We start from the raw sequence: 72,089 nt of genomic DNA, 5'->3' as shown, positions 1-72,089 counted from the left end.
CAAATAAACGGATCATAGTTGAAACAAAATGGATCTTAATTTTAATCTAATACCAAATAGAAAAAAGCAAAAACTTGCGAAAAAGATGGTATACCGCAAACATGAGGTGCAAAAATATGTACACCATATCCGGATTGCGACAATTAATGTCTCTTCAGTGATGTTAGGAATCGAAACGGTATTTGGAAGGCCATGTAATTTACCTCAATTTGGGATTGACTCTTGAATTTTGAAGAGTCGAAATAGGATGAACGGATCATATAAACCCGAAGGCAAATATAATACAAGCCCAAACGAAAAAATATAAACAAGTCTAAATTGAAAACAACGTTCAAACCTATGATTGCGTTGGATAAAAACCGCAATTTTTATACGTGTGCATGCAAAACAAATTTCTTGGTAGAGGGGTCTAAATACAGCACAAACAACATTTTCCAAAAGACCAAAAAGTGAAAAAGTATATTTTAACAAAACGCATTTGACTAGCAGGTCGAACAACGGATGTTCTTAAACCCTGCTGACTGCCATGGCGATTGCCAAATAAACGGATCACAGTTGTAACAAAATGGATCTTAATTTTAATCTAATACCAAATAGAAAAAAGCAAAAACTTGCGAAAAAGATGGTATACCGCAAACATGAGGTGCAAAAATTTGTACACCATATCCGGATTTCGACAATTAATGTCTCTTCAGTGATGTTAGGAATCGAAACGGTATTTGGAAGGCCATGTAATTTACCTCAATTTGGTATTGACTCTTGAATTTTGAAGAGTCGAAATAGGATGAACGGATCATATAAACCCGAAGGCAAATATAATACAAGCCCAAACGAAAAAATATAAACAAGTCTAAATTGAAAACAACGTTCAAACCTATGATTGCGTTGGATAAAATCCGCAATTTTTATACGTGTGCATGCAAAACAAATTTCTTGGTAGAGGGGTCTAAATACAGCACAAACAACATTTTCCAAAAGACCAAAAAGTGAAAAAGTATATTTTAACAAAACGCATTTGACTAGCAGGTCGAACAACGGATGTTCTTAAACCCTGCTGACTGCCATGGCGATTGCCAAATAAACGGATCACAGTTGTAACAAAATGGATCTTAATTTTAATCTAATACCAAATAGAAAAAAGCAAAAACTTGCGAAAAGATGGTATACCGCAAACATGAGGTTCAAAAATTTGTACACCATATCCGGATTTCGACAATTAATGTCTCTTCAGTGATGTTAGGAATCGAAACGGTATTTGGAAGGCCATGTAATTTACCTCAATTTGGGATTGACTCTTGAATTTTGAAGAGTCGAAATAGGATGAACGGATCATATAAACCCGAAGGCAAATATAATACAAGCCCAAACGAAAAAATATAAACAAGTCTAAATTGAAAACAACGTTCAAACATATGATTGCGTTGGATAAAAACCGCAATTTTTATACGTGTGCATGCAAAACAAATTTCTTGGTAGAGGTGTCTAAATACAGCACAAACAACATTTTCCAAAAGACCAAAAAGTGAAAAAGTATATTTTAACAAAACGCATTTGACTAGCAGGTCGAACAACGGATGTTCTTAAACCCTGCTGACTGCCATGGCGATTGCCAAATAAACGGATCACAGTTGTAACAAAATGGATCTTAATTTTAATCTAATACCAAATAGAAAAAAGCAAAAACTTGCGAAAAAGATGGTATACCGCAAACATGAGGTGCAAAAATTTGTACACCATATCCGGATTTCGACAATTAATGTCTCTTCAGTGATGTTAGGAATCGAAACGGTATTTGGAAGGCCATGTAATTTTCCTCAATTTGGGATTGACTCTTGAATTTTGAAGAGTCGAAATAGGATGAACGGATCATATAAACCCGAAGGCAAATATAATACAAGCCCAAACGAAAAAATATAAACAAGTCTAAATTGAAAACAACGTTCAAACCTATGATTGCGTTGGATAAAAACCGCAATTTTTATACGTGTGCATGCAAAACAAATTTCTTGGTAGAGGGGTCTAAATACAGCACAAACAACATTTTCCAAAAGACCAAAAAGTGAAAAAGTATATTTTAACAAAACGCATTTGACTAGCAGGTCGAACAACGGATGTTCTTAAACCCTGCTGACTGCCATGGCGATTGCCAAATAAACGGATCACAGTTGTAACAAAATGGATCTTAATTTTAATCTAATACCAAATAGAAAAAAGCAAAAACTTGCGAAAAAGATGGTATCCCGCAAACATGAGGTGCAAAAATTTGTACACCATATCCGGATTTCGACAATTAATGTCTCTTCAGTGATGTTAGGAATGGAAACGGTATTTGGAAGGCCATGTAATTTACCTCAATTTGGGATTGACTCTTGAATTTTGAAGAGTCGAAATAGGATGAACGGATCATATAAACCCGAAGGCAAATATAATACAAGCCCAAACGAAAAAATATAAACAAGTCTAAATTGAAAACAACGTTCAAACCTATGATTGCGTTGGATAAAATCCGCAATTTTTATACGTGTGCATGCAAAACAAATTTCTTGGTAGAGGGGTCTAAATACAGCACAAACAACATTTTCCAAAAGACCAAAAAGTGAAAAAGTATATTTTAACAAAACGCATTTGACTAGCAGGTCGAACAACGGATGTTCTTAAACCCTGCTGACTGCCATGGCGATTGCCAAATAAACGGATCACAGTTGTAACAAAATGGATCTTAATTTTAATCTAATACCAAATAGAAAAAAGCAAAAACATGCGAAAAAGATGGTATACCGCAAACATGAGGTGCAAAAATTTGTACACCATATCCGGATTTCGACAATTAATGTCTCTTCAGTGATGTTAGGAATCGAAACGGTATTTGGAAGGCCATGTAATTTACCTCAATTTGGGATTGACCCTTAAATTTTGAAGAGTCGAAATAGGATGAACGGATCATATAAACCCGAAGGCAAATATAATACAAGCCCAAACGAAAAAATATAAACAAGTCTAAATTGAAAACAACGTTCAAACCTATGATTGCGTTGGATTAAAACCGCAATTTTTATACGTGTGCATGCAAAACAAATTTCTTGGTAGAGGGGTCTAAATACAGCACAAACAACATTTTCCAAAAGACCAAAAAGTGAAAAAGTATATTTTAACAAAACGCATTTGACTAGCAGGTCGAACAACGGATGTTCTTAAACCCTGCTGACTGCCATGGCGATTGCCAAATAAACGGATCACATTTGTTACAAAATGGTTCTTAATTTTAATCTAATACCAAATAGAAAAAAGCAAAAACTTGCGAAAAAGATGGTATACCGCAAACATGAGGTGCAAAAATTTGTACACCATATCCGGATTTCGACAATTAATGTCTCTTCAGTGATGTTAGGAATCGAAACGGTATTTGGAAGGCCATGTAATTTACCTCAATTTGGGATTGACTCTTGAATTTTGAAGAGTCGAAATAGGATGAACGGATCATATAAACCCGAAGGCAAATATAATACAAGCCCAAACGAAAAAATATAAACAAGTCTAAATTGAAAACAACGTTCAAACCTATGATTGCGTTGGATAAAAACCGCAATTTTTATACGTGTGCATGCAAAACAAATTTCTTGGTAGAGGGGTATAAATACAGCACAAACAACATTTTCCAAAAGACCAAAAAGTGAAAAAGTATATTTTAACAAAACGCATTTGACTAGCAGGTCGAACAACGGATGTTCTTAAACCCTGCTGACTGCCATGGCGATTGCCAAATAAACGGATCACAGTTGTAACAAAATGGATCTTAATTTTAATCTAATACCAAATAGAAAAAAGCAAAAACTTGCGGAAAAGCTGGTATACCGCAAACATGAGGTGCAAAAATTTGTACACCATATCCGGATTTCGACAATTAATGTCTCTTCAGTGATGTTAGGAATCGAAACGGTATTTGGAAGGCCATGTAATTTACCTCAATTTGGGATTGACTCTTGAATTTTGAAGAGTCGAAATAGGATGAACGGATCATATAAACCCGAAGGCAAATATAATACAAGCCCAAACGAAAAAATATAAACAAGTCTAAATTGAAAACAACGTTCAAACCTATGATTGCGTTGGATAAAAACCGCAATTTTTATACGTGTGCATGCAAAACAAATTTCTTGGTAGAGGGGTCTAAATACAGCACAAACAACATTTTCCAAAAGACCAAAAAGTGAAAGAAAAAGTATATTTTAACAAAACGCATTTGACTAGCAGGTCGAACAACGGATGTTCTTAAACCCTGCTGACTGCCATGGCGATTGCCAAATAAACGGATCACAGTTGTAACAAAATGGATCTTAATTTTAATCTAATACCAAATAGAAAAAAGCAAAAACTTGCGAAAAAGATGGTATACCGCAAACATGAGGTGCAAAAATTTGTACACCATATCCGGATTTCGACAATTAATGTCTCTTCAGTGATGTTAGGAATCGAAACGGTATTTGGAAGGCCATGTAATTTACCTCAATTTGGGATTGACCCTTAAATTTTGAAGAGTCGAAATAGGATGAACGGATCATATAAACCCGAAGGCAAATATAATACAAGCCCAAACGAAAAAATATAAACAAGTCTAAATTGAAAACAACGTTCAAACCTATGATTGCGTTGGATTAAAACCGCAATTTTTATACGTGTGCATGCAAAACAAATTTCTTGGTAGAGGGGTCTAAATACAGCACAAACAACATTTTCCAAAAGACCAAAAAGTGAAAAAGTATATTTTAACAAAACGCATTTGACTAGCAGGTCGAACAACGGATGTTCTTAAACCCTGCTGACTGCCATGGCGATTGCCAAATAAACGGATCACATTTGTTACAAAATGGATCTTAATTTTAATCTAATACCAAATAGAAAAAAGCAAAAACTTGCGAAAAAGATGGTATACCGCAAACATGAGGTGCAAAAATTTGTACACCATATCCGGATTTCGACAATTAATGTCTCTTCAGTGATGTTAGGAATCGAAACGGTATTTGGAAGGCCATGTAATTTACCTCAATTTGGGATTGACTCTTGAATTTTGAAGAGTCGAAATAGGATGAACGGATCATATAAACCCGAAGGCAAATATAATACAAGCCCAAACGAAAAAATATAAACAAGTCTAAATTGAAAACAACGTTCAAACCTATGATTGCGTTGGATAAAAACCGCAATTTTTATACGTGTGCATGCAAAACAAATTTCTTGGTAGAGGGGTCTAAATACAGCACAAACAACATTTTCCAAAAGACCAAAAAGTGAAAAAGTATATTTTAACAAAACGCATTTGACTAGCAGGTCGAACAACGGATGTTCTTAAACCCTGCTGACTGCCATGGCGATTGCCAAATAAACGGATCACAGTTGTAACAAAATGGATCTTAATTTTAATCTAATACCAAATAGAAAAAAGCAAAAACTTGCGGAAAAGATGGTATACCGCAAACATGAGGTGCAAAAATTTGTACACCATATCCGGATTTCGACAATTAATGTCTCTTCAGTGATGTTAGGAATCGAAACGGTATATTGGAAGGCCATGTAATTTACCTCAATTTGGGATTGACTCTTGAATTTTGAAGAGTCGAAATAGGATGAACGGATCATATAAACCCGAAGGCAAATATAATACAAGCCCAAACGAAAAAATATAAACAAGTCTAAATTGAAAACAACGTTCAAACCTATGATTGCGTTGGATAAAAACCGCAATTTTTATACGTGTGCATGCAAAACAAATTTCTTGGTAGAGGGGTCTAAATACAGCACAAACAACATTTTCCAAAAGACCAAAAAGTGAAAAAGTATATTTTAACAAAACGCATTTGACTAGCAGGTCGAACAACGGATGTTCTTAAACCCTGCTGACTGCCATGGCGATTGCCAAATAAACGGATCACAGTTGTAACAAAATGGATCTTAATTTTAATCTAATACCAAATAGAAAAAAGCAAAAACTTGCGAAAAAGATGGTATACCGCAAACATGAGGTGCAAAAATTTGTACACCATATCCGGATTTCGACAATTAATGTCTCTTCAGTGATGTTAGGAATCGAAACGGTATATTGGAAGGCCATGTAATTTACCTCAATTTGGGATTGACTCTTGAATTTTGAAGAGTCGAAATAGGATGAACGGATCATATAAACCCGAAGGCAAATATAATACAAGCCCAAACGAAAAAATATAAACAAGTCTAAATTGAAAACAACGTTCAAACCTATGATTGCGTTGGATAAAAACCGCAATTTTTATACGTGTGCATGCAAAACAAATTTCTTGGTAGAGGGGTCTAAATACAGCACAAACAACATTTTCCAAAAGACCAAAAAGTGAAAAAGTATATTTTAACAAAACGCATTTGACTAGCAGGTCGAACAACGGATGTTCTTAAACCCTGCTGACTGCCATGGCGATTGCCAAATAAACGGATCACATTTGTTACAAAATGGATCTTAATTTTAATCTAATACCAAATAGAAAAAAGCAAAAACTTGCGAAAAAGATGGTATACCGCAAACATGAGGTGCAAAAATTTGTACACCATATCCGGATTTCGACAATTAATGTCTCTTCAGTGATGTTAGGAATCGAAACGGTATTTGGAAGGCCATGTAATTTACCTCAATTTGGGATTGACTCTTGAATTTTGAAGAGTCGAAATAGGATGAACGGATCATATAAACCCGAAGGCAAATATAATACAAGCCCAAACGAAAAAATATAAACAAGTCTAAATTGAAAACAACGTTCAAACCTATGATTGCGTTGGATTAAAACCGCAATTTTTATACGTGTGCATGCAAAACAAATTTCTTGGTAGAGGGGTCTAAATACAGCACAAACAACATTTTCCAAAAGACCAAATATATATATATATATATATATATATACAAAAAAAAGTTTCTTTTCAAGCGGTGTACAGAATTATATATCAAAAATTAAATACACAAAAAGAGTTTCAAAAGCAGCATTGTCTAGCGCTTTCATCCATCTTTGGACTTTTCAAGACTATGAACGTCGTTATGAACGTCGTTCCCAATAAGGACGTTCATAACGACGTTCATAGTCTTGAAAAGTTAAATATACTTTTTCACTCATTTGGTCTTTTGGAAAATGTTGTTTGTGCTGTATTTAGACCCCTCTACCAAGAAATTTGTTTTACATGCACACGTATAAAAATTGCGGTTTTTATCCAACGCAACCATAGGTTTGAACGTTGTTTTCAATTTAGACTTGTTTATATTTTTTCGTTTGGGCTTGTATTATATTTGCCTTCGGGTTTATATGATCCGTTCATCCTATCTTGACTCTTTCAAAATTCAAGAGTCTATCCTTAATTGAGGTAAGTTATATGGCCTTCCAAATACCGTTTCGATTCCTAACATCACTGAAGAGACATTAATTGTCGAAATCCGGATATGGTGTACAAATTTTTGCACCTCATGTTTGCGGTATACCATCATTTCCGCAAGTTTATTGTTTTCTGTTTGGTAATAATTTAATAATAAGATCTGTTTTGTTACATCTTGTGATCCGTTTATTTGGCAATCGCCAATGGCAGTCAGCAGGGTTTAAGAACATCAGTTGTTCGACCTGCTAGTCAAATGCGTTTTGTTAAAATATACTTTTTCACTCATTTGGTCTTTTGGAAAATGTTGTTTGTGCTGTATTTAGACCCCTCTACCAAGAAATTTGTTTTACATGCACACGTATAAAAATTGCGGTTTTTATCCAACGCAACCATAGGTTTGAACGTTGTTTTCAATTTAGACTTGTTTATATTTTTTCGTTTGGGCTTGTATTATATTTGCCTTCGGGTTTATATGATCCGTTCATCCTATCTTGACTCTTTCAAAATTCAAGAGTCTATCCTAAATTGAGGTAAATTATATGGCCTTCCAAATACCGTTTCGATTCCTAACATCACTGAAGAGACATTAATTGTCGAAATCCGGATATGGTGTACAAATTTTTGCACCTCATGTTTGCGGTATACCATCATTTCCGCAAGTTTATTGTTTTCTGTTTGGTAATAATTTAATAATAAGATCTGTTTTGTTACATCTTGTGATCCGTTTATATGGCAATCGCCAATGGCAGTCAGCAGGGTTTAAGAACATCAGTTGTTCGACCTGCTAGTCAAATGCGTTTTGTTAAAATATACTTTTTCACTCATTTGGTCTTTTGGAAAATGTTGTTTGTGCTGTATTTAGACCCCTCTACCAAGAAATTTGATTTACATGCACACGTATAAAAATTGCGGTTTTTATCCAACGCAACCATAGGTTTGAACGTTGTTTTCAATTTAGACTTGTTTATATATATATATATATATATATATATATACCTTATATATCATGTACAGTTGGGTGCAGACCAAGCATTACATGTAAACGGGCGGAAAAAGTTAACGCGGCGTTTACTCGCGTGCACTTTAAGTAAACGCCGCGTTAACTGTGCGTTAACTCGGAAATTACAGTAGACATAAAAAGTAAACGGGCGTTTACTTTCGCGTTTACCTTCGCGTTAACGCAAAATCGGCGCGTCTTCTAATTTTGTAAAGAGTAAACGGGCGTTTACTTTCGCGTTTACTTCCGCGTTAACGTGAAAAAGGCGCGTCTTCTAATTTCGTCAAAAGTAAACGCACGTTTACTGTTTGTAGTAATCTCGCGTTAACGCAAATTGTCATCGTATCCTGGATACACTGAAATTAAATATCAAATGATAAAGTACATCAAAATTAAATGACCAACTGTTCATTTTCGATTGACATTAACAGTTAATTAATAATGTAATAACACCTCTTAAATTAATTGAAAATTGATCATAGTAAATTTCTTTTTTCTGCACAAACACACAGTTCAAGCATGTCCTTCTTTTATTCAAATAATTAAATCATCACCAAAATCCAGCATTTTTCACATCTCAGACTGTCCGACTCAGGATGACTCGTTTAACAAAATTAATTGACCTCATTAACCAAAAAATGACCATATCTGCACTTCATCAAGTAAATATATATAGCCACACAGTAATTCAGTTATATTTTTATATCAGTATGGATTGTATAATATAAATGACAGCAATATTGGAAAACAATAACTAAAAAATTTGGTTCGCATCAATTTATAGTGCCAGCATGTCCTCTTTTTATTCAAAATATCTAATCGTAAACAAATATCAGTAGTTTTTATACCTCAGGCTGACTTGTATAACAAAATTATTTGTCTGCATCTACAAAACTTACCATATTTGCACTTTATCAAGTCAATCTATATAGCTGCACAGTAATTCAGTTATATTTTTAGGTCAGGAGGGACTGTATAATACAAATTACAAAAATATTGGACCACAATGACTAAAAAATTTGGTTCGCATCAATTTATAGTGCCAGCATGTCCTGTTTTTATTCAAAATATCTAATCGTGAACAAATATCAGTAGTTTATATACCTCAGACTGACTCGTATAACAAAATTACTTGTCCGAATCAACCAAAAATGACCTAATTTGCTCTTTTTTATGTAAATCTTATAGTTGCATAGTAAATCAGTTATATTTTTATATAAGGATGGATTGTACACAACAAATGATAGCAATATTGGACCACAATGACTACAAAATTTTGTTCGCATGAATTGAGAAAGCCAAAGTGTCCTGTTTTTATTCAAAATATTGAATCGTAAACAAATATCAGTAGTTTTCATACCTCAGTCTGACTCGTATAACAAAATTATTTGTCTGCATCAACCAAAACTGACCATATTTGCACTTTATCAAGTCAATCTATATAGCTGCACAGTAATTCAGTTATATTTTTAGGTTAGGAGGGGCTGTATAATACAAATTACAGAAATATTGGACCAAAATGACTAAAAAATTTGGTTCGCCTCAATTTATAGTGCCAGCATGTCCTCTTTTTATTCAAAATATCTAATCGTGAACAAATATCAGTAGTTTTTATACCTCACACTGACTCGTATAACAAAATTATTTGTCTGCATCAACCAAAACTGACCTAATTTGCTCTTTTTTTATGTAAATCTTATAATCGCATAGTAAATCAGTTATATTTTTATGTAAGGATGGATTGTATAAAACAAATGATGGCAATATTGGACCACAATGACTACAAAATTTTGTTCGCATCAATTGAGAGTGCCAAAATGTCCTGTTTTTATTCAAAATATTGAATCGTAAACAAATATCAGTAGTTTTCATACCTCAGACTGACTTGTATAACAAAATTACTTCTCTGCATCAACCAAAACTGAGCTAATTTTCTCTTTTTTATGTAAATCTTATAGTTGCATAGTAAATTAGTTATATTTTTATGTAAGGATGGATTGTATAAAACAAATGATAGCAATATTGGACCACAATGACTACAAAATTTTGTTCGCATCAATTGAGAGTGCCAAAATGTCCTGTTTTTATTCAAAATATTGAATCCTAAACAAATATCAGTAGTTCTCATACCTCAGACTGACTCGTATAACAAAATTACTTGTCCGCATCAACCAAAACTGACCTAATTTGCTCTTTTTTATGTAAATCTTATAGTCGCATAGTAAATCAGTTATATTTTTATGTAAGGATTGATTGTATAAAACAAATGATAGCAATATTGGACCACAATGTCTACAAAATTTTGTTCGCATGAATTGAGAAAGCCAAAATGTCCTGTTTTTATTCAAAATTTTGAATTGTAAACAAATATCAGTAGTTTTCATACCTCAGACTGACTCATATAACAAAATTGTTTGTCTGCATCAACCAAAACTGACCATATTTGCACTTTATAAAGTCAATGTGTATAGTTGCACAGTAATTCAGTTATATATTTAGGTCAGGAGGGTCTGTATAATACAAATTACAGAAATATTGGACCACAATGACTAAAAAATTTTGTTTGCCTCAATTTATAGTGCCAGCATGTCCTGTTTTTATTCAAAATATCTAATCGTGAACAAATATCAGTAGTTTTTATACCTCAGACTGACTCGTATAACAAAATTACTTGTCCGCATCAACCAAAACTGACCTAAGTTGCTCTTTTTTATGTAAATCTTATAATCGCATAGTAAATCAGTTATATTTTTATGTAAGGATGGATTGTATAAAACAAATGATGGCAATATTGGACCACAATGACTACAAAATTTTGTTTGCATCAATTGAGAGTGCCAAAATGTCCTGTTTTTATTCAAAATATTGAATCGTAAATAAATATCAGTAATTTTCATATCTCAGACTGACTTGTATAACAAAATTACTTCTCTGCATCAACCAAAACTGACCTAATTTTCTCTTTTTTATGTAAATCTTATAGTTGCATAGTAAATTAGTTATATTTTTATGTAAGGATGGATTGTATAAAACAAATGATAGCAATATTGGACCACAATGACTACAAAATTTTGTTCGCATCAATTGAGAGTGCCAAAATGTCCTGTTTTTATTCAAAATATTGAACCCTAAACAAATATCAGTAGTTCTCATACCTCAGACTGACTCGTATAACAAAATTACTTGTCCGCATCAACCAAAACTGACCTAATTTGCTCTTTTTTATGTAAATCTTATAGTCACATAGTAAATCAGTTATATTTTTATGTAAGGATTGATTGTATAAAACAAATGATAGCAATATTGGACCACAATGTCTACAAAATTTTGTTCGCATGAATTGAGAAAGCCAAAATGTCCTGTTTTTATTCAAAATTTTGAATTGTAAACAAATATCAGTAGTTTTCATACCTCAGACTGACTCATATAACAAAATTGTTTGTCTGCATCAACCAAAACTGACCATATTTGCACTTTATAAAGTCAATGTGTATAGTTGCACAGTAATTCAGTTATATATTTAGGTCAGGAGGGTCTGTATAATACAAATTACAGAAATATTGGACCACAATGACTAAAAAATTTTGTTCGCCTCAATTTATAGTGCCAGCATGTCCTGTTTTTATTCAAAATATCTAATCGTGAACAAATATCAGTAGTTTTTATACCTCAGACTGACTCGTATAACAAAATTACTTGTCCGCATCAACCAAAACTGACCTAAGTTGCTCTTTTTTATGTAAATCTTATAATCGCATAGTAAATCAGTTATATTTTTATGTAAGGATGGATTGTATAAAACAAATGATAGCAATATTGGACCACAATGACTACAAAATTTTGTTCGCATCAATTGAGAGTGCCAAAATGTCCTGTTTTTATTCAAAATATTGAATCATAAACAAATATCAGTAGTTTTCATACCTCAGACTGACTCTTATAACAAAATTACTTGTCCATATCAACCAAAACTGACCTAATTTGCTCTTTTTTATGTAAATCTTATAATCGCATAGTAAATCAGTTATATTTTTATGTAAGGATGGATTGTATAAAACAAATGATAGCAATATTGGACCACAATGACTACAAAATTTTGTTCGCATCAATTGAGAGTGCCAAAATGTCCTGTTTTTATTCAAAACATTGAATCGTAAACAAATATCAGTAGTTTTCATACCTCTGACTGACTCGTATAACACAGTTTTTTTAAGAGGGACTGTATAATACAAATGACAGCAATATTGGAAAACAATGACAAAAAAATTTGGTTTGCATCAATTTATAGTGCCAGCATGTCCTATTTTTATTCAAAATATTGAATTGTAAACAGATATCGGTAGTTTTCATACCTCAGACTGACACGTATAACAAACTTATTTGTCCTCATCAACCAAAACTGACCATATTTGCACCTTATTATGTAAATCTTATAGTCGCATACTAAATCAGTAATATTTTTATATCAGGATGGTTGTATAATACAAATGACAGCAATATTGGAAAACAATGACTAAAAAATTTGGTTCGCATCAATTTATAGTGCCAGCATGTCCTGTTTTTATTCAAAATATTGAATCGTAAGGAAATATCAGTAGTTTTCATACTTCAGACTGACTCGTATAAGAAAATAATTGGTCTGCATCAACCAAAACTGACTATATTTGCACTATATCATGCTAATCTATATAGCATTGTAAACTAGTTATATTTTTAGGTCAGGAGGAACTGTATAAAACAAATGACAGTAATAGTAGAAAACAATTACTACACAATTTTGTTCGCATCAAGTTATAGTGCCAGCAAGTCCTCTTTTTATTCAAAATATTGAATCGTAAACAAATTTTAGTGTTTTCATACCTTAGACTGACTCATATAACAAATTTATTTGTCCGCATCAACCAAAACTGACCATATTTGCACTTTATTATGGAAATCTTTATAGTTGCATAATGAACTGTCACTTAAGTCAGTAGTTCGGGATGGTTTGTATTTAAAACAAAACTATAATATTTAACGGCATCATCCAACACTGACATGACTGATTAAAGTAATTTATAATGAAAAGTACGAGTTGACATGTATCCAAAGTATGAGAAGTTCTCTTCTTGGAAAAGTGTACTGTTAATATATTATGGCGGTTGATTGATTTCGTTTGTAGCCTAACGTCCAGGGGCAAATATTTTTTTTTCATGTTCAGAACAAGTATATTTTTCGGACGTCCCAGATATCATTTATAATCGTTATGGATAAGTCTGTCTAAATTGACGAGATGGTACAAATGTATATACTTATACAACACCTGATCAATATCCCTATATATACACTGTAAAATTTTCGATCGAACATTTGGCAAAACAGAATCTTAAATCATGTAAATCCAAGGCAAACAAGGTGAATTACGATTAAAAATCCATGTATTAAATGCATAGAGTTATATTTAGGAAGAGACTGTTAAAAATGGGGAACGAAGCAACGTAAACCATGATGTTTGTATCCCATCATATACAAATATTTTTCCGATGTGTTGGATAACCTTTCTATTTGCCTCGATATTTGTACATGTAACTTTTGAAAAGAAAATATAGAAAATCTGCTACTCGGGAAAATTATTGGAACTGATTTTTTGTAATTAATAAAAGTTAATATTTCGAATTAAAAGTGTTTTTGAATTGTTCTGGTTTGAAAGACTTGTACATAAAATATTAAGATACAAGTCGTTTTAATTAAAAATAAATGTACAAATGAACACGAAGTTTATTTCTTAATTTACACAATCAGTTAACGCGAAAAGTAAACGCGCGTTTACTTTCAAGTGCACGTAGAAATACACTTGTGAAATCTGTAGTAAACGCCCGTTTACTTTTAAGTGCACGTAAAAATAAACTTGTGAAATCTGAAGTAAACGCCCGTTTACTACTGACTAAACGGACACATAGTAAACGCCCGTTTACTTGGGTAGACATTAGAAATTTCCATTTTGACCGCGTTAACGTAATTATAGTAAACGCGCGTTTACTAGTAAACGCGAAAATTGAAGTTAACTAACGAAATATGTGCACGCGGCGTTAACTTGCGTTTACTTTATGTAATGCTTGGTCTGCACCCAACTGTACTCTATTACGACGCTAGATTAAAACTGACGAGGAAAGGTAACACTGACGTTTAGACGAGTTGTATATATATATATATATTCATTTGTTTACAAACAACTGCAGTTTGCATATAAAGTTATAAATTTTGCTGCACATAAGAATATTATCTAAAATTCTTTTAAATACACTTGATATGGATACTAACAACAAGCCTTATTGGAAGGTTGGAATGTCGTAATTTGAATTTTATTTTCCCACACATAATTTTCTTGATCTTATTACAAGACATAGCAGATCCTGAAAATGTGAGTGTTATCGTCTGTTGTGGCAAAATACTCCTGATTTATCTACATATACACTTCAAATAACAATAAACCTGCAATATTTTATCAAAAACTGATCAGAGATGAAAGGCTTACAGTTTGGTACGCCTGTCGCGTTTCGTCTACACAAGACTCAGAAGTGCCGCTCTTATCAAAACAGTTGGAAAGCCAAATCAAATTGAAAGTTGAAAAGCACTTATAAAAGAAAATACCAAACAGTTTACGTGATCCATTTTAATGCTTTTTTTGTTAAAGTACTTTGCAGTGAAATCTATACTCAAGGAATTGGAATGTGCTGAGTCAATAGATTAAGTTAAGCTGGCGGGTTATGATATACAACACGAATCCAATACAAGATACATTGTACACATGCTCTGCTCTATCTTAGAATCATTGAATCAAGTGCAAGCACTAGATTTATGTCATAGCAAATTTTTATTACTGAAATATTTGGATTTTCTCCCACATGCCTGAGAAGTGTATTACTTTGTATGCAATATGTTGTGCATTGGATGAGGTTTTTTTGCGAGCTCAATGGATTTTCAGTGATAAAGAAATTATATGTAAGAAGTTAAGGTTAATTGAGATAATATAATTTTGTTCAAGTTGTAAACAAATTAGTTCCTCATTTTAACGTATTTTTGTTGGATATATTTATATGTTTGTTTGTATTTTTTTAAGTCAGTTGTGTTATATATCTATGATGTATGTTAACACAAGTTTTGGCATTTGGATCCAAATTATTGTGACGTTAGCCAATTATGTCTCACTAGTAAATATATTTTTGTATCAAACGGTCATTTTGATCTTAGAATCATCGTGTAAAACTAAAAACGTAAAGTCTTGTTAATACTTTAGGTTATTTTTCAGTACTGTGCTTACAATTTTCTTGCAATCAATCCAGTACTGATCAGTACCGTTTCGGAGAATGCAGTATGTTGTTGTTTTGTACAGGTAAATTACAGCAACTGAACAGTCTGAACAATGACGAGACAGATCTTATTTGACTGCAGGCATATGGTCTGACCGCATTGGATAGTCCCAGAATGAACTTAATGATTGAACATGACTTTAGTTAAAGAATTAAGTTGTAGGCAAAGCATACAAAAAAAATAAAGAATGTGGGAAATGGCGTCCACAGTTCACTAGGAATGACGAGATCTGACATGATGGATAGCAGAATGCAGTAATTGATTTAATTGACAAGTCTGTGCTCAATTGGTGACAATGGATGCTCAAGTTCCTCAAAGTTAACCATAAAGACAACTATGGACATGATCTCCATAGACGTCGACTCATATTTGCATCACCTGATGATTAAGTTGTTCAGAGGAGTGAAGATTAACAATTTCAAGATCATTGAGTTTGGATCGAACTGGTAAAATTGAGAATGGAAATGGGGAATGTGTCAAAGAGACAACAACCCGACCAAAGAGCAGAAAACAGCCCAAGATTACCAATGGGTCTTCAACACAGCGAGAAAATCCCGCTCCCGGAGGCGGGCTTCAGTACCAATTTAGAACCGATCACTCTTGGTAGACATTAGATGCCTGTGGTTTCAACCGAACTTCTTGTGACAACGCAGGAAAGAAGAAAAAACCTAATATGATCAGACGTAGAATACATGAAAGAATCGTAACTCCATTAATCTACCTAGATCACGCCATGTGAATGGTCTATAACCCTCCCACCCCAAGTAAATAACCATTTGAAAAACAATATCAAAGACTTAAATTTCGCTGAATGGGCGAATTTTTGCAGATGATAGGAATGTTTCTATCCCCCTTGATACCTGTTTAAAAAGATATCGTATCCAATTTCAGACAGGTGAGTTCCATCAAATCTATCAAAATAAAAAGGAGATGTGGTATGATTGCCAGTGAGACAACTATCCAACAAAGTTCAAATGAAGTGGATGTAAGCAATTATAGGCAACCGTTCGCCCTTTATCAATTAGAAAACCCCATACCGAATAGTCGGATATAAAATATGAAACAATTCAATTGAGAAAACTAACGGCCTAATTTATAACAAAACAATTTACGAAAAACAAATATGACAGACATGAACCAACGACAAGTTATTTTTCTAGCTCGGATATATTGATGACGAATATTACAGTGTCCGTCCTTAGTTGTTTATAGCGCAGTTTATTCGTTTTAAAATTCGTTCAAAAGCTTTTCAATCTTTGCAGTATGCCAATATCGTCTCAATGGAATTCCACTCCACACAATCCGAGTGTTACGTCATAATAACTGAAGACGCAGGAACTTAAGAAAGTAAAAAAATATAACAACTCAAGGAATGAACAAAACTAAATAATTAAGCATTCAAAGTAATAAAGAACAGCTAAAATCAGAGACTTCAGAAGTTTTGAGGTCACCTTCACGAAATGGTTGATCGATACGATATATCTGTGTCCCAACTCACTAGCAATTATTTCGCAGTCTCCGATCTTTGGAGACAAGAAAAGTCGTCTGATTTGTAATTTTACCGATAATGTTTTATCTCCGATTGTGACACTAGTAAATGAACTTTAGTCTTAAATGGTCATTTCGATCTAAACGTCATCTGAAAATTCTGAACAATAAAAATTAAGTCATTTTCAGTCTTTTGGTCCCTTTTCAGACAACTGCGGTACATTTAGTTATGTCAGACAATTCGCTTGCAGTCCATTCAGTACTATTCAGTAGCTTTTCAGCACAATTTATTATGTTCTTGATGTGTACTGGTCAATTACAACTACTGAACAGTCTGAACATAGACCGAAGAGCTCTTTATTAACTGCAAGCGAATTGCCTGAACGAGTTTTCTCCAGTGAATAAGTTTGAAAATTGATGTCGATCCTAAAATATCAATTTAGACCCGGTGTTTTAAAAACTGACCAAAGAATTGTCAAGTTAAAAAATATGTTTTGCACGGCAAGCTTCATGGTTGGGTTCGTGTTGCTCAATATTCAGTTTTCTATGTTGTGTTTTTGTACTGTTGTTTGTGTTTTTGTCTTTTTTGTTTTTAGCCATGGCATTGTCAGTTTATTTTCGACTTATTAGTTAGAATGTCCCTTTGATATCTTTCGCCTTTCTTTCGCTTATTAATTACTGCATCTAACACTAAACAGTTCATAACTTTTTCAGTATTGATGATACAGAAGTTGTACACATGATACCTTCATATGACAGTGATACCTAACATGTTAGTCTTATCCAAGGACAGTATGATTATTTATTATACGATATATTACAATAAGAAATAAGAATGATAATTAGACCAGTGACTTAATGACGTAAATATATGAAACAATTCTTCCCCGTACAGCCTTCAGCAATTAGCAAAACCCACTCCATATAGTAAGCTTCAAAAGGCCCCGACATGACAAAATGTGAAACAATTTAAACGAGAAAACAACGGTCTGATGTATGCAATAATAGTAAAAGAACAACAAGTTTAACAGAGAGCAACAATCGACAATCTCTAAATTCCTGGCTCCTGACTTGGTACAGACACATAAAAAGTGACGGGGTTAAAAATGCTCAGCCCCCCCTAACAAGTGACAGTAGTGTAACAGCATAAAGTTAAAACACATCATATGTTACTTCTGCTATATGTCTAATAATGTTATTGCAATTATTATAATATCTTTTTAAGTTTTTTTAATTAGTCATTTTTGTCTTTTTAGGGGAAAGGTTACAGCAATTCGTCTTTTGCACAGGGAAAATATTAAAATTGAGAATGGAAATGGGAATGTGTCAAAGAGACAACAACCCGACCATAGAACAGACAACAGCAGAAGGTCACCAAAGGTCTTCAATGCAGCGAGAAATTCCCGCACCCGGAGGCGTCCTTCAGCTGGCCCCTAAACAAATATATATACTAGTTCAGTGATAATGAACGCCATACTAAACTCCAAATTGTACACAAGAAACTAAAATTAAAAATAATACAAGACTGACAAAGGCTAGAGGCTCCTGACTTGGGACAGGCGCAAAAATGCGGCGGGGTTAAACATGTTTATGAGATCTCAACCCTCCCCCTATACCTCTAGCCAATGTAGAAAAGTAAACGCATAACAATACGCACATTGAAATTCAGTTCAAGAGAAGTCCGAGTCTGATGTCAGAAGATGTAACCAAAGAAAATAAACAAAATGACAATAATACATAAATAACAACAGACTACTACATCTAAAAATGGATAATTAACGATAGGAAATGAAAAATCATCTCTTTTATCATATATTTTAGTATTAAGCTTTCCGTTAATGATATAGATATCAAGATCGAGGAAAGGGCAGTGGTCATTGTTAGTATTAGCTTTATTTAAAGTAACATGTACCAGTTCATTATTTTTGTAATATCATGGTCTTTTTCTTTTGTTAGCCATGGCGTTTTAGGTTAATTTTCGACTTATGAGTTTTAATGTCCCTTTTTGTATCTTTTGCCTCTCTTTTGGCACAATATCAAGTTGCCAATATTGATTGCAAATGAATGTTTAAGATAAACACCTTTCATTCATGATCATGAATCAAGAAAAGCTCTTCGGACGCACCAAATTTAAAAATTGTTATTGTTTTGCATTGTGTGAATACTGACGCTTCTTAGTATTATAGGTATTTATCAGGTTAGAAACTGCCATGATTCATATCATACATTTCTTCAATTTTCGGTTAATACATTTATAAATGATTAAACACTATAGTTCGAACTCCCTCAGACAAAGTTCATGTTAGATTGTTTTGGCTATCCTTCTTAGGTTTCTTTTGGTCACTAAGCATCCCCCAAAAAAGTAAGATAACGAAAATACCGAACTCCAAGGAAAATACAAAACGGAAAGTCCATTATCAAATGGCAAAATCAAAAACTCAAACTCATCAAGCGAATGGAAAACTACTATCATATTCCTGACTTGGTACAGGCATTTCCTTATGTAGAAAATGGTGGATTAAACCTGGTTTTATAGCTAACTAAAACCTCTCACTTGTATGACATTCGCATAGAACTCCATTATATTGACTACAAATTTTCAGCAAAACAAACAAACATAATAAGTAAAAATGTCAAAAGTTAGAGTACAGCAGTCAACATTGTGTTATAATCTTAATCACTATAAAAACAAACATCGAAGTCAACAAAATGGCATATAGACTCTCTATAGACAAAGCATATGAGCCAAAATGGAAGACAACACTACAAAAAATTACCATAGCACAAAAGCACAATGACGGGATGTATAGATAACAAGCCAAAAAGATATTACCATAAATAGTTTGTATTGAGCGGTCCTTATAAGAGTTAGTCCAGAAAGGCACACGCGAAAATGCTTATTGTTGTACAATTTTTGGTATCAAAAACCACCAGTAAGAAAGGATCTACTTTCAACGATGATACTATCATCTATGAGGGTCGAATTGGTCCAGCAACAGTTAATATTATTGACTTTCATGACTGCATGCAAAAGATAATATATTTTGCATTACTATGCCGCGTATGCCAACATTTTCGTGATAAACAGTTTTCCATTCTTGTTATTACATGAATATAAATTATAAAAATTTCGTAGGTAAAATGTTAAATTTATTATTTCCTAACTTTGCGTTAGTAAAAACACGCAAAACATTATACACACGCTGATATATCATAACTCGGCAATTAATGCGTCATCCATACAAAATATATAAATAAAAATGCAAATTCAAAATATACCCAAATGAAAAAAGAATGTGTCTATGGGACACATATGCTCCTGTTTTTAGATATGCAAGAGTCAATGTACTACTTGTATTTCAAATCTATTGTTGTTCAGTGACAACGTAATGACATTTGTTTCTGTATGTTGTCATAAGAGATTGCTCGGGGGTTCGGGTGCTCTCGTTGTTCAATAACAAACATTAATGGGGTATATCAAGAACGGTAAAAATGACCCCACCATTCGAACGTGATATGTGTTTAGAGGTGATAAGCATTAAGTATAAGTTCCATGGCATTTGGTTGAGGCAATGTAAAGTTAGGGTACAGAAAGGGCAAATTTGCAAATTTTCCATTTATAAAGACATAATTTAAAACAGTGACAGTGACGCCACCCAAATCCGAACTTGAGTTGTTTTTTTATAGTAATAAGCATTGTGTATACGTTTCAGAACATTTGGTTGTCGCAAAGTAAAGTTTGAGTGCGGAAACGTCAAATTCAGCAATTTTTCCATTGATAAGAGCTCGAAACATAGCTCGAAAACGGTGAAAATGACTCCAGCCACATTCGATTTTGATCTGTGTTTGGTGGTAATAAACATTGTGTATTAATTTCATAATATTTGGTTAGTGCAAACTAAAGTCAAAGCACGGAGATCAATTTCGGTACGTACGTACGTACGAACAGACGGACGGACATACAGACAGACAATGATAAACCCTTATGGCCCCTTCGCCTAGCAGCGGGGGCATAAAAACCGATACAAGAAAATATTTGTAAGTGATCATTTATTACAAAACACATTCCAATTCCGAAAACCACCACTCATATACATTCCCAAAATTTGTCAATAATCTTTAATAAAACGTACATACACAACAAATAGAGTGGAAAGAAGGAGTATGTTTGAGGAGTAACAAGGGATCTGACCCCTTCTCATGTTATTGTTTGGCTCCGGACAATCAGGGGCCTTTGACCAATTTTCACTGTGAGTTCCATTCATAGCGCTCCGGACTCCAACGGTACAGCTCTGGGCTCTGCAGGTCGGATACCGACCTGAACAGTAAGAGAACTGGGCTCCAGAGGTATTATTAAATAAAAAGAAATCATGAATACTTATTTATATGAATGTTCAATTTAATTTCTACGATGTGTTCCAGTTCAAAAACTATACACACATTGTCTATTAAAGCAATGTAACTTGGATAATGCGAGGACTACATAAAGTTTATAAAGTGTTATTTATCTATATCTATATAAAAATAAGAAGATGTGGTATAATTCCAAATGATACAAGTATCCAACAAATGACGTGGATTTAAGCAATTTCGTCGGTCTAAACAACCTTCAAAAGAGAGCAAAAAAAAACCGGTACCGTATTGAAAGCTGTAAAAGGCCCCATATGACAAAATGTGAAACAATTCGAACGAAAAAGCCATATAAATATCAAAACAATAAACGAAAACAAATATGACAGACAGCAATCAACAATACTACTATAGAATAGGCTCATGACTTTGAAAAAAATACATAAAGACCTTTCGGGGTTAAACATGTTTGTGAATTCTCAACTCTCCCACTAAGCAGGAACAGTAGTGTAACAGAACAGCAGAAGAATAAACTTTAAAAAAAAAACCAGTCGTATATTGCCTTTTGACTCAAGATTGGAACGAAGCAAAACATAACTAACATAAAAAAGTCCCAAAGTACCGATGTAAGAGTACTCACAGTTACTAAAATCAAGTTCAAAGTCACATACAACTAATATATAAATCGTGTTCTCTATCATTTAAGTATCAATTAGTACACTGCCAACGGATTTAGTGTAAAGACGTCTAAAACAGTCTGAAAAAAACGGTTAGAGAAGAGCATGATATTCTTCAATGCCAAAACATAAGTACATACTAGTAGTATTAACAGGATGTAAAACCATATTCGCTTCAATACAAATTATATAAGAGTTCACTTTTATAAAACCATGATGTTCAACATTTTGTTCTAGGAAAATTGAAAAAAAAACAACTATTTTTCTGAAATAAAGTTTGTAGGTTATTAAGAAATGCTGCAATTATACAGCTTGTCGGTACATATTAAATAGAAATAGATCACAGTCATGGAAACATGAATATTTACAATAGAGAAAAGTATGAATATATTGAATACATTAATTCCAAATAACACAACCTTATATCTACGAGAGTAATAATCAAATAGTTACTATTTTTTTGTTTAGTAATAATGATAAATCATCGCAGTGTCAAACACACACATAATCCAATTCCCTTCTTTCCAGTGAGGACATATGTTCCTTCAAAGTCTGTTTTCTTGGCTAAGCTTTAGGGTACACTTTGTTTCCTTTCTTTTTACCATCGACATACATTAGGTAGGAAAATATTATCAGCAACGACTTAAAATATAAAGAGAAATGTTGATGTCTTCGTTACTAAGCATAAATATTAATAAAGTGTTGAGTCTTCTATTTCCTTTATATGCTGTCAGTACGATAAAAAGAGAGGCGAAAGATGCCAAATAGATATTCAAACTGACAATTTCATCGCAAAAAACGAAAAACAAAACGAAAAACGACGAAGAGACAAACAGTAGTACACAAAACACAACATAGAAAATTAAAGACTGAGTAAAACGAACCGCGCAAAAAAACGGGTTTACTTATTTAAAATACGTTATTAAGCTATAGCAAGTGATTAGAAACCACAAAGATAGCGGATTGGAAATCGTCTCTTATCTAACCCTAAGACAGTACCAAATTTGTAAACAATCGGTCATGTTAATTTTCTAACACTTAAACATGACCGAGTGTGAAATTTTAAAATTGAAACGTTTTTCATTACAAAAAATAGACTAGACTGTGTTACCGGTATAAACAACACAGACATAGACAAATTAAAAAACACAAAGAGCAAAACTTAAAACTAAAGCAAGGGCAAACCGAACCCCTTCAAAACAAAACTAGGGGTGTTCTCAGGTGCTCAGGGAGGGTAAGAATATCTTGCACTACATGTGTCACCCGTTGTGTTGTAACAAAAGATATGTTTTATTATTTCATTTAAACTGGGTTTTGTGGATCTTTTTTTAATTTTTTTTTGTCTCCTTGCAGTTGACTCCACATCTTTTTATTTGTGCGTTAAACTGATTTGATTCAATACTTCATGCAGTAACCACTGTACCATTTTTTCAAACACATTTACATTTTCCACAAAATTAGTAAAGAATAAGAGATTTCTTTTTAAGTAAAGAATTAGGACAACCAGATTATAAAATTACATTTTCCTTTATCAACCCCTATTTCAGCCTGCGACTAACATGAGGGGAAAGTAGCATCTGATATAATCAGATCGAGGGCTGACATTTAGTTTGTTATGCAACACAATGTTTCGTAATCTCTTAAGAATACATGAGCATTTTTAATGAAAAACTAAGTTATCACAATCTGATTAAATAAAACCTTTCGCTTTGATCCGATCGATATGTGTGTCGCTCGTGTAAGATCTGAAAACATTCTAGACGGAATATGTTCATTTCCCTTTAAGTATGCAATTAAATCTTCCCCTACAAAAGTTTCAGTTTTTGTACTATTTTGTCGGGTAAATTAATTTATATTTTATAAATTATTCTGGTAAATCTAACTATAATTTTCTGACATGATTCCTATTTTTTACACCGACCTAATCACTAATTGTAAATATTCCTAAACAGTAAAGTTTCATTGCTTTATTAATTTTCTATATCAGAGATTGTAGGTTGATAAAACATTTAATAGTCATAACTGCAAAATTTTGATCCAATTGCGTAAATCTATATTTGCGGGAGGAAATTGTAATTAACGTGTTAACAAGTCGCTCAAGATGATTGGCTGATACAAAAAATTGCAAACAGTTATATTACTAACATGATCCCTTGTTTGGTGTTTTCATATATTACACGAGCGACAAACAAATTCAACGGAGCAAGGGGAAAAATCTGATGTTTAGTAGATTGTATAATAGTAACAATAATGCAGTTTGAAAATTCTAAACATTCTAAATGTTGGAAAAGCAAATCATGTACATGTTCATTTTTATAAACTTGTAAGAGTCTACCTTACACATAGTCTACACTACATAAGTTTTACGGTCATCATCACGAATTGGTTGACCAATACAATGTGTCAATGTTTTACCTCACTAGTGACATGTTTTCGTGGTCTGAGATCTTATGCATATTTTACCAATTATGTCCTATTCCCGATTGTGATATTTTGATGAGTGTGGATTCGCATGGCGGGTAATGAATGTATACATTTTGTAGTAGGAAACGCTTACCTGTTCGACAAACCCGATCTCGCTCCGTTTTGAGTTTTTGCGATTCAGTTTTATTTGTCAACTTATTTTGTATCTTCTAAATCGATTTTTGAGATTTAAACATCGGTAAACTACCGTTGCATCAATTTAGTTCTGTTCTTCATCACATTTACAACTACTTTGATGAGGTCATATATCAGGCTGGACATGAATATCAGTCCCGATCATCTACCTGTGAAATCATTAGCTGAGCATGGTATAGAAAGTATTCCTTGTTTTGCAGAAGATAAGCAGCCATATCTAGGAAATTGCTCTATATAACATTTCATCATCGGGGCATTTCAAACGGGTAAAGATTAACATTAAACCTTTAAAGGTGTAATGAAATAAAAAAAAATTCTAGAATCGAGACTTCTGGAAAAGAATTTGGTTTACTTAAGTCAATTTTAACTAAAGCTCACCAGCTATATAAGAGGCGGACGATACCAAGGGTACATTGTAAACTCATTTGCAAAAAAAAAAAAAGAAAAAAAAAGGAAAAGATGAACAAGTCCACAAAACACTACCTCGAAACCTAAAGATTGAGCAACACTAACCTCATCAAAAAATTCAAATAATGTATGTGCTTAAACCCATCTATCACTAATACAACAGCTATAATAACAAAGATTTAGCGATGAAAGCCCAAAATATTGTAACGAATCTAGTATGTTAGTACTATTATCATGTGTAAAGACGCAGCTTGTCATACAGTACTTGCAGGCAGAGAAAAAACAATATTGTCTTATGTTTAATGTAAAATAGGCTTTTAAGGTAGCTTAGGTGTCTAAATGTTCGACGATAGATTTTTCTTAAAATTCTGTGAAAGACTTGTGGGTCAATGTTCTTTCAAATTTCAATATACAAAATGGGGGTCACGGAACTAGTTTTTCCGATAAAATACACTGAAATTAACAAAATCACAGTTATTCTACATGGGTTATAAAAGAAAACTTAAATTTTCTTTATTGAGAAGCCATAAAACGATATAATTTGTTAAAATTCAATGAGAGAATTTCTTTTCATAAATACATTCGAAATATCAAATAAAAATAGGAAGTTACGGGCCCAATTTTCTTGAAAAATTCAAAAATCACAAATTGTTCTATCAAATTCAATATAATTATATGCCCTTGTTTTTAAAAGGATTTGTTTTTTAAAAGTTGAAAACACTTAATGGTACTTAATTTTTTGATAGTGTAATCTTAATATTTCAAGTTTTAGATGTTTCTATTGTATATTGAATGATACTTGGTATAATATTTTTGAACCAAAAAAGTATGTTTGCAACATGACCATAAGGGATGCTCAGAAAAAGACACCCGATCTACCTTAATCTAACACTTAAAGAACAGTTCTATGCCAGAAGCTTTGCATAATTTTTAACACATTAAGAAACGACATATAAAAACACTTAATTCGCTTTTAAAAAATTTAAATGTAAACAATTTATGAATTGTAAACTTTAAAAGAGAGGCGAAAGATGCCAAATGAACACCGAAACTCAGAGTCGAAAACAAACCGACAACGCCAAAACAAAATATATACAAAATACAACAGAGAAAACTAAAGACCGAGCAGGACGAACGTCACAAAACAAAAGTAAGAAAACCGAGAGGGAATCAAGCCCCGTATGTCTAAGAAAGGCAAACAACATAGAAAAAATACCCCAGACCACCATACAGAAAACCAAATTGAGTATCAAGACTTTCATTAAAAAGAAGAAAAATCTGATACACCAGAAAGGTAATAATTTCCTGTTTCGTTTGAAAAGTCCAGTTAAGCAGTAATATTCATTTATACATAAATTTAGGAGGAACAAAACTTTTCAATAATGGTAACATACCTGAAAAAGAAATGCCACAACATAAACTATTACTGCCAACTTTGTGTTGCCCAATATTTGGTTCCATACTGCATCAAAACATCCCTGTAATAATCGTAAAAATTATTTGTTACAACTATATTTACAAAATGCAAAACGGTTTCTCTCAAAATTGTTTGTCTGATAACACCCATACACAAGAAGCGCCAAACATTATCGGTATACATAGATCAAACACAGCTAAATGAACGTGACTATGCGTGATAAACTAATACGAAGCTACGTAATACAAGTTGACAGTTTGTCGTTGTAAGCCTAGTTCTACCGTTTCATAGGACAGTGCCTGTTTTCTGTCCATTGCAAATTGTTTTCATGCCTATCTTTTGAGTTTTACTCTAGTGAGTTGGAATTGAGATAGATATTTTTTTTCCATGTACCTTGAAAAATTACAATAAAGAAGTTTCATTCCGGGTATCAAGTTCGAACTTCCTGTTATGAATATATACCGTTCTTGCTTTCGAAATCAACTAATACGATCACAGTTATCTGTGGTTTGGTTATAAAATGACAAATTAAGATATGTTTGCATCCAAAACTAAAACACAATTGATTCTTCATTTTTACATAATTAGTTTTTTGCTAATAATTGCCTTAATCTTGATCATAAAAATGTCTAACAGTTTTGATTGAATATACTCTATGTACCGTGTAGATACAATCATTTCCTACAGTTTCTATTTAAGAATTAAATAGACAAAATATGAAATTATACTTATATATGTAATCCCCATGATTTATTGCCAAAACGATAAAAAGACAGCCATTTTACCAGAAATGGGTTCAACTAAAAAATTCATAAGAAGTAGTGGATTCGAAAACGATAATCGAATATTCGGCTTTGTGCTTTCCTGGTGAAGGTAAATATAGAATAGCGCTTCGGACGCATGAAATTAATAACGTGTTGTTTTCAATTTTTTACAGTATTCGATCGATACTTCTGCTGGTGGACTATCAGTCACCGAGGGTATCATCCGTTCATTAGTCAGTATTTCGGTACTGACATGATTTATAACAAACCTTTTTAAAATTGTCCGTTTATAAATTTTGAAATCATAAAGAAACTAAGGTTTCAAACTTCCTCATGCAAAGTTGACCTTAGATGAATTTGTCTTTTTTAGGTACTTTTTGATCATTTAGCTCTTCAATTGTTTCTTATACATCCTTGACTTTCAAATATTCGGCTTTGAACGTTCCTGATGAAGGTAAATCCAGGAAAGCGCTTCGCTTTTTTTCAACTTGCGACTAACGTTATTTCTTAAATAACCTCAAGAAAGGATGTGTTTAATCCTTATAATTTTCAATCCAAACATTTGCATTTTTTTTAAATTAACAACTTGTTTCATTGGGTATTTACATTCCGTCAAATCCACAATTAATGTCGTAACTAATGGAGTGAGCCGCCATATTGACTTGCTGAAAACCACAAATTTGCGATTAATGCAATTGAATCAATAAAAAAACAACATTTACCTCAAAAACTCCATTTAAATCAGATAGTTTCCAGATGTGATGCGTACAAGTAACGGGATAATCTTCTATTCAGCTAAAGAGTTTTCATAAAAATATGACGTCAATGTGCTTAAGTCATTCATGAAACTTCGCGGAATTTTATTTTTATTTCTAATTTTATACATTTTTCCAAACTCTAATCACTATTTGTTTAGTTTTGCATTATAATAGGAATAACACTTATGTATTTTTTTTTATTTTCAATTTTCACACATATCTTTTTCATTTTCAATTTCACACATATCTTTTTCATTTTCAATTTTCACACAGTCACATCGACATACAATGTAGTATGTGTGTATATGTTACGATACATGTGGATTTACGTGGGGTGAACTCTAACAGTACATCTGTGAGTCTGCGCTTTATATAGATTTTTTATCACGCTGTTGTTTACAAAGCAAAAGCAACACGTCATATTAGAATCATAAATAAGCAACTTACTGCCATGATAAATAATCTGATATTATTCCCTTCAATGATCATATTTAAATGGGAATACTAAATACGTATTATTGAAAAAAGTCCAAAACACATGTCATGGAAATTACAATTTAAAATGAGTTTCTTTGCTGACACCCAAACAATTGTTTAGAGCCTGATTTATTTTCTTGTGTTATTTGATATGCACAATACTGTTGGATCAAACAAACGTTTATATGCATTCCCATACACCACTGCTGCTTATACATAACTATTTTTACCTGTGTATTTATGGCCAAGGTGCCTGAGCGCGCGCAGGCGGTGGCTGTCATTGTAAATCCTGCTGGCTCTGCAATACAACAAACAAGAGGTGCAGTTAGAGGATCAGTTACACCTCCAGGAGTTTTCCAGTCATCTGTGTGAGTGTAACCGAAATCTTCATAGCCATTTACACCACAACATTTCATCTACAAATTACAAATCAGCTTAAACATATATCATTAGTTTCAAAAGTACCAGAGACAATAGATAACTCAAATGTACCGATACATAAATGTGCATCTGTTAAATTATCTTAACACCTGAAATATCATACATCCTTGACATGAAAATCTAGTACGATCCTTCGTGATCCGAAATTAGAAATTCGAGTTTCATTGTCTAAAATTCATAACTCAGTATCTAAGATAGAAAAGAGTAGCAAAAATCAAGTCTTTATATTGCTCCCAATATAAATTGATGAGGTCAATACATATTTTTAACGACACTCAGAAAGTATATTGACCGAGGACGTCCCGAGACAAAATATGGTTCCCACGATTGAACTCTTTATTTTCTCAGACTTGCCAGTACACGGGTTCACTGAAAGAGAGGCGGATGATACCGAAGATATATTCCGCAAAATCATACTTCGAAGACAACGACAACGCCATGGCAAAAAAAACGAAAAGAACAACAAAACAACAGAATAGAGAATGGAAACGGGGAATTGTCAAAGAGACAACAACCAGACCAAAGAGAAGAAGAAAGTAAAATAACAAAAAAAGACGAACTCCAAGGAAAATTCAAAACGAAAAGTCTTTTATCAAATGGCAAAATCAAACTCTCAAACAGATTAAACGAATGGAAAACAACTGTCATATTCCTGACTTGGTACAGGCATTTCCTTCTGAAGAACATGGTGATTAAAACCCGGTTTTATAGCTAGCTAAACCTCTCACTTGTATGACAGTCATATATAATTCCATTATATTGACAACAATGTGTGAGCAAAACAAACAGTCAAAAATTTGGGTACAGCAGTCAACATTGTGTTATAATCTTAATCTCTATAAAAACAAATAACTATTTCAACAAAGAAAAACAAAATGGCATACAGACACTCTATAGACAAAGTACATCAGCAAAAATGAAAGACAAGAATACAAAAATGACCATAGCACAATAACACAATGGCGGGATGTATGAATACCTAGCGACGTTAAAAGTATATAACCAAAAATGGACTAAACAGTAAAGGTTAAAAATATACAAAGACAGTACTCTTGGATTTTTCTTTCAATCGCTAAAGCATTTTTATACACATATCTTTGACAAAACTTTGAGTATTCAACATTTGTAAGCAGTCTCATTCGTCCATTATGTTTAACTTTGCAGTATTAGGACATTACGGTCTATATCTGCAGCATGCATACATTATTATTCGTATACCATAACCTTATTAGATAATGAATTAATAAGTAATATACGGTTTATATACGTGTAATCTATTGCTAATAGTAAAGTCGCTTATCTTAAATGAGATCTCGCGAGAATAGACAAGGTGAGTTATCCTGTCATTCTTTGCTGAACTGTCGGCCTGAACAGTTGGCCTGTCATTCTGTCCATTTTGGACATTGTGTTGAGTGCACTGACTGAGTAAGTTATTTATTTTAATTATTGACAATAGATAGGTGCGGCATGAGAATTGCAATATTTGTGTACCTAGTCGAGTAGTTCTAGAGTTTTTATTACATGCTGTTGTACATGTTGAATGTAGCTACAGTTGTATAATTTTTTTTTTAATTTAATTATAGGCAATAGATAGGTGCGGCCTAAGAATTGCAATATTTGTGTACTTAGTCGAGTAGTTCTAGAGTTTTTATTACATGCTGTTGTACATGTTGAATGTAGCTACAGGTGTATAAAAGTTTGGTTTTTTTAAATTTAATTATTGGCAATAGATAGGTGCGGCCTTAGAATTGCAATATTTGTGTACTTAGTCGGGTAGTAGTACTAGTGTTTTTATTACACGCTGTTGTACATGCTGAATGTAGTTACAGGTGTATTCGATAAAGTTGAACGAGGCAATTTAAGGCTTTTATTTTAAAGTAATTGAACATTGGAAGAGAACTTATGTATTGGAATTTATTTTAAAGTAGTTGAACATTGGAAGAGAAATAATGTATTGGAATGAACTTTAGACATAGAAGAGATAGCAAGGGCTATGCTCGGTATTTCTGTTTTAATTTTCGGATAATGTTGAGACATGCCATTTTTTCTCGTGCAGATTGTAATCATTGTTGGCATGTGGTAAGAAGTTGTTGATTCGATTGTAACGTTAAATTGTAAGTATATTGTTATGTTATGGTATTAGGCTATTATAACATAGGGAAAAAAACGTAACTTTATTTTAATATCTTGTTCTTTACTTATTTTATTGTCGTTTTGTATTTGTAAGAAAGCAGAATGCATTTTATGTTGTCCATTTTGAATGCATGACGGACATTAAATTGTTTTCTAGATTCGCATGTCGGGATATTGTTATATTTTACTGTGGTGGAAAAGTGTTTTTACGGCCGATTATGTATCATTCTGTTGTTCCCATTATATAGAAAATCCACAGCCTTTTTTCTTCACTTTTATATTTACATTATGCATAATATTAAATAATTTATAAAAGTAGCATTTATTTCCCTAGTTTACTTTCTTTAAGTGAAATTTGGACATTTTCAAGTTCCACTTCTGAGGTGCGTTCAACTTTAGGGACAACGTTCAAGGTTGTATTGGTTGTGAAGTTTGTTTAATATTTGTTGCAATTATTTTACACTTGGGTATCATAGACATAGAAGGGAGTAATATATGTTTACAATGTTTTTATGAATATTACGAAAGGTTGGATTTTTGGTTAAAAAAAAATAAAATAAAAATATGATATTTTTGTTTGACAACGTTTTCCCCCTTTGTTATATGTATGGAATCTCACTTTTATGAAGTATATTAAGTATATTTTTCTGATTTTATTACATGCTTTAGAAGGGGACATACACCTTGTATACTTAGAACTAGAATTTTCTTTTGATGTGTGTATATTCGAGTAGACCTTTTTTGGTTGTTGTATACTTGATATGTGTCATAATTTATTATGCAATATATCTTAACGAATACAGACTTTGAATAATTTTTAACTTTGCAGGATGGCTTCGTGACATTTAGCTTTTTGTTTCTTTTAGTTGATTATGGCTGGTGTGTTGAAACTTAGACATTCGCTGATAGGGAAGCTGTTAATCCCGGTTATCCTGTATTGAGGTCTTAAGTGGAGCCGATATCAGATTCAAGTTTAGCAAAGCTGAAAAGGGACCATATTTTAATAGATTACTCTGTAGAGAAACGTGTTTAGGAGTTTGAGGGTTTAACAGGAGAAACGTTGAATAGTGTGATGGTGCTGACAGGGAAAGATATACATTTCGAAAACGACTGAATGCTATTGCATTTTTGCAATTTTGCATTCCAACCTATAGTTGATGCCTCAAAAGGGAAGTCTTTAAGAAAAACATCTTATGTACAACCGTGATCACCGAGTACGGCTGCTTAAGGTTCATCATAACAAACGGACAAATATGGCTGTATTTACACGTCAAAAACTTCTCTTGAGTACAGACTTACCTGTCCAGTTGGAAAAGTTTTAAGGCCTGGCATCCACTAGATATATAAAAGTTAAATGCATTTTATGTTTAAGAAAGATATAATCTTTTTTGGTTTTTGGTGGGCATTTTTTTTCCTTACTGCAGAAGGTGTAAAAATAAACAAACACCTGAATAACTTTGATACTGTCCACTCAGTTAAACCCTTTAACTCACCTATAGTTGTGTAGATACCTGTTGTCCATGTCAATCAAGGACAATCAATACAATACAATACTGTTTTTACCTGAGAGGGAGCATCTCAAAGTTGAATCACAACTTAGTTAATTTTTACACCTTCTGCATGAAGGAAAAAAAATGCCCATCAAAATCCAAAAGAGATTTTATATTTCTGAAACACAAAATGCATTTAACTTTTATATATCTAGTGGATGCCAGGCATTAAAACTTTTCCAACTGGACAGGTAAGTCTGTACTAAGAGTAATTTTTGGCATGTAAATACAGCCATATTTGTCCGTTTGTTATGATGAACCTTAAATTGGTGGTGGGACTGAGGCAGTTTCATTGTTAGCGACAACTTTCATGTCATGTTTACCTACACATGCTAGAGAAGGAGGTGCATCGCTAGCTAGCACTGGGTTGGCTAGCATTGGTGTTTCGTTGATGACAAATGCAGGAAGTTCATCGTCATTCAGTTGAACATTAACAGATACGAGTAATGTTGCTGGTACATGTACATGTATGTTTGTTATAAGGGGCTTGGCCAGTATCTTTTAGATGGCTTGAGGGTTCATTTAAATATTTTTAGTATCTTGAATTTGAGGCCGGTGAATTAAACATTGATCAAACTTGGCAGTTGGACAAGTACAACGGATTTTATTTATGTTAAAATAAAATAGTTAAGGGGAAAACGGTGCATGGCATAGCCTGGGGGAATGTATAATGGTTTTTTTGTCTGCACTTATTCGGTTTTTTAAAATACAAAGTGAAAAATTACAAATATGTCTAACCTAGTTATACAAGAAAAGGAAGGTGTCACTATTGTAAAAGAGAGGGCCATTATATAGCATGTCTCATTGGCACTCATACCACATCTTCCAATATTTATTTGTATTTATGCGTTACTTTTTCAGGGTGATAATATTAAGATTAATAATAATATTTAATATTTTGGATATGCAACCTTTGACTCAAGGGACACTGAAGCCCTAGTGATTTTATTTTCACGCGGGTCGAGGGTTGAGTATGGGATAATTACAAAGGTGAAAAGGCTCAACCCTTGCCCCACATTTTGGCTGAATCAGTGGGTCATACAGAGGCTTGTGTCAACCTGGGTGACTTGCGGTTTAAAGACCCTAATAATTTCATAGCTGGGAATATCAATTTGAATTTAAATGAATGGGAAAATATAGACGCACCAAAAAATGTTTAACTGGATTAAAAATGGTGTTGATATTAAAGTTTTGTCAAACACTTTGATGAAATTTTAGAGGTGAGTCGTACAATTCAGACACTCTTCCAAAAAGACAATATCCTAATGCTAAGATATGCTAGGAGTAAAAGGAATTCATTGTGAAAACTCTTTCAAAAAGGATATATAATGGGTCTTTCACATTACTTGAAAGGTTGGTGAGTGTGAACCTCCGCATATAGTGTTACCAAGAACAGCTGAACTTATAAAACCCAGACTTAGCCACGATAAAAGATTCCCCATTTAACATTGATACGCTTAGGGAAGTACCCCGGTTGTTGGTAAGGAATGACTTGATGACGTCAGTCGATGATAAATCTTGGTACGACCATATTTTCTATGTGGAAAATCTTGAAAATATTTTGGGGTGCAGTTTGATGGATATTTCATGATATTCAAGACAATTATTTTCGAATTCAAGGCTAGTGCTTTTGTCTATCAAGCAAATGACATGGTAGAAACAAGCTTCTGTAGGTCTTTAGGCGTACCTTGTTTACAGTTCATTGATGATAGGTGTGTAGCGGAATCGGGTTTTTATATTCAAAATTATGAGTAGGATGGCTTATATTTTGCTTACATGTTCGTTTCTAGGGTAAACTAAAACGTGTAGTTGGTTTTTATTGGTTAATCAGTAAGGACTCGGTGTTTTTACATAGTATAGTAAGATAAATGATTAAAAGCTTTTCTTTTCTTCTCGGTAATAATCAATAGTTGTTTAGATTAAAGTATTTTCGAGTGCACCTTTATATACAAGTTTGTATTGTATGCGGTTGGTTAAAGTTGTTATTTCTTTACCTGTAATTAGTATATAAAGTAGATATTTTTATTAATGCAATCGCTTGATCGTATAAAGCCTAGGTCTGTATAAGACATTATCAACATTTGGGTTTGAATAAAACCGCCGTTGTTTATTTATATTTCTAAGGGCTTACGGGTGTTTTATACCCCAATGTCTGAATAAGACCCTGCAACCTGGTTTGAGTAAAACCGATATGCTGAATTTCTTTTCTTTTTTTCTTTAAGTTTTCCAGTCTTCCATCTGAATAAAGATGATTAATAACTGGTGCATGCGTGGCCTATTTATTTAAAACAAGTTAGTATAAAGTTATGTACAAAAGGACCGTGCAGAGAACAAACGTAGTGATTAAAACTAGGTACAGGAGATGAAGCTATTTAAATGATGGTGGAGAGAACAGCATATGTGAGTGTTCTCTGAAAGAGTTGACTGTCTGTGAATTAACAACTGTAGTTGGTAGGAGATTCCATTGAGTTATTGTGTATGGGGAAAATGAAAATCTGTACGAGTCTTTAGATGTATAAATATGTTTGAAGGTGTGTGAATGATGTTTTCTGGTTCTTGAGTCTGATGGAATGAGAATTGTGCTAGATTGTATAGCAACAAGATGATGTGTGATCTTGTACATCATGACCAGACGTGCACGTAATCTGCGTTGTGTAAGTTGTGGCCAGTTGTGTGTATTGAGCATGTTTGATACACTGCTAGTGTTATGATACCTGTTGCAGGCATACCGAGCAGCTCTCCTTTGGACCATCTCTATCTTCGAGATAGATTTTGAACTGTGAGGGTCCCAAACCGAACACGAGTACTCGAGTTTGGGACGGATAAGTGCTTGGTATGCCTGGCTCTTAATGTTCTGATTTGCTGTTTCCAGGTTTCTTCTAAGAAAGCCGGGTGTTTTATTGGCTTGAGAGATATTGTCATCTATATGTTTGTCCCATTTGAGGTTGGATTGTAGTGTGATGCCTAGGTACTTAGCAGATGTAACATTTTCTAAAATATGATTGTGAAGAATGTAGTTATGTTGCAAAGGTTGACGTTTAGTTGTGACAGAGAGAAGAGTTCACTTGTCTGGGTGGAAGGCCATCAGCCAGTCCACTTCCCATTTCGCTGCTGCATCAAGATCAGCTTGAAGTTTGAGGCAGTCACCCTGGGATTTAACTGGCATGTATATGATACTGTCATCAGCAAATAATCTTAGTTTGCTATGAATAAGGTGGTCTGGAAGGTCGTTAATATAGGCCAAGAATAAGACTGTACCTAAGACAGTACCTTGTGGAACCCCAGAGGTGACTGGGACTGTGCTTGATGATCTTTCTTCCAGAACAACTGTCTGAGTACGGTCGGAGAGAAATGCAGAGATCCAGTTTAATGTGTTTCTATTGATGCCAAAATGATTTAATTTGTAAAATAAGTGACGATGTGGAACTTTGTCGAAGGCTTTTGCAAAGTCCATTATTACGAGATCTGTTTGTATTTGAATTGTTTGTGGTTTGAAGTTCATGAATGAAAGAGAGAAGTTGTGTTTCGCAAGATCGAGAGTGCCGAAAGCCATGTTGGAAGGTCGTACAAGATGTTATTGGATTCAAGATGTTTCATAATGTGTGAGGTGACTATATGCTCCATTTACTTGCAGCAAATACAAGTTAATGAGATTGGTCTATAGTTGACCGGTTTATGTTTGTCCCCCTTTTTGTATGCCGGTGCGACTCTAGCATGTTTCCAGTCGTTAGGTGTAATTCCGGTGATGTAAGATTTTTAGAAAATTGGGAAAAGAATTGGTGCGATTTGTGTCTGCATTTCTTTGAGTAAGCGGCCACTGATGTTATCTGGGCCTGCGGCTTTATGAGGGTTGATCTTGTTTAATAGCTTTTCGATTCCATTTGATGTGATATGTAAGCTACTGATTTTAGGATGTGTGCTGATGCCCTTGTTTGGTATTTCTCAGGGTGATTCTTCGTTACTTTATTTTGTCCTGTTTTATCTAAAATATAGGGTCTAACTCCACAGCGTGTTCTAGTAATAATTGAGTTAGAGAGTTTTTATATTTCGGGGTTTTAAATTTAGTATTTAATGAAATTACGGTAAAGTTAAATAGTTTAGGGTATTTACGGTAGATTTCCGTTTGTTTAGAAGCCGTTAATATTCATCTTACATTTTTATAAGAACTTTTACATTATTTTACAATGCAATATTTTGATAGGCTTATTTGAGTGCTCTGTTTACGTGTACATTGTTTACTTTGATACTTCATATTGTTATTGCAATTTACATGTGTTGATATTTTGAGAGACCTTATTAAATTATAAAAACTTGCTTATCTCGATCTCTTCAGCCATGGAGACTCCGGGCCCAGTGGTTCGAACCTTTATATGAGGTTAACAGACTGTTTACAATTTAAAGTCGGAAATATCAAGTAGACTTGTGTTTCGGAAATTAATTATTTCCTAGCCATAAGAGCAATTTAGCTTGATTTAATATAATTGTCCGATTGCAGGTATTCAATTTACAGTTAACTTATAGAGATATTGAGTTCAAGGTCCGTGATCAGAATTAGAGTATTGATTTGTCGGTGTACTTATAGGTAAAGGTGTGTTCGAGTAGTAGACATACGTATTGTTGGAGTAGATTGTATATTTTTACGCACGATAAAAAGGAGCTCATCAGTACAATGTAGAAAATACGTGTAGCTTTAGATGCTAAGTTAACATTACGGACTTTACCAAATAAAATACACAGATAATTAAAAAAAAAAGGATACTTGATAAATAGAAAATATACAAAGATCGAACCGTCTCCTGTTACAGGTGGATAGGTAGCGGGTTTATGAATAAAGAATTGTTTTATTGTGACGCTCAAGCAAAGAAAAGACATTACTGGCTGTTAAAGTTTTATATATTATTTCATAATCTGATATGAGTGCATACCTTCAAAATTATATAAAGGGTTTAATCATTTTTGAGGTGGAGACATCAAATGTAATTCATTTTGGATGCGCCATATTAACTGTGCTGTCAACAGGGGCGACTTCTTGTCAAAGCAATATATAATGAATCGGGGTGGTTTCAAATAGAATTTTGTAATAGATATTCAAGAGTTACTCAGTTGGTTGATTCTACATCTGTAAGCTTTCTTTGTGCCGAGATGGCCGATGCAGATTTCGAAAATTCTAATGAAAGTTTTGATAAATTTGGTAACAAGGGTTGATAAAAAACTGACCAATGCTAGTTATTATTAGTGAAATTACATATATTTCCATTGTTTTCACTTGGCATATTATGTCTGTATTTATTGTAGACTTGCTTAAAACTATATTAGTAAATATTTTCAGAGATAAATATCTTTTATTCATTTGTCAAATTGCGATAATGTATATTTGGTATTGTATTAAGAGGAATTAACTTTTTTTGTTTTTAAGATATATTCTATATATGATATGGTAGTAACCAGTAGCATGTTATAAAAATGTGAGACATTAGTATTGCTTCATGTCATAGTGCTCATCGTTCAGAAGACAGACACGGTTACTGATTTATTCTTCTGCAAGTAGTTAAGTGATTCCGAACTTAAATTATTAGTTTATACCCCTGTCATATTATTGTACTGAGAATGGCTAATGCATTTGGAAATAGAGGTTAAATTAAAATAGATGGTCATACAGAATAAACTAGAGGCTCATCATACACATTATATTAATTAATACTGAAGTTTTAGCAGAATGGCATTGTTTTATACTCAGATTATAAGCAGAAGTAAATGAACAAACGCAGACGAAACAAGTTTTGAAATATATAATATAAGTTGTAAACCGTTTTCAGTTAGAAGGTGCTCATCTCTTATTCTAATGTTTGTACAAGGACCGAACAAGGTAACCTTTTGAAGTGCACCTTGGCTTAGTTTGTGACATTGAATATTTGCTGTCCTTCAACATATGGTTCTTCTTGTGTTGAGATTACTGATAGCGTTTTGCATAAAGGGCACTAGTAGCAGTTTCATTCACACCCCACTTGTCTTCGTCTATCATCTTTCGATTGTATTGTTAGAAGTTTTAACAGTTCTCTTAATTCGTGTCACTAATGTGTATATAAAGGGAGTTTATGGATATATGGTTGAAAATGTTCGATACGAAAGTCATTTCAAATAAAAGATTTAAACAAGATAAACATGCAATGGCGCTTTGATTGTCATTCTTCATCTCAAAGTCACAGTGAGACTTTACGACGTGTAAATTGAATACTTGCACCTTGTTGTAAGTTAAGGACGTCCCCTGGAACCAGTATATGTATGGCTTTACTTTCTGTTTTCAAAGCTGACAGCATATGAATTAATTTTAAGGTTTGAGTTTTGGGATGAGTTTTGGGAAGTCTTAAGGTTTGTTTTGTTTCTGTATGGTAACTTCCATTGTTCAGGTCAAGTATGACTTTGTTTTATATCTACTTCACCCCAATACTTAACCGAACCCTAGTCTATTTGAGCACATCTTAATTATGATAGTATCATATCTTAAATGAGATCTCGCGAGAACAGACAAGGTGAGTTATCCTGTCATTCTTTGCTGAACTGTAGTACTGTTAGTAGGACATTGTCATATTTTGTCGAATTGAACGAAATATTTACTTGATATGGGGAGAAGAGAAATATATATAAAAAAAAAAAAAAAAAAAGACAAAAAAAAAACTCGACAAAAACATTGATAGAGAATCAAATTTATCAGGTTACATTTGCTTAAATGACTTCGGGTTTTATATCTACTTCACCCCAATACTTAACCGAACCCTAGTCTATTTGAGCACATCTTAATTATGATAGTATCATATTTAAAATGCAATTACCTCTTGCATAACAAACAGCCATCCAAGTGTTGAAGCGTCTGAACTTCCAATCCCTTTATAACCTTTCAGTGACTCAAGTAAACCATCCTTAATAGAACCTTTGATCTGTAATTAACCATTATACTCTCAAAATACAATATAAAGGAAAGTATGAATATCCGTATACAAAATTCCACGGATCAAAAGTATGACGAAAACAAAAATAGATATAACCATCACATATACTAGTAATGATTAATAATGTACTTGTAATACATGCAGGTTTCACGGTGAGAATTCTCTTTTCTTTGAAAAAATATTCGACTGCAATATACTATATAAGTGCAAATATTACAAATAAAATCTTTGTTTTGCTTGTCTGTTTATTTATGTTGTAAATAACCGGGCATAATCTTTTAAATGCCATAAACATCAGAGGCACATAAAGAATGTTACGGTTCTTTTAACATGTGTCTAAATACTGCATTTATGATCTAACTATTTGGGGTTTTTTTAATTTTTCATTTTCGCGTTAGATATTGCCTCATTTTGAGTAAATTGATAGATGCTTGTTTTCTAGCAGAGCATGTGTGTAATAATTGTTCAGTGATGACAATTTGGAAGTTTATCTACTCTTTACCTTTCGAAATCACGAGGACAAATTTGACACGAACCATCGTCAAGGTTTTAATAAACCGATTAAACAAATCTTTTTTCCAATTAAAAACTGGGTAAAACCGAAGAATTTTTATCAAACACTTACGACACAAGGAGGCATCCAATTGTTTGTTGTCGGTAAACGTGTTTTTTTTGCAGTTGGTATTTCATCCTAAAGGTTATCACATGTACATTTATCTTTTAATTCATATTTACAACTTATGCTTGTGATCAAATCTCCAATAGCATACAGAGACTAAAAAGGTAACAAATTTAAAAATACTAACCGTATCTGGAGCAGCATACAGCACGATTACGACAATAATTTCTGCTAATAGCAATACTGTTATTATCAGGGCATACTGTTAAAAACAAAAGATGTACTGTATGTCAAATATAAGTTTTCAGGTTGTGTCTTTGAAGCGTAATCGTCCCAAGTTACTTGGGTTCGATCCCGAATAAAACCAAATTTAATTTGGTAGTTCATATGGTATTTACGGTAAAAATACACAGTTAGGAGTGGACTTTTCAAATATGAAAGTTATTGTGCAATAAAATTCATTTCAGGCAGCTGATGACTATTTTAGTCTTCAAAGTGGGTTTATAGGAACATCAAGATAATTCTTTAATGTTTTATGGGCTATTTTCTGTCCGTAATGTTATATCCAGACCGGCAATAGGTCCAGAAATTGTTGAAATGTGTACAAACACTTTTTCTCACCTAAACTTTTTGACGTAATTTTACGAAAAAATGAGACGAAAGACATATGATTTTAATTTGATCTCTTGATAAATATAAACAGTTTCAGAAAAAGTATAAGTCCAAGAGATGGAAATTCTACTTTTGGCCAAACATCTTCATACCCCTTTTTGCAATATTTTATAGCAAATAAATGCAGAGTGTGCCATGGATACACAAACAAGAAATTATCTTTAACCATTTTAACTACTGCAAATCAAATGTATGGAAGATACTGATTACATACATATACCCATATATTAAACAAAGAGAAAGTTTAATTTGTAAGAAAACAAGGAAAAAAGGTATGGTAAAATTTATGTATTTTTTCTAACTGTACATTGCTTCCAAAGAGAAAGACCTAATACTGGAGTCCAGGTTTGATGTCCCGTAAATCCGTCTTGTGCAAAGCGAGATTTTAGTTTTGTTCTGATCATATCCCATTCCTGAATTACCTTATAACGTTATACGTATACGCATGTTATAGAAGTGTATTCTACATTTATAGCACTAGCTAGGTGTATGGAGTCACGGTAAATCATACAGAAGCAGATATTCGAAGCATAGATCTAGTTTCAGTCAATACTCTCAGGGGTTAGACTCTTTTAAAAGTCTAATTATAATGTGATATTTTACAAATTTCTAGTGGAATGTCTGGCCTTTATTTATCTGATCAGTACAAAACACCATTTCCCAAAAAGTTTTTACAAAACAATATTTTAAAATCATAACACAATAAAAAATTTACTGTGGACATATGACAGGAGTTGTTCTGTCATATATATTTTGATTGTATTTGGCAAAAAAACATTTGGCGCATGGAATCAAACGGTTTGATACGGACCAGAAATTCAATTTCGAAGTGGGTAACCTTTTGTCTCGAAATTTTGATTTTATCTTGAAATTTTGACTTTTCAAAACTTTTAAAGTCAAAATTTGAGTTTAAAGTCGAAATTTTGAGTGTAAAGTCGAAATTTTGAGATTTAAAAAGATGAAATTTTGAGTTTTGAAAAGTCAAAATTTCAAGATTTTAAAAGTCAAAATTTCGAGATTCAAAAAGTCGAAATTTTGAGTTTAAGTCGGAATTTTAAGATTTTAAATGTCAAATATTTTTGAATTTGATAAAAAAAAGTTCAATGATAATTTATTTTTTTTGTACTTGAGAACACGACCTCCAGTGGAAACCTTCTTTAAATACTTTTATGAATGTATAAATGGAGGTATCGGATATACACCAATGAGACACCAACCCAATGACATGCAAATATAAGACACTTAAGTACCAGATGCTATGACTGATTAAGTTGTTAAAAGTACTTATATGTGGTTGTAAAATCGAATATTATTCATAAAAAAAATAAGGAAACAACTGAAATAATCGTATAAATAATACTTACAATAAAAATTAATGTCCTAAACTTGCAGGAGGCACCACAACAACCAAAAAATGACAGGATTAACAAAAAGCAACCGGAAATAATTAGTGCCATCCCTATCCCATCCATAAACTCAGTAATAGAAAAATCGTTTATCCCATCTGTTGACGAATTAGTGGCAGAAGCCATACTTTTTAGAGCTTCTCTGACTTTCTCTTCAACTGTCTTTATAAAACTGATATCCGATGCATAGAATGCAATTACACCTGCAGCTGTCAACACCAAGCTGACTATCTGAAAATAAAATGACAACGCAGACTATATCAGTAAACGGACAACGAGTGTTGAAAACAGAATATTTATTACTAATAATGCAACAAGAACTATAAGACTGTATTTTGTTTGTTTTTTTGTGTTTTTTTTTTTTGTGTGTTTTTTTGTTTCTGGAGAGATATAAAAAAATTCCCTGCCACGTCCGGTCTGTGTTTTTGTTAGATGTTTTTTTGCTTTGTACCGATCTGATGTGTTAAGCCCTTTTCAAATGATTTTTATAGTTTGTTCTTATGGTGTACTGTTACACCGCTGTCCCAGGTTAGGGGGAAAGTTGGCGCCTTCAAACATGTTTAACCCCGCCACATTATATATGTATCTGTCCCAAGTCAGTAGCCTGCAGTTCAGTGGTTGTCGTTGGTTCATGTCTGTCATATTTGTTTTTTTGTAAATTATTTTGTTATAAATTAGGCCGTTAGTTTTCTCAATTGAATTGTTACATTAATTTCATGTCGGGGCCTTTTAAAGCCGACTGTACGGTATGGGTTTTTCTCATTGTTGAAGGCCGTACGGTTGCCTATAAATTTTGTTTACATCCACTTCATTTAAACTCTGGTGGATAATTATCTCATTGGCAATCATACCACATCTCCTTATTTCTATATACAAAATCATGTATGTGTGGATATTGCCAGTTCAAGGGAGACAAACAACCCGATAGCAAATAAATTGATAAGAGAATATCGGGGACCCTAATATGATAACATGAGTGGCAAAAATATCCTTCCTACGTGCAAGAATGGACTGGACGGAGAACCCCCCCCCTCTCTGTTTACACAAATCTCTGCAAAAAACAACAGTCCCTCCGATTTTTTATTAGCAAACAACCTGAATGATGTGTACTGCGGAGATGACACCTCCTTTCAGTTACCAGAAGTGGAGGGGATTCCTCTCTGGATGGCAAGAGTGGACCTTAATTTTAAACCATCAAACATCTAGTTCTTTGCTAAAATCTGCAAATTGTGAGCCAGATTGGCGATCAATGTGTAAGACTGTTTATGTTAATAAAAACAAATAAGTGATTTATTGCATTATTCAGACTGTTTTAACATAAAAGTAAAATACATTAATAAAGGTATTGATTTTATTAATTTGTCTAGTATCATGACTCTACCGTTCAAAACTTTATACCTCCATATTTTGATAACATAGAGCCACCTATAATTTCTTATTCGTATAAAAAAACCAGTAGAAGTTTTAATTTATAACAAAACAATTTACGAAAAACAAATATGACAGACATGAACCAACGACAACCACTGAACTACAGACTCTTGACTTGGGACAGGCACATAAAGAATGTGGCGGGGTTAAACATGTGTGAGCGCTGAACCATCCCCTAACCTGGGACAGTGGTGTAACAGCACAACATAAGAACAAACTGTAACAAATCAGTTGAAAAAGGCTGTCTACCAGGCGCAAGGCTAAATTTAGAGAATTCAGTTAGACTTATTTGATTTCTTATAACTTGAAATTCTCTTTTACGAACAAATTTTCCAAAAAACTGTTTGAATATATTGAAGTTAACATACACATATTACGTCCATTTGTGCCAATTTTGACTATTTAGTTCCTAACGGTATACTGCTACGTCTCGCACAGCAAAACGGTTACTTCATTTGGCAATGGTTTTCTGTCAAGTTTCCATTTATCTATACCCTAGGCACCCTTTGGTGTATCATTTGATAAAATACTTAAGTGAGAATGGCATGTCAACATAAATGACTAAAATATGAAAGTTAACTTACCAAGAAAAAAATATTCAGCAACGTAACCAGACAACGTCCAATGCTTGTTATTATTCCCATTTTGATTATAATAACTGAAAAAATAATAAATAATAAAATATCTTTTAAAAAAAATCCTACATCACGTTAATGCTTCATACTGTCATTTTTCGTCATTATAAGCTTCTTGTATGCAGTTATAATTCAAATTCTATAAAACGGATACATGTACATAATGTTCTTTCGTAGCCATCAAGATTTCTACTACATTCTTGCCCTTCATGAGCATGTATTATCATTTCTACTTTTTCTCGGCGTTCACATTGACGTCTCAAATTCTATTATGCTTTAATTTTCAATTTGTCGCTGGTTAGAAAAGTCATGCCATGTTTATCTGTATATCTCGTACACCTGTTCTGTTACTTTCGAGCTTTTTTCTTTTCTTCTGAACCGTGATTATGTTGTTCAACTTTTAATAAAGATAATTTTGTATCTTACACTTGATATTTCAAATAAACCATCACTTTATCACATAATTTTCAATTGTTTGGTCATTTTCATTATAATAAAAGGTGTCCATCTCTACTCTTAAAACCGACAAAACTTACCTCTTGACTTTATATCATGGATGCAGTTTTTCTAGTGACGTTAATATCAAAAATATTACAATCCGCGCACATCAAAACAAAACCTTTGTCTTAACGCTTCATTAGTTTTTTTATTTTAAATTATTGGCACATCATAATGAAATAATTTGATACTGGGGAATGACTATTCAAGACGCCATTGTTAAAATTTAAATCAACATGAGTATGATATTCTTTATTTCCAAAATGTTCGATGCCTCTGAGATAAAATTGTTTAAAGAGCACGATTTCTTAAATAATGACTTTGTATGGCTTCCTGGTATCACGTCTGTCAATGTATGAAATACTTATTTACGGAAAACCAACCAGAATATTTACGTCTTTGTTATAAATGTTATTGTATTCAGATTTATTCAGAGTTCCTCAACTTGCATGCATTTATCTTCAACTTTGTAATATCTTACGGCGCAAAATCCATATTATTAGTCTAGTCAAGAAACCGTAACAAACTCCATATATTAAAAATATTTTTATGATTCAAACAAGAACTGTTAATTTTCTGTAAAAGGCAATATCCCGATTAAAGACTCGAGGAAATTAAAATAATTCAGAAATCTTCATAGACCTGAAACGGTAAACGCTTTTTCTGTTTTTTTACCTTTTTTCTGTATGAATGCAAATTTTCATTGTCTTTAGCTCTTAAATACCAATATTTGAGTATTACGTTGTTGTGTTACAGCTTACTAATAATTATTGATATTGTAAAATATTAGCTGCGATTCAAAATATGCAGTATGTTTAGCGAGTGAACGTAGCGAACGAACTCATAATCTTCATATGATGAGGAGTAGCTGGTATCTTATTTACACAAAGTTATGAAGTATGTAAGAGAAATCTGAAAATCGTCTAAGCTTGTTTTGTTTGTTCGGTCAACGCTTGTTTTGTTTGTTCGGTCAACGCTTGTTTTGTTTGTTCGGTCAACGCTTATTTTTCTGGGCTTTTTAAAATTTAATAGGAAGAAGACTTGATAAATGCAAGTGCAAGTTATTAACGTCAAGCCGTATGACGTTCTAGGTCTAGAAGTCAATATCGGTCTCGATAATACTTAGTACTTAGTTAATTAGTATGAATTAAAAATCGGTATGAAAAAACTTTTCTGATCTTTACAAATATGTTGAGTAAGTTTATTTCTTTTTTAGAATAGAGAATGGAAACAGTGGACGCCACAGTTAACTCCGAAACATACAAATGAACCAAAATTAAAAACACACGCAAGACTAAAAAAAGACTAGAGTTTCCTGATATGGGACACGCACAAAAATGCAGCTGGGTTAAACATGTTTTTGTGAGATCTCGACCCTCCCCTTATACATCCTGCCAATATGGAATAAACAAACACACAGCAATACGCACAGTACCCTCAGTTTGAAAGAAGTCCAAGCACGATGTTAGAATATGTAACAGAAGAAACTAAGCAACATGACAATAATCAACATAAATTAACAAAGGACTACTAGCAGTTACTGAAATGCCAGCTCAAGACCTCAATTAAACTGATCGGAAGATTATGCCTTCATCATATGAAAATCAATCACAATTTATTGTATACAAAAGTGTTTTTGTTTTAAGGAAATGACAGAGAATTTACAATTTACCAGATATTATTTCGTCAACATGCACGAATGAAACTAATTTTTTTTAATGTATTTTATTGTCATTTCAAGACGGGGAAATCGGAGGGTAATAAATGCGATGTTGGATTGATTCGACGCATATATGGTGCAATATTTACGTTTCATCTTGATAAACGAATGATATTTGTACAGTTTATATTATTAGTTATTTAATGGGTAACGAATATGTCTACAGTGTTGGGATATTATCTTTATTATCAAAAAGACACAAAGCGTTTGTCGTATTTTAATATCAGTTATTTTGATGACAAAACTGTGTGTTGGATACTGATACATTGAATCAATTAACGTATTGTTTTGTATTAAAGCCAATTTAAAGTTTACAATATTTACACAAGTCACGTTCTTTTTATTGTTGAATATAATGGTTCATGCACAAAAATATATATAATATTCAAATCTTGCATTTATTCATAATGATTGTTATACAATGACTTAAATTAAATTTGTTTGCGAAATTGTTATAAAAACGAATGTATGAAGATTACATGTATCTGCACAAAAACCAATATAACTGATCATTAATTGTTTTTAATTCCTCAATATATCTGCACTTTGTTCTTTTAACTAGATACAAGGTCTGACTATCTTCCATGAAATTTGATTAAACGGACTTTTCTATGTTGATCTCATTGGTTTGTTTTATAACTATTGCTGTTTTTTTTTGTTTTTTTTTTTGTTTTTTGTATTATTATTCTAAACTCTAAAATATAGTTAGTTAGGGGCTTTTGCAAATAATATAGGAAATTTTCCTAAGCTATTTAGGAAGCTCGTACGAACTTATAACAGAAATAATGATCTAATCGTTATTCTGGAAATTTGAGAAAATTGGATTAAATAAAATTCAAGAACAAACGCACGTCAAGGCTACATCATCTAGCTATATTTAAAACAAGATCTGTAATGGTAAACCGTTGTTTACATTCAATTTACATGTCAGAGATTTCATTCGGTATATCGAATAGATATATCATGAAAGAATCAGTAACGGAAGCCAAGTACTGCGATAGGATCGTGAAAGATCTGGTATGGGATCGTGAAGGAAATCTTATCGAGAAGACACATGCAGGGTCAAAAGATACATTGTAATCTAATTTATTGAATTATTAGAACAAATTAAAAAAAAAAAGGTAAAACCGTCTGTCAAAATCGTTTAACATTATGATCAGTCTCTTAGAAAATCAGAGCTGCAAATATCACCGTTTTAACAAATTATGAACAGTTTTTATATCTATAGGAAGAAGATCCTTGTCGGGTTTTCTTTATTAAAAAAGGGGGGAATGTTTTTGTAAAAAGTTACTCTTTTGGCAAGAAGATTATAAAATTTGAGAAATATCAGGTTTTTTTTTGCTTTTCTTTTTTGAAAATAACTATTCAAAAATAATTTATCATTCTATAGTTTTTTTTTCAGTATTTCCTGCTTTCGTGACAAGTATACACGGCCGAGCTTAATACTCTTTCATCGCAACTGGAAATATTTTTTTAAATATTACGCACAACTTAAAGGTCAGCGTTGCTCCTATTCTTTTTATACCATGCACTAGTATTTTATTTAGTCTTGTATTGATTGTTGGTGATTGAAAATGTGTAAGGTATAAAGTGTGGGACTTTCTTTGTAAATAAGTAAGTCAGCTGTATGGAAGTTAATATTTATAAAACTCTGTCTTTGAATTATTTCTATAAAAATGTACATTTCCTGTAATTTTAGCATTCCTCAAAGTTGTTGTTCATGTTTTTATATTTAATTTTCTCTTCTTTTCTATTAAATGTGTTTAAATATGATCGTTGAGTTGAAGGCATTCAAAATACGGATGCGGTCTTATATAACACAACATAGTTGATGTTTTCATTTAGTCTGATCCTCCTTATTTTTATTGTACTGTTACAATGTACTAGAAGAAACATGAAGGCCTTATCACAAAATATTCTATATTCATATAAAAAAGAAGGTGTGGTATGAGTGCCAATGAGACAACTATCCATCCAAGTACAATGTGTAAAAAGTAAACAATTAAAGGTCAAAGTACGGCCTTCAAAACGGAGCCTTGGCTCACACCGAACAGCAAGCTATAAAGGGCCCCAAAAAGACTAGTGTAAAACAATTCAAACAGGAAAACCAACGGTCTAATCTATATAAAAAACGAGAAACGAGAAACACTTATGAACCACACCAACAAACGACAACCACTGAACAACAGGCTCCTGACTTAGGACAGGTGCATAAAAATGCAGCGGGCTTAAACGTTTTAACAGGCGCCAACCTTCACCCTAACCTGAAACAGTGGTATAACATTACAACATAAAAAGACACAAAATAAAATACCAATTGAAATGGCTTAACTCGATCAAAAAGACAATACACAAAAACAAGTAAATATAAACTGAACGAATAAGTTTGATCTATGACACAATATAAATAAAAAAGATGTTTCAATGTCAAAAAGGCAACTTTAACCTAGGACAAAATGGCGTTAAATAAATAACGTACACAGGTAAATTTAAATATAATAATTTTGTTGTTAGGAGTACAGAAACATTTTTTACAAAATAAATTTGTTATTCATAGTACAAGTACAGAAGTGAAATTTTTTTTCGTCATACTAAATACTTACCCAAGGTGGTACATGTTACAAATAGTAAGACGAGATATAACACAAAGTAAGTAAACATTGAATAACAGAAATGCATTACAAATTGTGTCAACAGGTCAAATTAACACGAAAGTACGATTTGAGAGTACTCGCAGTTACTGAATGCTAGCTCAAAGCCAAAACAATTAATAATAAAAAATCATGCATCAGAGACTAAAATCAATTAAAAACATCCCAGACAGGGATTGAGTATTTTAACGCCATCGACAGTCGAAGAAGACATGACTTGTGAAATGCCAAAATAAAAGTAATGACAGGCAGTAGGATAGTTAGGATTTAGCAGTCCATATTGAATACTGTTTACTGAAATAGTTTAATAAAAATGTTTTGATTGGGTTATAGTTTGCGCGTGCATGTATTTCACAAACAGCAACATGGTCGCAATATTGTGAATAACATTTGTCATGCGTTACAATAAGAATCTTTGAGAGAGAAACAGGTTTCCGTTTTTCTGTTACCCAATGTCACCTCAAAAAGGATATTGACAGACTATGTATGAAAATAATAGTATCTTTTTAAGTTTATATAGGCAAAATAGCGACTTGAAGAATGGAGAAAGTACTATGTTAATCCAGAACTCACAATTTCAATCACCTAAAAGGCTAAAAATGAAACGCAAATCCAATAGAAGGCAAGTCCTGATATTTTTCTGTACTCTCTGATATAATTTCGTAAATGACAAACATTTATTTTACGAAGAATGATTTTAACTATAAACGCTTATATTGGTTACGTTTGGAGGATCAAATTTCTCTTCTTGTCCATTGGTTCCTTTTTTTTCATTTGAGGCCGACCTCATACAGAAGCTTCTCTGGAAAAATAAAAGGATGCTAGCATTATCCTTCAACTTCACGTTCCACTAAAGAGATGATTCCTCTCACTCAATATTTAAAAGTTTTATGACTATGTTGAACGTATTTATCCCATAGAACATAAAATAAAGAATACCGCAGATACAGTTACATGTAAGTATGCCTCATATCTTGACATATATAAAGAAATTGACCATAATACCTTGGAAGCTAGCAAGACTGTTCATCTTCCTAGGCATGTTATAGTAAAAGCAAGAATGTTCATCTTCCTAGGCATGTTGTAGTAAAAGCAAGAACAACGCTCAGCATGTTGTAGTAAAAGCAAGAAAAAAATAGTCTTATTATTTTGATTCTGAACATGTATGAATAGTTTTCACTGGACGTTAAGCGGCAAATAAACAATCATTAGCATATAATAAATAAACAACTTCTATCTAATAACTTTCAGGGACAATTGATTGGATACATACACACATCTTATTTAGTCTTAGATACATGATTTTTTGTAGTTGCTATTGGCTTTGACCTAGATTTCAGTAACTTTGAGTTCTCTTATATAAGTGCTTTGTTTCTATTGTTTTTTATGTTAGTTTGTTTATTTGTGCGTCGTACCGATTTGTTAAGTTAAGCCCTTTTCAACTGATATTTATAGTTTGTTCTTATGTTGTGCTGTTACACCACTGTCCATGGTTAATGGGAGGGTAGGGCGCCCTCAAACATGTTTACATCCCCCCCCCCCACCACACACACACACACACAAACACATTCTGTATGTGCCTGTCCCAAGTCAGGAGCCTGGTATACCGTGGTTGTCGTTTTTGCTGTATATCATATTTGTTTTTTGATTTGTACATAAATTAGGCCGTTGGTTTTCTCGATTGAACTGTTTTACATTTGTCATTTAGGGTATTTTTATAACTTGATGTGTGGTATGGGTCAACTGAATTAAAACCACGTTATTTATCTAAAACATCCATAGACTTTTGAACACTCCAGAAATAATTAAAACCATTGTTTTCACATGGTTTGTCACAAAAGGCAATGATAAGTTCTTCGATAGTAATAAGGTAGTTAGTGAAAAGCACTGAAAGATTAGTTGTAGAACACTAACAAGTGGCATAAAAGAATCGATATTTGACGGTTTTTGTGTAGAAGGTAGCCAATACATAGTAGGGACCTTCAAATTTTCAGAGCAGGTCTTAAGAGCTGAGAACCTAATTTTTATTTTTTTTTCACAGCCAATTTTCTATTTTGTAATATTGTATTTGATATTTCAAATTTATTTTTCATTTTCAAAAATTGATATGATATATAATTTTCAGAAAAAAAACAGTCCCTAGCTGCTGGTACTTCTTAAACTCTTTGAAACTTACTTTCTTATAAATTTAATTTTTAACTAATGATGGCAATCAAGGATTTGTATACAAATCCTTGTGGCAATCAAGCCATATCTTCTATTTTAATATTTATCCCAAAATATACATTGAAACATAGCCTCTGTCTTAACGCTTTATTTATTTTTTTAATTTGGCACATTATAATGAAATAATTTGATACGGGAAGAAGACTATAAAAGAAGCCATAGTTTAAATTCAAATAAACATGAATATGATATTAGTTAATTATTTAAAAATATTCGATCTGTTGGTGATAAAATAGGTTAAAAATCACGACATTTAAAAGAATAACTACGTATAAACCCTAAAGCTTCCTTGTGTTAAATATTATGGTAACAGAATGAGGCCATGCAAGATCATGATTTTCTTGTTTTTACAATTTAGCAACTTTAAAAACAACCCAGTGTCTTTTTTTTCTATGAACATAATGACATCTTCTCAAGATGGTTTTCTGTAATAGTTATACACTGAGGGATAGGTGTGTCTGGATAAGAAATCCCGACGGCCGGAGGCCGGGAGGGGTTTCTTATCCAGACACGCCGTATCCCAAAGTGTATAACTAACTTACACCCGATACTAAACCCTATATTTGTTTACATTGAATATTAAATGAAAAAGAACGGATAGCATTTTTATTGACAATTTCAAACCACGATTAATAAGAAAAATAATGTTTTTTTTTAGATGAAACCCCACAAGTAACCTTCCTTTGACGATCTTCATTCAAACTTTGACAAGTGAGTAGATTTCACAAATGTCAAAATTGCCGTTTTGCATATTCCCGTTAAATCCATGTGCTAATATGAATCAGCAGGACAAGGTTGGCCGTATCGTGCATTCTTATTACAAAAAAAAATCATACTCCTTTTATGCAGTTGTCAATATGGACGGGGATAAGACGGACGACATTTTGAGTCAGGCGTTGGATTTGACAGAAGAGACTGAAGATAACGCAATGTTTATAACCCAAAGTTCTTACATGTATCAGTTTAATTAAGGTAGTTTTACATGTTACGGTTTTATCAAAAAAGCCCCATCCCCCTTCTTCTCAACATTAAACAAACATTCATATTCGAACATACTCATGATACTGAGGGATAGGTGTCTGGATTAGAAACCCGTCGACCGGACACGCTTTTTTTTTGTAGTTTTTACGGACTTTTTTATCTGTTCGTCTTTTTTCATTGATCTATTATATAAGTTGTATACCCCCTTATACAGTAGACGTTGTCCATTAAAGATTTCCCGATACTAACTGTGCGATTCCAATGTTCCTAAATTTTGTAATTGTATCAAGACAAAGTTGCAAATCCATCAATCTTTGGCTTTTTTTACATTTTGTTTATCTTTTTTTATTTAATTTTGACTTCCCTTACTTTGCACTCGGCTGTACATAAATGATGAAGATTATTCCTAAAACATATGGTATGTACACGGATATTAGTTTTCATACGATTTAGAAACCAATAGGTTGAAACCTTAGCTGGTGGTATTTCAGTTCAGGAGATAACAATCCAGAAATTTCTATCACAGTCTATTTACGTGTTTAACTGAGTTGTCATGAGTATAATGCAGTATTATTAGTATATTAGATGGAATATATTCACATAATCATTGTTTCCTTTTATATGAAAGAAAAAAATATCTACTTTATTCATGAGCGTGTCCTGTTAATCAGAATTTGCCCTCAAGAGTTTTACTGCTTATGTGAATTCTAAAGAAATCAAACTGTTAGGTTCTCCATAGTTAAGTTAAAATCAACTCTTCGAAATTTTACGGGGGCCATTATGATCTGTTTGTTCATTATGTCTAGGTTAGTCTATTGAAAGGCATATACTATGAAATTTAGAGCGAGGGGCTTGCCCCGAGCTCTTAATTTCATAGTATATACTAGTACCTTTTCATAGACTATCCAATTTAGCACATATTTACAACTCGAGTAATCTTTTAATTGGTCTATTGATAGTTTATTTTGGCTGACTACTTGTATCACAGATGTTTGTAAAACAGAGCTCATTAACGAATTTTATGTTTTGTAAATCTACTCACTAGTATCATTGTAAGATATGTGATTTCAAAAGGCCCTAGTGACTCCAGAATGAAAAGATGATAGCTGCTGGTGTAAGTATGTATATTGATATAAAGCGGTATTTTACTATACAGGTACTTCTTTACATGGTAAGATAACAAAATAAATTGACCAAAAGCAGACAATAATTAAATTGCAGCGGAAGCTATACATGTTTTGAAAACACTTTTCAATTTCACAGTAAAACTAAAGCTATAATAAATTGAAATTATTTGGAAGATATAGATAGTTTGTCCCCATAGATAGTCTAGCGGATAGCATTAAAAAGCAACTACCAATAGATCAGAGATTATAGGTTTTGTGTTGTTTTTTTTGTTTTTTTTCAAAGTAAAAACTAAAAGATTTATCAGAATATATATATATATATATATAGGTGGCACATTCTCTTCAGACATTATCATGGTTTTTTCAATTCAAGACATGCATGAAATATTTGCCACTGGACAATAAGCAACCAATAATCATTCAATTCATGACGAAATAGATCAATTTCCCCAAGAAAGTTAATAAAATCACCAAGTTGCCTTAATTTTCCTTCAGAATAATTCATAGTACACACTTTTTTTTGTGTACAAAGTAATTGCATGGACGATAAATTATTACAATTTTAAGATAGCGCTGTTCTCTTATCAAGGTATAAAGAACCATATTTGTTACTCTTTATTTAAATGAAAAAAACTTGCAATTGTCAAAAACATTTTTTAGATCCAAAGATTTTAATAGCAGGATATTTAAAAATCAATGTGAAAACTAATTACAAACTATTTGATTTAATTTGGATCACAATATTTTATTTTAAAATAGCCAGTGGCAATTTTTGTTTTCATATCTTGATTACGATACAATGAAATCTTACCCTTGTGGTCATTCATGCGTAGTTACTTTGTACACGGAAAAGTATGTACTATGAAAATTAGAAGGCAAATTCAAGCAATATGATTGGACGAGAAGTTGAAAGTATGTGCTAAAGAATAATCGTTTAAAAAATGACCACGGATTTGTTCAATTAAACAATTGTCGTGACGTAAAAAAAAATACATTTACCGTGGTTTCTTTTGTTAGAATATACGTGTCCTTAATTTGTCCTCCGGAGTACATGATATCTTTTAATCGCTCCAACACTTAACATCTCCTTCATTATTCTAGCCAAAACTCCATCCCCTTTTCCTTGCGTATGGCTTATCAACTAATGCGACTTCGATTGTCACATGATTTTACAAGTTATTAGTAGCAGGAAGGATGTCGCTAGTGGAGAAGATACTTATTACCCTTCAGGATCAACTGAATTTACCATTGTTGATGGCGTGTGTGTCGGTATAATGTATGTGTTATAGTTATTTTCTTGTTGGTTGGCTGTTAATCTATTTTTTACTAGCCATGGTGTTGACTGTTATTTAGCAACTGATGTATTTTACTTGCACCTTTACTTTATTCTTATTTGTTAATGTTTCAATTGAAAAAAATGCAAATTCTATTTAACAAACGAAAGATCAAAATGGAAAATTAAAAGTCAGCTCTTTTCTCACGAAGGTTAATTTTCAACAAACCCGTAACTTGTAGACTATTTGTTTTTTGATCGATTTTCGTTTTTTTCATGGCAGTGACATGGTTATTTTAGGCATTGTTATTTTGGTATTCTTGAGCAAAACAAAACGGCTTCGTTTTAAAGTTGTTTTTGAAGATTATAGTCTACAAATAAGATTGAAGAACGAAAATAAAAAAAAGGCAATGCTCTATTATATTATTGATAAAAGGTCTACTTCTTGCAATAATACGAAGGTAGAAAAAGAAGAGAAGATACCGAAAAGGGGCAATTAAAACTTGCCAGTCGAAGGGCAACTGATATCATCATCGGTAAAATAAAAACTAGAAAAGCCAAACAACTGTCCAGAAAACCCTCCACGAGAAACGATTGATTAACACAAACCCGACCTCAGTCGAAAGGGTGTTCATTCAACTGATTCTGACGGAATACGTAATATCTGCTCCACTAGTTGCATCCGTTCTAGTGCTCATGACAAGTTATTATTTGATAACAAAATTGCTATATTATGACACATTGAGGTTTTCTTAATTCAAGTGCCACAAGAATAACTTTCTGATAATTACTTTTCTTTTCGTTTCGCATGAAAGAAGCGACGCAACATTACTTTACATACTACATTATGTATATGAAGTAATCCTTTATTCATTTGAAAAGGAAGACCTGTCTAAAACATTCTGATTGTCTTCCTTTGACCAATAAAAAACAATATGTCATAATATTATTTAAGTAGCTAGTCAAGTATTCACTATTAAAGGAACAACAATGGTGATTGAAGAACAGAAATACAGTCACTTTGGTAACACTATCGCCAAAGTGGGGGCGTCCGTTTGGTTGTGCTCCTTGTAAAGAGAGTGCCACGCTCTTTGCACGATAAGAACCCTTGCAAACACTCTTTGGGGGCCTATAGCAAGGAAAAATGTATGTTCTAATCCAATATACCCTCATTTTATTGTGGCAGTCAAAATTTACCCGACCTTCATCCCGGACGGCCTCTATTACAGGTCCTATCTATTGTATTTATTCTCAACTTGTTCTCGTCTTAAACTTACATGAAATATTTGCCACTGGACGTTAAGCAACCAACAATCAACTGATCAATCGCTAATCATAAAGACTTAATTTGCAATCATACAACGTCTACTAGCTGAATATCATTGTGTTAAAACCAGGACTATAAATCAACACTTTTTTGTAAAACAGAATATTTATTGGTCAGATACAGCTGTACACAGTTAATCTTATTAGCAAGTGTCATGTGACGACATGTCACAAAGTCGAAAACAGAAAATTCATGATCTCAAAATTTAAAAGTCAAAATGTTACCAGAATTTAAAAAGTATCATATATTATTGTTCTTTTTTTTCTATCTTTTTCTGGTTTCAGGAATTTCTAGAAAAAGTACTAGTGTAAAACCTTAACTCAGATTACAAGCCTTTTCTTCCTAATGCTAATGTTATGTACAGATTGAATTACTAGTCAGTGTCATTAAACATAATAATGTTACACAAAAATATGCATGTAGTGTGTTACCCATTGTTTGATAAGAATGCGTACTTAAAAGAAGCAACACTATCTTTCGAATCTTTGTAAAATATGAGGCGACAAATAGGACATTGACGTTAAAAAAAGAGGCGGAAGATTATAAGGGGACATTCAAAATTCATAATTCGAAATAAAACTGATAAGGCCATGGCAATAAAACGATAGACGACTTAAAGACAAACAAATAAACAAAACACTACATAGAAAACTAAAGACTGACCAAATCGGAAACTAGGGGTGATCTTAGATGCTCCGGAAGGGCAAGCAGATCCTGTTCCACAAGCGCGCACCTGTCATGATAACAATTGTCCATTGACCCCTAGAATGTAAACAGTTAATAACGGAGGTGACAGTTAATGCCTTGACGTTGTCTTATACAAATGGTAAAGAACACACATTATAAATATTATGCGTCCATTTAGCACTTTTCTTGATTTACTTTCATCAGGAACGCTCAACTATTTGAAAGTCAAGGATGTATAGGAACAGTAACATGTGAATTACAATATGATCAAAATGGACCTTAAATATAACCATTATGATTGACAGCTAGAAACTATATTTAATTTAGCTAACACCTAAGAAATCAAATTCTTGCATTGGTATTCTTGTATAAAGGATCATTCGTACTACTTTATTATTACCAATCTATATGTCACACACCAAAGCCTATCTATCTGATTTTCAAAAGAATATGGCAAATTATTATTATTTTATAATGTACAGGGCATACCTTGGTTAAGAACAGTTTATATTATTGTCGTGCTTAAATGAGGTAATGATTGTGTAATTTCAAAGTAGCAAGATTATATATTTGCCATATCATCAAGTCATGGTATATTTACATTTTATAAAGCGCATTATTGTTTTCAAATAATATAACTGCAAAGTACACAAAATTATAAAACAATAGTTTTCAATTTAGTGGTTTTTTTTTTAAATATTTGTTAGCAGAATGTATGATTATTAGTTCATGTCACATTCGATTCTCTTTAATCAATGCATCCTGCTTAAGTTGTTGTCATCCATATATCGGTTCTATCCTTGCTTCATCATTAATCGTTTTACTGAGAACTGCCGAAAATATAACTAAAACAGCCTACAAAGTATGCAGAGTTTAGTAAATTGATGTTTTAATCAACAATAAATCATTTGTTATATAAAATAGGAGTATCCTAATAAAACAATAAGCATTTAGAACCAATGATAATTAAAAAGGAAAATAACAAAAATACCGAACTCCAAGGAAAATTCAAATCGGATGGCAAAATCAAAAGCTCAAGCACATCAAATGATCAAACGAATGGAAAACAACTGTCATATTCTTGACCTTGTACAGGCATTTCCTTATGAAGAAAAATGGTGGATTAAACCTGGTTTTATAGTTAGCTAAACCTCTCACATGTATGACAGTCGCACAAAATTCCATTATATTAACAACAGTGTGTGATCAAAACAAACAGACATAATAGGTAAAGATGTCAAAAATAGGAGTACAGCAGTCAACATTGTGTTATAATCTTAAATGAATTAAATGATTTTTGATAAAAATGACATGCCTGTCCGAAGTTTTGAGCATGTTAATGAGTAGCTGTCGCTGGTTCATGTCTGTCATATTTGTTTTTCGTAAATTGTATTGTTATAAATAATGCCGTTAGGTATCTCGTTTGAATTGTTTCGCATTTTACATTTCATAGCCTTTTATAGCTGATTATACGATAGGTTTTTTTTTCTCACTGACGTACGGCCAACTATAATTGCTTTTATCCTGCAATTAGCCAAATATTGTACAAATAAAGGATACACACACAATGTTTTGCTTTATTAGTACTTATACAAACAAATTCTCCTGTTACCCCGCTTCCATGTTGAGCAAGCGGTAATGTGAATATTTCTGTTTGCGTACATTGTAACCGTTTATTTTGGGGTCCTCTTTGCGGTCCGCGTTTAAACTATGTCAATTTCTTTGGAATCCGACAATTATTTGGATTTAAACAATTTAGGCTTCAAGTGCCGGGTGTAAATTACAGGATAAAAACAACATATGTACATTGTCGAAATATAAAATGTATCTGTACTCGCTACGAAACAAGAGAAAAACTCGGCGAGCCTCGCCTTTTGTCCTGTTTCTAAAGCTCGTACACATAAATTTTATATTTTCCGGCAAGGTACAAGATTTAAGAGTCAAGATTTTTACTAAGCAATCATTGACCCTTAAGGGGCATACACTTAAAATACAACAGTACATATATTGTTTATATATCTTCGTCATTTGGATAGTTGTCTCATTTACAATCAAACCACATTTCCTTATTTTTATATTTAGAATTAAATGATAACAAAGTCGAGGCCCTTTATAGCATGTATACAGTATGTGATTTGCTCATTGATAAAGTCTGTACCGTGCTCTATAAGTTTTTACATCCTCGTCCTTATGTCTTTGGTGAATAGTTGTCTAAATGGCAATTATACTTTCTCCTTAGAAACACTAATGATCAAATACTTGAAATATGTCATTTCATTTTTAAAAAAACATGTTTTTCGGGATCCATTCCGACAACTTTGTTGTTAAACTTGTTACCTGAAATACAAACATTGATGTAAATCCTAAACCAGCATATAATGGTTTCCCTAGCACTTTGTCCCATATAGCATCAAAACAACCCTGTAAATGAAAATAATAGTTTATAAATTTCTGAATTTTTCTTCATGAAGAATGTTCAAACCTTAACATTTAGTCAGACAAAGTATAAATATGTAGGCATGTTTTATTACCAAATGAAACCTAAAATGAATAGTCAAAGGCATAAAAGGTCAACTTTCTCATAACTATATAAATTAACATAGTGTTTACATCTTCAATCGATTCAATAGTTTTGATTGTCCATGGAATCAACTCCCTTTTGTTCTCGAACCATTTTAAAAACACTTCGGAAAGCATATTTTTGATAAATGTTTTAATTGATCTCTATAAAGTTCTTATATGAGTAAACGTCAACAAGATGGAAACGTATTGTGGAAGTTGAAGATAATCACTTCAATATAATGCATATTTTTTTCGGTGCTAGCATTACTCATATGCCGTCGATCTTTCTGCTGGTGTGCGCGGGTATCACAAGCCTAGGTGTCCAGTACTTCAGACCTAGCATGCAAATACAGCCATCCGGTGTGAGCCAAGACTCCGTGTTGAAGGCCGTTCTTTGACCTATAATTGTTTACTTTTTACACATTGTGACTTGGATGGGGAGTTGTCTCATTGGCACTCATACCACATCTTCTTATTTCTATTGTTTGAATGAAATGTTTTGTTATAAAACTTTCATTTTTTTTAAATCAAGGAGTGCATCTTCTTCAGGCATAGGTCTGAGTCCTTGTATGGGTTTGGCAATAATGTTAGTACTTTTCGATTATATCAGCTCTTTAACGCTTTTAGTCTCGATATTAGATATTATTCGTCGAAGTATGCATCTGTTTCGATAAACCTTGCACAGATAGTGTTATTTTCAATCCCAAAGTGGTTAAAAAAAGGTCTAAGATTTACGTTAAGGAATACGAGTCAGATACTATGAAGGTATTGAAAACTTATTTTACAGTCAAATAATTATAAAATTTAATGTAAACATATTTTTACTATTCCAATTACAGACCTGTTCATATATATTCAATCCGATTTCTGTAGCACATGAAATATCTCCATCTGTTATCAGAGATTTACAACATGTGATTGGTGCAGTTATATTTGTTCCATTAGCTATCGGATAACGGTTCCATTGTGGGGCAAAATTATGAAAATCCTTGTAACTATTTACACCGCAACATTCAAACTAAAATAATTAGAGACATTTCATACTATAATCAAGTCTTATTTTGTCAAAATTCAATTGCGAACTATAGTGTTGTTGTTTGTTTTGTTTTTTTTTTTGGGGGGGGGGAGAAAAAGCAACGAAGAAAAGAAATAACATAAATCAAAGACAATATACAAAAAGACTCGTTTTGTCGGGCTTAGCATACCTCGCACGTTTCTGACCGATTCGAAAAGTGCAGACACGTTATGCATAACGCATCATTATTGAGATTATGACCAAATATGATGTCAATATATTGATCGATTAGTTTCTAAGAAAAGTGTGACGAATTCAATACATTGAAAACTTCAAAGTATCGCCAAACAGGAAGTTAATCTGTTGCAGAAATGTAAACACACACGGTATAACTGGCTGACTTAATATGAAGTCATTCAATTGAGTAGGTTCAGAGAGAAATGTGACCAAAACACTGGTTGATCGAACGGACGGACGGACAAGGTGATTGCAATATAGCTCGGACTTTTAGAGTGGTGTTGTAACATTGTTGAAAGTAAAACGAAGCAGAAAATTAGTTTTGTGTAAATTATCTTTCTTTTAAGTTTTAAAATTATTAAAAAAACCTATAGTTATTTACTTCTATATCATTTGGTATCTGGTGGAGACTTGTCTCATTGGTAATCATAACACATCTTCATATTTTTATATTATTAACTTCTACGTTAATTTTTCTCAGATGGAGAGTTGTCTCATTTGCAATCCTTATAACATTGTTGAAAGTAAAATGAAGCAGAAAATTAGTTTTGTGTAAATTATCTTTCTTTTAAGTTTTAAAATTATTAAAAAACCTATAGTTATTTACTTCTATATCATTTGGTATCTGGTGGAGACTTGTCTTATTGGTAATCATAACACATCTTCATATTTTTATATTGTTAACTTCTACGTTAATTTTTCTCTGATGGAGAGTTGTCTCATTTGCAATCATACCACATCTTCTTATGTTTATATTTATATTATTGACGTTTGTCTTAAGTGTTTTGTTATCAATAATTTATATTTTCAATGTCTTCTTGTATCATGTTTATTTTCCTTTTACCGTTTTCCTTTAATAATTTTACGACGGCGTCCGATCGTTATAAAAGCGATGCTTTATACAATATTTATCCGTGTACAATAACAGCTGATTTTTACATTTGTTCTCATGCTGTACTGCCCTATGTTGTTTAATCCCGCCACATTTTATATTTTTCTGTCCCAAGTCAGGAGCCTGTAACTCAGTGGTTGTCGTTGGTTGCAGTCTGTTAAATTTGTTTTCCTCTAATGTATCGTCATAAATTAAGGCCGTTGATTTTTCCTTTTGAATTGTTTCAAATCTTGGCATGTTTGGGCCTTTTATGACTGAATATACAGTATGGGTTTTGCTCATGTTTAAGTACTGTAACCTATAGTCATCTTAATTCACATCATTGGATTCTTATCTAATTGACAATCATACCACATCTCATCGTTTTATAACAAAACCAACATTAAAATCAATAATATTTAATAATAAAGAATAAAAAAAAATGAAAAATAGCACTTCTGAAATGTTATCCATCGGAAGCGCTTTTCTGAATCTACCTCCCTCAGAGGAACGCTCACAGCCGAATATTTGAAAGCCGATGATGTATTACAAGTGAAACAGGTGAAGATCTACATGATTAAAAAGGACATAAAAGTAATCGTCAAATCCATCTAACTTAAAGGTGAACTCGATAATTATTCTGGATAACAAAGACCATTCATCAGCATCAGCAGGTGGATGTAAAATGGCGTCTTGTTTTATTCTGTTTTTTTTTCTTCTTAAAAAATCTTCAAGTTATAGAAGTTATAAACAGAACATTGTTTGAAGAAAAATAAGACTTATATAACTCTTTAATCTTGAAATCTATTCAAATTAAGTTGTATTCTTTCTTAATATCCTATTAAAGCTTTTAAAAAAATATTAAAATATTGATAACACACCTCGTATATAACAAACATCCACCCCAGGGAAGCAATGTTTTCTCCCTGTATTCCTCGGAAGTCTTCCATAGTTCGCTTGAATAGATCCTTAATTGATCCTTGAATCTAAAATTATCATTTATATATCATGGTTACACTGTATTTCAATATGAAAAAAAATCGACTTCAAATCTTGAATTCGTCTATAATAATTATGAAACTTTTTGATCTATTTTCTCTCTTTAAATGTAATATTTGTGAACTGCATTATAGTATTAATTATTATTACTATTATTATCATTATTATAATGATTTCCAGCTTTGTTAATGTTGTTGTTTTTATTATTATCGGTATTATTATGTATTTATTTCTATTTATTTACTCATTTATTTTAAATTTATTTTTATTTTGATCATGAAGAGAACGAAAATTACATTTTATCAATTAATGCATAAGGAAAAGAAATTTAAAATAAAAGGAAGTATGACGTATTTAGTAAATATACAAAGTCTAGACACAAACAGACAAACTGGGAATTGACGTCAATCGGTATCACAATACAAAAAATAAGAAGATTGCCAATGAGACAACTCTCCACCAGAGACCAAATGCCATAAGTTAACAACGATAGGTCAACGTATGGCCTTTAACAAATGGCAAAACCCATACCGCACAGTAAGCTATAAAAGGCCATGTCGGCGCCTTATAGCTTTATAGCTCACTATACGGTATGATTTTTCTCATGGTCGAGGAAGTACATTTACTTTAAGTTGCTTCAATCAACGTCATTTAGACTCTGTTGATTGTTTTCTTATTTGCAATCATACTACATTTCCTTATTTTACAACTAACAACAGTATCGCTTTATTTATATTCATTTTATCATTTGAAGGATTTTTTTCTCAGAGTTTAACCATGGAAGGTTTTTGTTTTATTAAAATGCTTGAAACTTATCTTAGTGTCATCTTTCTAACGTAAAACTCGTGTTTAGCTCACCAGACCCATAGGGCCAGTGTGGGCTTTTGTCGTCACTTGTCGTCCGTCATCTGTCGTCCGTCGTCGTCGTCGTCGTCCGTTAACTTTAACAAATATCATTTCCGCTGAAACTACTGGGCCACATTTGACTAAACTTGGCCACAATCATCACTTGGTAAGTAGTTTTAAAAATGTGTCCGCTTACCCCGCTTGCCAACTAACAAGGCCGACATGGCTGCAAAAATAACTTGGGGGATGCAAGTTTTGTCTATTATCTTAAAAACCACTATAGAAAGAGATTTACACCAAAACTATTCGATAATTTTTTGTAGGAGTTATTGCCCTTAAATGACGTATTTGCCATTCATTTTTCATTTTTGCCTTTTATCTTGAAAATTATAATAGAAAGACATAAACTTTATATAGCAAAAAATGATCAACAACACAAGATCTACAAAAGTCTCGTGGCCGAGATCGTCAGTCGGCTCCTTATTGAAGTAATTGTGTAAATGGAAATTTTTACCATTTTCTAACGTTTCTGGCCATTATTTTGAAAATTATAATCGATACTTAGAAACTTTAAATGGCAAAAATTATCAGTAAGAAAAAATCTACAAATAAGAAAATTTTGCTGAAATGTTCAGTTGAATCCTTATTGGAGTTATCGCCCTTAAAAGACGATTTTTTTTCCATTTGGTATTTGCATATTAACTTGAAAACTATAATAGATAGATAATAAAATTATCAGAAAGACAAGATCTACAAATAAGTCAATATTTCGGTAATCGTTAGTTGACTCTTTATAGGGATGATCGTCTCCAAATGACAATTTTTACCATTTACAATGTTGGAGAGTGTCAATTGATGAAGATAGGTGAGCGACACAAACTCTTTACAGCTTCTAGTTTTATCTTGCATATACACGTTGGCATGTGTATATATAAATGTTGAAGTTTAAAATTCTGGGTTCACTGTTGTTAAGTTCAAATGTTTGACTTATGAGGAGTTTAGGCAAAAATTAATTTATTAAATTTTATGATCGTTTAAGTCTGTATAAAACTTACAGTGCTCGGTGCAGCGTACATTAGGATGACAACAATTAGTTCCGCTACTAGGAAAACACCAACAGATATGGAATACTGCAAAAGACTTAATATTTTACTGCAATAAAACATAGTGTATGCCCATATTCCAATGTTTAAAGAATAAAGAAATTTTACATGAATATTATCAATCTGAAAACATTTTGAATCAACTAAATATGCAGAAATACTTATAAAAATATATTTGAAATGTTAAGATATTTACAAGTTGCATGTAGAAGCTTATCATTTATTTTGTATTGGTTTTGTGAGGTTTGTTCATCATTGCGCATACTCGACGAAGGGTTTGATTGGGATCGACAGAGTTCGTAACAGATTTATAAGTTTGTATAACATATTGCAGTTCAGGCAATAATTTCTGAAAATGCCTTGGGTTCTTGGAATTCTCCAATTGCAGAAACGTTGACCCAGTTGTATTATTGTGAACATTTAAAAGAGAGCCAATTTATACTATTCATTTTATACAATATTCATGAATGTTTTAACTTTAAACTTCTTTTATACATCAAATACCTCATAAAATTGCAACAAACATGTATTTTAGGTTTGTATGTACCATCTAGTTGAAAAATGCTCTATTCATTCATTATCTAATTAATAGTTGCGCATGTTACTTTACGCGACGAGAGCCACTAGCAGAGCAGAAATTGTTTTCCCTTTTCGGAGCTCCATGACCCTGTAATTTGGACTGTTAAAAATAGAATTCGCTTCGATTTTCAAAATTTTCGGATTTGCTATTCCAGAGTTGTGTGACTCTAACCGTCTTAGTTAAAGCAATTTTTAAACGCGTAATAATAACCTCCTGAAATTGTTTTGCAGATACATTGTATTGAATCTTATATCTACTACATTATTTCATTTTATTTTTGTAGCAATTTCAGTATTCAAACGGCGGGCCTATTTTGCGCTCCTGGAACAGTTGTTTACTGTTATCATAAACATTTAACTTTGAGAAAATAAAAACAATTTCAAACGAAATTTGAATTCTCACAGTCTTCATAATCGTTCTTAACCAAAAAGAGAAACAATAAATGGAAAAATTAAGGTTTATCGAAAAGCAAGAAATTAATGACTGACTACTGTCTTAACTTACAACGATCAATAATTTTGACATCTTAAAACATCCTCCACAGCAACCAAAGAAAGATAAAAATAGAATTAGGATTCCACCGACTATCATGCCCGTAGATATCCCAGAGAATAGATCACTCATATTGAAGCTACTGATGCTGTAGTTGGTAAGATATGTTCCCTTTAGTACTGCATTTAAAGCTATTTTAATAGCATTCTCTGCTGCTTTTATAAAACCCACGTCTGAAGGTGATATTAAAATTACTCCAATGGCTACCATGACAACTCCAATGACCTTTAAAATATGATTAAAATAAACTTAAATCTCGATGTTGGTATTAGAACAAGTTTTGTTCCTTTGATTGTTGGTAAATGTGACTGTTAATTAACAGTTGAACCCACATTTTTTAGGTATAAATTATCACATTTTAAAAATAATGAGTTAATTTTGATATTTTCATATATAAATCTAAGTGATAGATTATTTTTTTTTGACAAATGACGTTTTTTGAAAGACTAAGAATGACATTAATTTTTTGTCGTTTTGATATGGAATAAAGTGTGTAGAAATAAATTCTTGGAATAATGTAACCACTCATCTTTTGCCTATATATTTTTAATCGTTTTTCTTAATGTAAGTAATAACTTATAATTCAATGGAGTTACATTTCACAGTTAATGCCGTCAAGTTGTACTTACTACGAACATTGAATTGAGCCAAACAATAACACATCGACCTGCTTTGGCTATGGCCTCTTCACCAATAAAAGCCATGTTCTAGAAAACATAAATAATATGTGAATAAGGCAAAACTAAGTGTGCTTTACAGAAGATTCCCACATAATGATAATTTCACTTTTATCTCCAAAAAGGGAAAGCCGTTGTAGATAATATATGATTTCTTCGGGACGTTTTGAAATCTTGAAATGCCTAAGATGTTTATCACCCAGGCCATTGTTAGCAAAAAAAGGTTACAAGAATTATTTTGTGAAAAATCCAAATTACCTGACCATTTGAATATTACGATTAAATTCAACTCGAATTGAAGATCAAAATAACTGTCAATCGCGCTTCAAGCTTGACCAGATTCTGTAAGATTTTATGACCAGTAATATAATGACATCCGCTTAATTTGGAGTAATGTCTCAAATTGAGCAATGCACAAATCAGAAATGAGAACGGAAATAAACGACTACAAAGCTGGAAACCATACTGATCTCATTGAACTATAGAATAATATTCTATAGAACAAAAAGAACTCTGTACAGTATAGCTGTAGCCGAAACTTTATAGCGAACCTACGAATCGAATGCAGTGAAGCAAGAGATTTGTTTTTATAAAAGTCTTACATGAACACACTGTACGTACAACAAATCTTAAATTTTAATTGATGTTTGAACAAGGAGAACAGTGAATCTTAATGAATTCAGTTAAAGATTGAGCAGGATGTTCTAGACAAATGACTATCAATTTGGGAAATCTTTACATCGGAAGTAACAGCGACGAATTTGAAAATAACTGTTAAAACCATTCAAAAATTCATCAAAACATGTTCGAATTTAATATAGAAAACTTATTTTTATAACGGATGAAGATTTACACATTAAAATTACAATTGAAGAGGTGACCAGCATTATTATGTATGCGAAACCATAATCAACAAGTAGTCACGACAAAGTTTTATATAGTTAATGAAAAATCCCAATAAGCATAGAACATGGCAACAACGTTTGCCACTTATACTTGACACTCACGTTATTTCATCGTTTTTGAGAAAAAAAAAATCATATGTTAGATATAATAGGACTCTTAAATTCTTTTGTCATGTACTGATAAAATATAAATCAGCGTCTTGGGTGTTATCTTGAACGTATTTACATTCTTGCAGACGAACAAAGTGGACTCAGAAGAAACAAACAATCCTCACTTTTTCACAACCAAACCAAAGATTGGAACCGCGCCCAAAAAAAAAAGAACGGGTTGAACTCCGGTGCTCCGGAGGGATATCCAGTAGCTGCTACATATGTAGTACCCTTCGTGTTACATATGCAAAATTAAAATGTAATGATAAATTGCATTTGGTTATGTCAAAATCAAGGAAAAGAAGACGTAAATGTGGTCACGACAAGTTGAAAATATGTAAAGTCATCTGCGACACAGAGGTCCCATAACGGTCGAATAAATAATGATGACATCCCTAACATTCTTGAATTCTTGAATGGAAGACTTAAAATTCATCACTTGGGACCATTGGTACAATAGCATCCTTTTAAGCAGTAAACTTCTACATTAAAGTCGTGATAGGAAACGCAAGCCCTTGAAAAAAGAAGTTATCATTATTATTATATGACAATTGGTTGCAAAATCTGCCGAGGATCATCAGTGCATTTTGTATGTGCTGTACCGAAGGTTCAGACGTTGGAGGGTGAAAAAAAAGATAGACTACAATGTATACATTTCAGAAAGACAGGAACCAAATAAGTTAGTTTTGAATCTACTGCTGGAAGTAAACAATTAGAGAACGATGATCAATAGACACATTAAGACAGTGATAACATCAGGTTTAATGGGAATTTGTTCTCCCAATTCTGACATTTTGAAGAAAGATGGATAGTCGGAACTAGGAATGATAATTCGAAAATCCACAATAATAAAGACTACGGATATCATGCGTACAATTAACTGAAAGTGTATTACTCTTGCGTTTATCTAGTCATCGATTATACATCATGTATTTTGAGATACAAAATATTTCGAGCAAAAGACACCATCCAATTTCGTACAATTTGGTGTTTTTTTCTCTTGGCTTTTATCGTTGTACGCCTATTCTCGCTCATAGACGTGGTGAGGTATTGGAACAGATTTCTTATCTTTGACAATGATTGTATTGCAGAGTGTTTGATATTGAATGAAATCATTTGCCTATTATTTGTGTATTTAAAAGAAGGAAATATTGCAAAACACTTAGAACTTTCAATTTAATAATAAACTGTTGTGAATTTGAAAACTGTTGAGTTGATCGTCCGTCTTTAATATTCTAACATATGTACTAACTATATACAGCAATTATCATAAAACTTTCAAAACTGTTTCTGACTGAGTATGGATTTGCATGGAAGGTGATTCATAAACAGCAGGAGAAGCTTACACTGTCAATGCACCCAGTCTTGTTCCCTTTGAAGTTCATGCAATTATCTCAGTTTGTGCTTGTTCTCTTGATTTATCTAGATCTCTTAATCGGTTAATCAGATTTGAACATCGATAAACTATTGTCGCCTTAATTTTATCAAGAAAAATATGTTAAATTTAGACAAAGAAGACCGTTCTCATTTAGCACAGCTTAGATGCGGAATATTGCCTTTGATGAAACTTGACGATATATCGATGAACCACTAGCAAAAAGACTTTGTAGATTTGTGCTGATGAATGGACCGAAACTGATTCTCGTAATATTAAGACTGTTCTTTTTATACTGGTATCCGAAAACATTTTTTGAGGAAATTTTTAAAAACTACAATTTTCTTATCTATGGCTAGTAACGAAACAAAATAAACTGTTAGTGATGAAAAACTGATCAGGTACATTGTTCAGTCATAATCCAAAAGGCACAATTTTAATTACAAATAGATTACAAAAATAAATTATTTTAATCAGCGATAATTAATTTATAATTATTTTTTGCAAGAATGTGCAATTTAAAATATTTAACTTAATGCAATGTGTCGTATAGATCAATTGAATTTGTGTACTAATATATGTGTGTATTGTGTACGCATACAATACTTTAATTTGCTTACCCTTCAGGAGCACCTGAAATCGACCCCGATTTGGTGGTGGAGTTCGTGTTGCTCAGTCTTTAGTTTTCTGTTTTGTTGTTTGTCATTTGGTCTTTTTTCTATTTTTGCTATGTTTGACTATCCCTTTTGTATCTTCCGACTCTCTTTATAGAAATATTATATGTATTAGTTGAGTACAGAAGGTACCAGTGCCTTATATAACAAAATGATATTGATGTGACTGAATGATATTTATGGTAAGTCTTTATAAAATGAAAACAACACTTAATGAATTTCATGCGTCCGAAGCGCTTTTCTGGATTTATCCTTCAGCAGGAATACGCACGCCGAATATTTGAAAGTCAATGATGTATACGAACCTAACTGACAATTTAAGAAAGTTTGTAATAAATCTTGTCAGTACCATGTACTGACTACTGAACAGATCATACCCTCTAAGACTGGTTGTCCACCAGCAGAGTTGTCGATCCAGTGCGGTAAAAATGAAAAAAAAAAACACTTTATAAATTTCATGTGTCCGAAGTGCTTTTCTTGATTTTCTCCATCAGGAATATGCACGCCGAAAAAGCAGAATATTTGAAAGCCAATGATGTATACGAACCTAACTGACAATTTAAGAAAGTTTGTAATAAATCATGTCAGTACCATGAACTGACTACTGAACTGATCATACCCTCTAGGACTGGTGGTTCACCAGCAGAGTTATCGATCCAGTGCGGTACAAATGAAAAAAAAAAACACTTTATAAATTGCATGTATCCGAAGCGCTTTTCTGGATTTCCTCCATCAGGAACGCACAAAGCCAAAATTATGAAAGCCAAGGCTACATGAGAAATTTAAGATATACAAATAGGGGGCAACATTACTAAGACGAAGTTTAAAGTTAAAATCCGACTCGTCATTCATTTAGAATATACAAATCTATTGTAATATAAACAGCTGATCCTTAAGGTATTCCATCTACTTACCATAATACATCATATACTATGTAACAACCCATGGTGAAGTCAACGAGGAAATGCATGACTCGGAAAGCTTTATTTTTTTTATAACCGTGTAAGTAGTATGGTCTAGGGCACAGAGTATCAATGGTGTTGTCCTGATATCTCAAAAGCGATTTTTTAAATCTCATCGATCCAAGAAACAAATGTTCTGCCAAAACGTTTAAGACGACGGTAGTTAACCGATGTTCAAATTTCGTTAATCTATTAGGGTGAAAGCAAATCAAAACTGAGGGAATTGCATGAACTCCAAAAGAAACGAGACTTGGAGGGTCGACAGGGTAAGCGTCTCCTGCTATGTATGTGTCATCCGCCATGCGAATTCACAATCGGAAATAAGACACAATCAGTAAAATTACAGATCAGACTACAAAAAAGGCGTCTTAAGATCTAAGAACGCGAAAACATGTCGTCAGTGATTTGAAACACTGACACGTCGTTTCGGTCAATCAATTGTGGTAGTGATCGTAAAAATTATTTCAGGCGTCTCCCTCATAACTCTGTTCGAGCATGTTTTGTGTAAGGAGTAGACCCTTCGTCATGTGAGTCTTATAGTGTTCTATGTCCACTTTTAATAAAATAGAGATAGCTATATATATTTGATATACAGGTGCTATGGTCTATCTCCCTATACAACTATAATAAGAGATTTCTATATTTCATACGATTTTGTTAGAACTAAACTGTTCTATCTCCACACTCCTATTGAACTATTTTACCTTATTCATCTAGTTGGACTTAGGAAGTTTAGAGAAAAATAGTGTTATAGTGTTGTTGTTAAATATTTGTTATCAAAATTATATTAGTAGTCCTAATGTTTGCATGGTTTGAACTATATGAGTATTTCATCGCAAAATAAGCACTGCAGAATTTAAAATATGACACAATTAAAAAATCCATGATCTGTTTCCAAAATTTTCTAAAACAAAATTGTTTGTCGTATAGTGTTCTATCTTAAACAAAGAAAGTGCTTTGCTAACTGAAGGTGTTGGTCTATTAAAAAACAATCGAACAAAGAGTTACCCTATGTTCATAAATTCGATTCCAACATAACTTTCTATATCTAAGTCAAGTATGTATGATATTGCGTTTTTAAACTTCATATTCAATTTCCCAACATTTAGGGAAATGGAATTTACATCATTTATAACACTCACACGGCGCCCTGTTAATGAAGTCTGTATAGTATGAAATTGAAGGCCTTTTGCTTTGTGTTTAGGAAGGTTATGAATGCATTCTGCCTCTGATGAGTATACACAAACAAGTCGGCCAGTAGTGGTGCTTAATCGGAATCTTATATACCTCATTACGATATTTCCAAAGGGTATTACTGTAGAAAGAATGGTGGTAAGAAGTTTGGAAAGATGTTTAGTCGAACACATTTTCAACCTGGTTATATATCGATCTTTATAAGGATTTTTCTAAAGTGTAGGTAAAACTGTAAGGCTTAATGTCAGACAGAATAAATGTAATTTGTTTGTTTGCATGTGCACTAGTACTGTATATCCATAATTTATCCGATGTAAAAGGGATATTATCAAGTTTCATTTTTACATTTATTATAGACTAGAATATACAAATAAG

General features: G+C 32.7%; 1 protein-coding gene and 2 long non-coding RNA genes across 4 annotated transcripts; 1 reads left to right on the top strand and 2 right to left on the bottom strand.

The window, feature by feature from the left end:
• Nucleotides 1-20,355: 20,355 nt before the first annotated feature.
• On the bottom strand, nucleotides 20,356-45,141 carry LOC127700757 (tetraspanin-18-like). 2 transcript variants are annotated; one of them, XM_052204408.1, is made up of 8 exons: nucleotides 45,059-45,141; nucleotides 44,472-44,545; nucleotides 42,415-42,687; nucleotides 40,566-40,640; nucleotides 39,643-39,747; nucleotides 28,919-29,104; nucleotides 26,667-26,750; nucleotides 20,356-22,887 (listed from the first exon to the last, which is right to left on the bottom strand). In XM_052204408.1, the coding sequence occupies exons 2-8, from the start codon at nucleotides 44,529-44,531 to the stop codon at nucleotides 22,810-22,812; spliced, it is 861 nt and encodes a 286-aa protein (XP_052060368.1). In that variant the 5' UTR covers nucleotides 44,532-44,545; nucleotides 45,059-45,141; the 3' UTR covers nucleotides 20,356-22,809. The 2 variants fall into 2 exon arrangements, with proteins under 2 accessions (XP_052060368.1, XP_052060369.1); XM_052204409.1 differs by lacking the exon at nucleotides 45,059-45,141 and adding an exon at nucleotides 44,949-45,049.
• A 399-nt stretch (nucleotides 45,142-45,540) lies between these two features.
• Nucleotides 45,541-48,513, top strand: LOC127700771 (uncharacterized). Its single transcript, XR_007981712.1, has 2 exons — nucleotides 45,541-45,670; nucleotides 46,237-48,513. It is a non-coding gene; the product is annotated as an uncharacterized LOC127700771 (long non-coding RNA).
• A 10,842-nt stretch (nucleotides 48,514-59,355) lies between these two features.
• On the bottom strand, nucleotides 59,356-62,649 carry LOC127700772 (uncharacterized). The gene is made up of 3 exons (XR_007981713.1): nucleotides 62,579-62,649; nucleotides 60,416-60,592; nucleotides 59,356-59,433 (listed from the first exon to the last, which is right to left on the bottom strand). It is a non-coding gene; the product is annotated as an uncharacterized LOC127700772 (long non-coding RNA).
• Nucleotides 62,650-72,089: the final 9,440 nt, after the last annotated feature.

Source organism: Mytilus californianus, unplaced genomic scaffold (genome assembly GCF_021869535.1).
Source record: "Mytilus californianus isolate M0D057914Y unplaced genomic scaffold, xbMytCali1.0.p SCAF_5, whole genome shotgun sequence".
Taxonomy (NCBI): Eukaryota; Metazoa; Mollusca; class Bivalvia; order Mytilida; family Mytilidae; genus Mytilus; species Mytilus californianus.
Note: the sequence above shows the minus strand (reverse complement) of the source record. Positions and strands in the feature narration are given on the sequence as shown.

What these genes read in the sequence shown, in the direction of transcription:
- LOC127700757 (XM_052204408.1), bottom strand. Translation starts at nt 44,531, where the DNA reads ATGGGAATAATAACAAGCATTGGACGTTGTCTGGTTACGTTGCTGAAT. An exon ending in TTAGGACATTAATTTTTATT is followed by an intron (nt 40,641 to 42,414) that starts GTAAGTATTATT and finishes TGTTTTTAACAG; the next exon opens with TATGCCCTGATAATAACAGT. An exon ending in TTGTGGCATTTCTTTTTCAG is followed by an intron (nt 22,888 to 26,666) that starts GTATGTTACCAT and finishes TTATATTTTAAG; the next exon opens with TCGTTGCTGATAATATTTTC.